We start from the raw sequence: 72,089 nt of genomic DNA, 5'->3' as shown, positions 1-72,089 counted from the left end.
TATCAATATCAATATCAAGCAAATCCCATCCGTCTGGCTCCTCCACTCTGTGGCTGTTGGGAAAGGAGAGAGGAAGGCAGAAAGTGTTACAGAAGAGGTGAGGTAAACATTTTTGTTCTTACACTGAAACCTGACAAATGTCAGTGTCACTACAGCAGCAAGGAGATGATTTCTGGAGTTACGTAATAATGTGATAGCGAAAACTGTACTGTACTGAACGCCACCGTTCAGTACAGTACAGTGTCACTGTACTGTCACTGTCACTGAAGCCCCTGGGAATAGAGATCTCATGCATGCCTGTAGGGGTTTATTTTAGGTGTACATGTGAGCATTCACTTGCATACCTTCTTCTACTCCTCCACTTCTCCAACAACTCCTCTCCTCCCACTCTTTCCTTTGCTTAACGTCCCACCATCCCCTGTGGTCATGAATCTCTATGCTTTTTGCTCTCTTTTAAAGATGTGGTTCTTCCAGTCTTCTCCTGTCTCTCATCCATCAACATCCCTTTTCTTCGCCTCATACTTACTCATTCCTACCAATCCTCTTCCCTGATGCTACTGTACCCTCTAGCTCAGGTGATGTTGCCTTGGGGCTCACATTACGCTGCTGTCAACCCTGAAGTGAAATCTAAAAAGGGGAACACTGAACATGGTCCTCCCAGTTGGCATACTTCCCACCACCCCTGCACCTCTTCAGCTGTTTCGAGAGCCCCATTGATAGGGTTGCTCCTGCCACCAGACAGCCTGGGAAAAAACATAAAACCATGAATAAGGGAATTGTAACATTGTGGAACCCCCACTGAAGGCTGATGGAAATCCCACTGTTCATGCAAAATTTGATTTTATCAACATAATGAAGAAACATACATCATTTATATATTTTGCAAGTCACAAAAAGTTGATACTGAACATATCAGTGAAATGATCAGTGATTTTATTTGGTTTCTCTATGATTTCCATTCTTGCAATACAATACCTGCTTGTGGCGAATAAAGCACGATCTAACTTTTTTATGGTTACGTTCCGGTACTCACAGCACTTGGTTAAGGTTAGAGAAAGACCATGGTCTTGGTTTAATATTGAAAAAGTCAACAGCGAGTTGAAGCACGACACACTGTTTACTTTATCCAATCCAACTTTATTTATAAAGTACATTTAAAAACAACAGCTGACCAAAGTGCTGTTCAATAGCAAAAACCATAAAACAACACAGTGAAAACACAAAATCAACATGTAACCAAAACCACGATCTTTCCTTAGCCTTACCCAAAGTGCTTTTGTTGCCTAGACTTAACCAAACACAGGACTCAGGATGTGAACCCCCTGTTCTTGCGAGGGAAAGTGCTGCGATTTCTATGCCCACCATCCATCCTGACCACCTCTCTTCAACTTCCATGCAGTACAAGGACGTAGCACTTTGCTCCCTGGAAAAATGTTTCCCACCGAACATAATCCAGGTAGCAATTACGTGTCCGTCAAAACGTAACTGGCAAAAGAAATTAGCAGTATATAAACGTAATTTCTAGGAGCCATCGTTGGTCTGAAACACACAAATCTTAACACTGACACTAGACCATGAAAAGCATCAATGAATTACGCTGAAAAAATATTGTTTAGTAGAGCATGTCTCCCGGATGTCTCCCTCATCTGATTTTTCTAGCCACAGTTTAGCATGAATAGTACTAAACTGGCAAACTGCCCTACATTTCAAAACACAGTCTCAGTTCTGTGGCTATCTGTAAGACAATCTGAATTTCAGAGGAAGCCAGATCCTGCTGTTAAGTGCATCTTCAAGCTAAGAGCCAGCAGAAGGGTCTTAACACATGGCCTTTTTGAGAGAAAATGCAGCTATCTCCTCTGCTTGGGATTACACAGTTCATCTTTCATGTCATTTACCTATTTTATTCACTAGCAAGCTTTCATTCTTCATGGAGGAAGCAGGGGTGAGCCATCTGGCTTGGCTCCACTGTGGATGTATTCCTGATCTCACAATACATCCTGACACAAATAAACAACACCTGAGAACCAAAGGCACAGTGAGGGATGTAGACCCCTTTCCCTCCTTTTCATTTAATTAAATCATGTTTAATAAGTTCTTTAAATTACAAATGACATTGGGTTTTCTGTCACCATTCAGGTCCTGGTAGGGCCACTGCTCTGAAATCTGAAACTGAAATCTAGACTGTTTTCACCCACCACAGCTTGCTGTGCACATTTATTGTGAATAAACACAATAAGCCTGCACATCAAACACAATAAACAGGAATTTACATCACGTGACAAGATGTCTTTTCCCTCCTGCTTTACTGTAGGAATTAATGTGGGAATAGTGTGATCTTTGTCAATTCTCACACATGGCTGTTGTATTCCCTGCATCATGACCTCAGCCTTATTAACAACTCATACATTCATTTCTGCGGTGCTAATTTTTTGTGAAGAACAATTAACAGCCAGTGCATCTGTGACTCGGTTCATTTAAGTATGGTCTATAAATAAACCAGCGATTTTAATTCGTCAGTTTTCATACATTCATACAAGCCATAGTAAAACCACTGATGTTAAATAATTGAGAAATAACATGTGACAATGCTGTGGTCACAACAAGGTCGGCAGACAACACAGTGAGCATAAACCACTGTTATTGCATTTGGTACAGAACAAAAGCTTTGGTTATGCTGCTCTGTTGCATTTAACAGTTGCTATGGCGACACTGAACCAGGAAAGGCTTAAGGAAGATCCCAAACTCGATAAAAGGGGTTTCTAAATCTGACAGTGGAACTCTCTATTTGATTCTGTCTTTTTCTCTCTTGTTTTCCATTACTGACTTGCACTGTGGAGTCTTTTGAAGAAGAGAGGAAAAGAGGAGAAGAGGAATGGAAAGAGCACAGCAGAGCGAGATGTAAAGAGCCTTCCGGACGGAGCTGTGGGAAACGGAAGAGGCTGCGGGGTTCAGGCAGCAGCGACTGCCAGCAGAGAAAAATACCAGTAGAGTGGTTATGAAAGCACGCATTATTACATTGTAGACGTCTCAAAGCAGCTCCAGTCTGGGTCACCAAGCAGCCCAGGTTGAAAATGTTGGGCCTTTGTGCATTCAAATTTGGTAGTGATTCAGCAATTTGATTCATATGAAACGGCAATTTTTTTTGGATTAAAATCACATGCCCAACATATTATTCACCACTCCGGAAATTTAATTTTCAGACTGTGGCCTGACCTTTCTTTAATTACAGACAGGGTTTCACATGTGTTTACTAGACCAAAGCATTCTGATACCAGATAACAGCCCAACGCTGGCTCTATCCTTTTCTTACAGGGAGAGAAACGCATTCTAGGTTGCGCTGAGCTCTCACTGGTATTGATTCACCCTCCCGACAGAACAGAAAAAAAACTCACCAAGGCATTTATTCAAAGTGCTTGCTTTTGATGGGGGGGTGCTGAGGAGAGAGGTTTGTGGAGGGATGGATGGATAGAGTGAAGAGTGCCGAGCCCTTGTTAGGCCTTTTTGTTGATTAGGTCTGATTCAACAGCCTTGTTAGTTGGCCATGGCTGCTCTATTTCTGTTTGGGGTCTCTGTGCACTTGCGTGCTTCTGTTTGCGAGTACTGTATATTTGTATTCATACTAAAGCCTGCTCAAGCGTATAAATGCATTCAACCTCAGGTATGTATCCAGAAAGCTGACTTGTGATTAAACCAAGGAGCCATCAGCAAATCAGTCAAATAACTAGTCAGTCAGCAAGGGAACCAGTCAACCAGTAAGGCACACATTCATGCAGGACTCATAAGGGCAGGGTTATGCTTGAAAAGTTTGTATGACGTGTCGCCTGACCACGCCAGAAGGCAAAAATGTTTATAGCAGTTCCAAAAGGTCACACTCGATGGTGTAGTGAAAAGCTGGCCGTCAGAGAGAGGGGCGAAATGTGATAATCATTTAAATATGGGGATAACGACACACATTTTCCGACAGTTGCTCCTCAAAGACATTCATAGTGTTGCACTTGTTTGTACACACAAAAAGTGACAGAAATTGTTGTGTAAAGAATGAAAAATGAAAGCTTAAGGGAGAAGTTCAAACCCTAACTTTCTCACCTCCACACACCTGGTCAGCGGCTAAGTAAAGTGGGTGTGAATGTCCGTTTTGGAAAGTCAAAGAACACAGCCCTACAAATTCCGACATCAGAAAAGTGTGGAAGGAGGGGGTCTCTGAAGCTGTTTGACCATCCGACAAGGACCTCAGATGAAGCCTACCTGCCCCTTAAATCTCGCCTACAGCAGTTTGGAGATCAAGGGAGAGCTCCAGAGTGACAGAAAAAGAAACACTCCTCCTTCACACTTTCTTCTCCCCTTCCTTTCCATTTACTCCTCCGTCACTCCCCGGCTCACACCTCACTCGCACTTCTCTGTCTTCTGTTGGCCTTTTCAGCCTTCTCTATTTCACCTCCTTCTCTCCCATCCATATCCCTCTCTCCCCTGGCTCCTCATCTTCTTTTTCACCTCATCCCTTTCTCCCTCCCTCCTTCAGTGGAAAGAGAGGAACACATAGTTCATCTGAGAGTGATGGAACTCTGACAGGCTGATCCCTCTGCCCTCTCCCCAGGGTGTGCAGCTGTGCCTGGGCTCTGTGACGCCTACCTCCCCAAACACACATCCACACATAGACGGCAGGAATACAGCCACCTACACACATGCATGCATACATTTATAGAGCTACCGAGGGAGCACACATGTGCACTTACTCACACCTCCACACTCCAACTGATAAACACATGTGCGTGCATGTGTGTACAGCTTTATATAAGGCATCACATTCTCATGCTGCACCCAGGATATGCTGCGGAAACAAAGAATGTCAAGGAGGTGATGTGATGGGGAATCACAGGTTACAGCATTTTTTGGCCTGACACCAATATCAATATTCAGGTTCAATTGATTTTTCATTTTTTTTAATGTGTGTTTGCTACTGCAAAAGGTTGCGGAACAAGTTGACATCTACCAAAAACAAGTTTTGTAGAGTTAAATATAATTATACATTAAATCTTAAACAGGTTTGACATTTGAAAAGCTTTTTTTATGTGTCATTTTGACATTTAACCATATCTCATTCTTGCAATATCATCACACTTTTTTTTTCTCTAGTTCTTCACTTAGCGATATAGTGCTGCAACTAATGATTATTCTCATTATTGATTAATCTGCCAAAAATTTTCTTGATTAATTGATTAATCATTTATGAAATGTCAGATGATAGTAAAAAAATATCCATCACGGTTTCCCAGAGTCAAAGGTGAAGTCTTCAAAGGTCTTGTCCGACCAACACTCCAAAACCCAAAGATATTCAGTTTACAATGAGATAAAACAGAGAAAAACAGCAAATCCTCACCATGGTGAAGCTGGAACTAGGGAATCTTTGGCATTTTTGCTTGAAGATGATTTAATGATCGATTATCAAAGTTTTTTTTTTGTTGATCAACTAATCGATTAATTGTTTCAGCTGTATTTAGCAGCATACTGTATTTATTGTATTTCCCCCTAAAGTACACACATTTTCTCCCCATGCTCTCTACCAAACATCCCTTAAAGCATAACCTACCCCTCTTAAGGATTTGATCCGTCCATTAGCCTAATCTGAAAAACAAAAGCATCACTCTGTTTACCCTCTCAGTCTCTCCTCACACACATACACACACTTCACATCTTCCATCAGCACATTCACCAGTGCCCTGCTGTTATCTGGGGGATGTGATGTGCCATTTCTCTTTGAAAGCACTGTCACAGAACGGCTTATTTCACCAGTCCACCAGACGCGGGGCTCTCTGTCTCTGGCAGGGTTTTTCCATCCAAGACAAAGAACAGAGCTGCCCGAGCCTTGCTGCCTGGCTGTCTCATTACGAACAAGACAACAGAGGCAACACAAAAGAGAGATGTATACAGTCCAGTGAAAAGTGGAAGGCTGGGGAAAATGAGCATCATCATCTGACCTTTTTATTTTTTCTTTGTTCATTTTTGCTGCTGATTTATCTATAGTACAATAAAAAAAAAATCACATTAAAAGTTCAGTTCAGCAGGTGTTTTTGTAGGCTTATAAAAGCTTGCATGCCACTTACACCTAAAATATAGCAACAAGTACGTGAACTGTGTGTTGCCTTTAGTTGTTTTGAGAGTGTGAAATATACTGTGAGGAGTGGAGGCAGAATATATACGGACTGTGGAGAAATATGATCAGTAGCAGTGACTTGTTTGTGACAGAATTTCAGTGTTTCAGTGAAACCACATTTCTCAACTCCATCAGCATGTTTGACAAAAACGCTAAAAACAGCTCTGCTTAGGTTTTTCTGACAGAAACACAGTCATTCCTCACACAATCCTTACACAGCCATCTGAAGTGTAAACATACAGCACATCTTGCAGTTAAGGGCAGTTTATTTTTGGAAGATACAACCCTGGTGTGGTGTTTCCAAAGCATTGCTATGTAAGCATCTCTTATATAACAATATGTTTACTTTGCTGAGGAGATTTATTTGGAAAAGCCATTGATGTGGGCAAACTGTACAATTATCATTAGCACTACTCTTTCTGTCCATAATCTAAATTTTCATTTCAATTCACAAGCTCACACCAGCGCCTTTAATAATCTGCAACCTCCTTCTTCTCCATTTACTCTGTGTCTGCTCTTCATTGGGTATAGGCTAGTATATAAACATATGGAACAGTTATGTAAGTCTCTAGATTAGGGTAAATATAATATATTTCAATGTCTTGAAAATATAAGCATTTACTTTCTTTCTTTAGTCAAGCAGCTGAATTTTGTTGAGCTTAGTTATTAGGATTCTGGAAGTGAGATAATTCTATATAAGTCCACTGGGGTCTTCATATCTTGCAGGCACATTTTTCTCCCTTATTTCTCTTGTCTTCTTTTGTGCAAGAAAACGCTTCTATGTCCAATTTAAGCAGCTAAACTAGCTACAATAAAACTCTTCAGAGCACATCAAAGTGACAAGTGTGTACACATGCACGCACAAACCCACACGCACTCGTACAAATATTCGACAAAAGGGTTTCACTTGGCCCAACAACAGCTTCTGTGTGGTGGGAATATATGCAACTGAATTCCTGTCAATACAAGTGTGCGTGCGTATATATGTGTGTTTGTGTGTCTGTGTGTTATGTAAACCTCATTATCTCTATCACTACATCAAATTCTTATCATTAAGCCTCTCTGAGATCATAGTGCATTTGGAGAAACATCAAAGTGCTACATAAACTCACTGTCAAAAACTCACACAAATGCACACACAGCAGACACACAGACACACACACACACACACATGTAAGCACAAACAACCACAAAAAGGCAAACACGGCTTTGTGTTTGGTGTTGATTTATGACCCCCAGTCTTAATCGGGATAAGTGTGGGACCTTGACTCAAAAGATGTTTGATTGTATCCTTGAGCTTCCCCCGTCACAGCAGCTGCCTCATGAAAAATATATTTCTGTTCTGGCCACAAAGTTCACCAGTCCACCCCCTCTTCACTCTCTCTCCTGCCTGCTCCCACCCTCGACATCTTTCGCTCAGAACAGAAACTCGTTGCCATGGCTACAATCATTAACACATCTGGCATAATTATCTGGCACGCACATGCGCACAGAGTGAAACACACACACACACACAGACACAAATTTGCACTTGTACACACACAACAAACAAACATGCATATGTGAAAAGCATTAATATGCATCATTTTGCTGCGCTGTGTTTGCTTTCAGTTTCACAGCTACAGTCTGGAGCTTGTGTTGGAGAGATAACGGGCCGAGACTTGTTGGGGAAAAAACATCAACGGAGAACTTTGAGCCTCAGTGATAATCCTATTGGTGAATTTAACCCAACCTCCTTCATCTTAATCCGTTGGGAAATGGACTTGATGTTGAGAAGAATTTAATTTTCATAATATTGGGATGTTCCAAACTGATTTTTAATGTTCTGCATAAGAACATCTTTCAAACATTGTCTCTATAATTTTTGAAGAGCCTGACCAATACTGGATTCCTAAGGCTGATATAGATATCGATACTTCAAGAGTTAAAAAATCTGATAACATTATTTTGGCCAATATTCTCTTTTTTTTCTTTTTCTTTATAACATAAATTAATAACATAAATAAACATTTTGATTAAGATCCCTTAATTGTGATTTTGTGATTTTACAGTTGAAAAATCAACTTGTCAATGCTCTTTGGTGAACAAACTATGTAAAATTCATCATATGTCTGTACTGCATTTTTTTTTTACTTATCGCCTGACATTTACGCTGATACACTAAAATCGCTGTTAATATCGGCCTAGCAAATTTGTTGGTGTGGTTCCTTTGTACATATTTTAGTTCCACAAGGTCAAAGAAACTGCCATCATGAAATTTATCCTCTGAAGATATTTTTTCATGTACATAGTTCTTTATATTTTCACTTTTTTTTGTTTTAACTTTTTTTTATTCATACTGGTCGACTGTTCTGTTCAACTGTTATTTCATATCAGTTTATTCTTGAGGTAAACCAGGCTTGTCTCTTGCTGTTATTGAGGAACCCAACTGACAGCTTTACCACTGAGGGTGGCACATATCACAGCAGCTATTAATTATTTAATGAGAAACAGAATAAATTTCCCTTTCAACAACATATTCACTCAGCCTTGTAAAATCTATCTGCTGTAACTGTGCTTCTCTGCTTTGTTTTGGTCTTTTCCCTGTCCTACAAAATCCCTGATCTCAAGGGCCACCTCAAACATAGTTTCAGCCCCATCCAAGCTCGACTGGTCAGGAAAATACTCTCTGTATGTGGGAACATTTTTGTGAAACTGTGTACGATCAGTGGCTTTCAGCACCAAAACACATTTATCATAGGCTAGTCACATTGACACAACAGCATGGGAGGCACAGGAGCAGGCCAGAGACGTGCTTTAGTAACGCTTACACCACAGACGTGTTCAAGGTGACTAACTGTGGACCACGACCTGAAAATCACAAATAAGTATACACAGGTGAGCACAAGCACACACAAACCAACATTCCACTTCATAAGTCAAAACATGTTTCTGTGTCTCCAAACACCTTCAATTAAGGAGGAAAACAACAGGACAGCTATGCATACCTTACATGCAGTGCATGTGTCTCAGATAAACATACGGGCACACACACACACACACACACACACACACACACACGCACACACACAGCTGTGGAGGAGTTTAACAGTACACCAGATGAATGTGCGTGCATGAATTCTGCTGCCCCCACCCCAACCCCTGAGGACATCCCCATGCCTCCCATTATATACACTCTCTCTCCACTTTACATACCACTGCTCCCCCAGCCAATCACCCAGAGCAAAACAACCAGACAGACCAGTCGCAGCGTCAGGGTTATAATAACTGGTGACTGACAGACGGCATTTCAATGGGCTTTGGTAGCATTTCAGGTGAGGCTAAACAAATATTTCTCTCTTGTGTCAGAGGTAAACGCAGGCTTGTGGAAGGCAGAAAAAATGTAAAAACACTCGACAGTAAAATTCACAGGAAAATAACCAGGTGTACATGCTGTATTTTAAATAAATTGTCTCTTATATAATACAAACCGACTCAATCTTACACATCTGAAACGTGCTGATAAATCAAGACTTAATCAGAATAAATGATAAAACACAAAAAATCTATTAAAACCATTAAAAACATGGTCAAACACACCTTTAGTCACTTCCTAATGGGTTCAACCTCACCCATTAATCTCACCTCATCCAAGAACCTCTCACTTCCCATACAAACACATAAAACATCTTTTGCTGAGCCTAAGCAACAACTGAGCAAAAGAAACACACCAAGACAAAGAAAGCTCTTCCTCTCTCATACCTTTTTGCCTTTCTTCTTGCGATGGGTTGCTTTCCCGCCGCCTGCTTTCTCCTTAGCTTCCTCACTCATGTTCAGAGATCTCCCCCTGTTCCACTCCTCTCCTCACTTTTGTTTTTATAAATCCAGCATGTAGAAGCTTGTAGAGTGGAGCGGCAGCAGCTGCTGTCTTCACTGGTGAAACATTGCCACAGAAATGTCCATTTAGAAGCAGTGAAGGAAGGATTGTTCCATGCAGAGTGGGAATGCGAGTGAAGAGAGGAGAGACTGGGAGGACAGTGCTGATGCTCTCTCCCTTCTCCTCTTCCTCTCCACGTTCACAAACACACTCACACACACATTTGCAAGCACGCTCGCCGAGGTCCACTCCCACTTGCTGCCTTTGCCGTGCGCAATTGCCGACTCTCTCTGGCACACGCAGAGGCAGGGTGTGGAGGCAGGAGGAGAGTTAAGAGATAGAGGGGGAGGAGGAAGAAGAGGAGGAGGAGGATGTGTGTGAGAGACAAGAGAGATAAGTAGACTGAAGGAGTGTATTCCTGGCTGGATGTGGTGCTGCCTACCTGAGGCTCGAGACTGGAGACACTCTCCCAAAAGAAAAACACACAAAGACACACCAAAAATGGTTCACAAAGGAAGAGAGACACAAACAAAGAGAGAACAGAGTCAGAAAACTGATGGGTCAGACACAAAGAGAAAGAGAAAATAAAGGAAAAGAGAGTGAAATGGTGTTTCTGGTGTTAGTGAAAGAGAGAAAGAGCGTAAGGCTTAAACAGAAGAGGGGGGCGTGATCCACACAGTCTCTTCACTCTGCCGGCTGGATGATTTCTGCTGTTGCTCCCTGTACAGACGGTGTGATATGAAATGAGAATCTCCACTCCTCTGATGGGCCAGTAGAGAGAAAGAGAGAGAGGGAGCAAGAGAGAGAGAGAGAGAGAATCATTAACACGATGCATCAAGTCCTTCCAGAAAAGGAAGTCTCCCCACTAGCCTCTGCCAGCAGGATCAGCTTACTGGAAACTGGAACAGAACAGCACCCGGCACAGACTAACTGTCTGACTGACTGACTGACTGACTGGGTTGATCAAGGTGTGTGTGTAAAAAGCGTGTCTGTGAGACAGAGAGACAGGCAGGTGTAGGGTGAAAAGGAGACATGCACACAAGGTTGATAATATCCAAACAATATCAAACCAACAACCATTCAAATGCATGTGTGACAAGCCAACAGACGAAGAGAGACTTCGAAAAGACAGGAAGACCACGCCTTCTCAGCTTCAACAAGCTATAGCTCTCCTCCAATGAAATATCTAGCTAATGAGGCAGGAGGAGAGCAAGTGAATCAGGGAAAGGGGGAGAAAATGGGAACAAAAAGCCCTGGGTGACACAGAGGGAGAGCTCAGCAGGAGGGGTGGGGTGAGTGGAGGGTGAGAAACAGACAAGAGAGAGAAAATGACAGTGGGAGATGGGGAGGGGTGAGGTAAGCTGGGCGAAAAAACAATGTGATATCAGTGAAACAGACAAACCAAGGAGGCATGGAGAGGATGAAAGAACAAATGAAAAAACAAATGAGGAACAGGCAGAGGCACAGAGAGGCAGGGTTTGTTGCGATTGCCCTCTAAACAACAGGTTCTTTATTCTGGGGGTATACTGCTGTTAACCATCTCTCCCTCCTTCCCTCCCTCCTGCTCCTGATGAGCTGTATGCCATCACCACCATGCTGTTTGATGTCAATTAGGCCTTGGCCTCCCAACAGAGAGATTAAGTACCTGTATCTGCAGAATTTTCTAGAAAAATATTTTTCTAATGAAAAGACACAAATGGACACAAACAGCAAAGATGCATGCGCTCAGCTTAAGCAGTATCCTGAAGCTGTAATGTTGGAACTCCACTTCATGAATGTACAACAAAAGACAAACACAATGGAGAAAACACAGCAAAACAAATAAATCCCTGCTAAGTGCTGAGCTGTGTCAAACACATACACAGGCACACTCCACACACACACACACACACACACACACACACACACACACACACACACACACACACACACACACACAGAGAGAGTTGGTACGCGTTGTAAGCTTGTTAGAGAAAACATCTGTATCATGCCCATCTGCTGGTTATGGCCAATAAAAACTGACTGCCAAAAAACTCCAGCAGTCACATTCACACAAATAAAATGCGACAAAAATTAGCTCCTGCAGCTAACATTGACTTGACTTGTTTATGTATGTGTTTATGTAAAAAAGTAATAATGGCCGATATATTGTGTTTTTTTTTTAACTCTCAAATATTGATCATCAAGTACCATTTGGACTATGACGACATGGTACAGAAAGAGGCCAGAGTTGATCTCAGATTAAGGTGCTTTGAAGCATAATTTCCAGCAGATCTATGGTTCACAATAAAAAGTAAAGGGAGGTTTGCAGAGGAATTGAACATTTTCTTCACCAGTGAGCTTAGTGATGTCAATCTGAGTGAATGTAGTTTCACTGGAAATCAGTTTAACTGGGTACTTTTACTGACACAAGCCTGCACGTCCATAAATATAACTGGCAGGGCAGTTTCAAAATGAAATCAAATTAGAGACATGCTCTAATAAGAATTACAGTATGTTACCACACCCCCCTTTGCAATGACAGTGAAAAAGGATTTACTTGTTGAAATATTTAAGAATCTATCCTCTACTTAAATGGGCGAGATCCACTGAGATATTCATTTCTTTTTTAACAAAACCCTGGCCAAGAGACACAACCAGAAACAACAACTGTGACAGCGTGACTATTTCCATGAGATAACTGGGTAAATGTTTGCAAGCTTTCGGGTAGCAAACAGGAAACATCTCATTAGTGAAGGAAAATGAGTGTGATGAATTTACTTCAATTTGGATTACTTTCCCATCACCACTGGCTTTGCTGCTGTTTGTGTACAAATCACTGTTCTGCTTCAGTTACTCTGCAGTCTTTCTGGCACATGCATAATTTCAAACCACTGAATGAAATCAGACTGAACGATTACATAATTCATAAATCAAACTAATACATAAATCAAACTAGTTCAACTAGTGTGATTGCTGTTTTATTTACAATAATTAGAAGCTTAATGCAGTTAATACAATCACAGTAAGGGATTTACATGACATCACCATATAGTGGTGTTGCCTGAATATGATTATAATCAAATTATTGGAGTGCATGTAATTGCACTTAATTAGTCACCATACCAAAGAATCAAATAAGGGAGAGAGGAAGGAGAATATGTGCCACAGACCTGTTGATGCTGTAAACTTTACCAACAAAAGCTAATATTGAATAAAATGCTATGGGAAAGAAAATTAGGGTGATTCACGGATTCCTCCAAGTGTAGTATATGCACACATTAAATCAAAATATTGTACCAAAGTTGTCAAAGCTACCAATCTACTTAACTCTTTTTAACAAGAGTACAGAATATGGAACCAGGATTTATCCTCAATAAAAGGTTTCCTAACCCTAACGCTGTGCTCTACCTACGTGAAAGCTCACGGCAGATTACTAGTTTTAGCACCAGTGACATATGATGTCCTCCAGTCAAGACCATTATACTCCTCTCTGTTATCTTCTCTTCACTCCATATTCCCCCATCTACAACACCAAGTCCTCAGAGTGGGAGGAGAGAAGGATTACACACTGCTTTACAAATTAATCTGCAGATAGAAATGTTCTCCTCACTCCATTTTGTTTGACAGAAAGTGCGTATGTGCAGTATGGCTGATGGGGATGTGTGCACATGTTTGATTTTGTGGGTGCTTACAGCTGATGTACACTGTGCACATTTGTGTGTGTGTGTGTGTGTGTTTTAGGGTGTGGTTCCTGTGACTTGGTGCCAGCAGTGGTCATTATTGATTGTGCCAGGAGGCAGCTCCATCAGCCAGCCACTTATTGGGATTTATAAGCCCCACACGTCCTCAGACTGGGAAACACCACAAAGTTATACAGAATTCAAAACCATTCACATCTAGATACTTTCAAAGTAAGTTCATGTTAAAATAAAACAACACACTGACTGACTGTGCTATAATGACAAATGTTTCTCATTATAAGATGATCAGATGGTATGTCAAAATATGTTATGACAAGACAGCACCTTGCTGGAAGAAGAAGATCTTGTTACTTACTATAACATTCATAAAAGAGTTGATTTTGTCACGACTGCAGCAAGACCATGCCACCTCTTTATATAAGTAAAATGTAAAACAATTTTCAATATCTAAAGCTGTTATAATTGATGTGAAATAACAATGTAGAGTGTGTATGTTCAGCAGACTGATTACATGTAGTATATTGACTATTTAAACATTTAGAATTTTGGCTTCTTCAACCCATTTGCTTATTTTTGTGCAAAATGTTGGCTATTACATAAGTATGTTGTCTATTCTTAAAAGTTTACATGCTGCATTACCCACTAAATAATGCTACTACTTTCAGCTCTATTTATCTTTGGACACACTTGGCTTGGCTTACTTAGTGGCCATAGCTGTTAACCTAACTTATAAATGTGTGCACACACCATCCCTGCTATGTGGTGCCATCTTCTCCTTATACACCATTTCTGCTCTGTTTAGATAATCACTAAACACTCTACCGAACCATTTTTGTGTTTAGCCTGCACTGTTAATTTATTTTCTCTGGCAAAAAAACAAAGGGGAGGTTATCATTGTAAGGAGACACTCAGTAAGAAGGTCTAGTACAGTAAGTTATCTGGAAGTCTATCAGTCAATTAATCAATCAATTTCAATCTAAGAGAAATAGCATGAATATACCGATAATAGTATAGATAATTATACCAATACTGAGGAATGTACAGATGGGAGTAATGTTGTTCAGCAGGCAGACATTAAGCAACTCTTCAGATCTATCATTAAATGAGTCTTGTCCTTGTGGCAAGGACTAGACAATGTCATGGGATCAGACTGTGATCTTTTGGCTGCAGTTACATTTGCCATTAGTGAGGATATTAACAGTTTATAGGCAATGAAAAGAGATGGAGACGAGTACAAAAACGTAATTAAGATGTACGAATAAACAAAGTCCAAGGCGAAACAGTGTGGCCATTTAATGTCATGACATCTGATCTTTGGACTCTAAATCAGACAAGTGTAAATGTGGCTTCCTTTACTGACTTATTTCGTTTCGGCTCCCATCTGGACGTCATTTTCAAATGGGAATTGAGAATGACGTCCAGATGGGAGCCGAAACGTCTTGATTCTGAAAACAGTGTCCAGATGACTACAAATGAAACCTTTTCTACCATCTTAGCATGCTAACATTTGCTAATCAGCGCTAAACATAAAGTACAGTTGAGGCTGATGGCAATGTCATTAGTTTTGCAGGCATTTGGTCATAAACCAAATTATTGGACAAATTGAATATTTGACCCGATGATGGTGCTGGATGAAAAGTTAAGGGATCACCAAAGTGATTACAATTCATCTAGAAGTGGGCATGAATACGTGAACCAAAGTTCATGCCAATAGTTGTCGAGATATTTCAATAAAAACCCAAAATGTCAACATCATGGTGGCACTAATGGAAAACTCAGGGGATCTCCAAGTCGTTAAAATTCATCCAATCCTCTGGGGAACATGAATGTCTGTACAAAATTTCCTGACAATCTATAGAATAGTTGTTGAGATATTTGAGTCTTGATAAAAGTGGTGGACTGACCGACAGACAAACATTGTCACCCATAGAGCCAGGCCACTAGCATGGCAAGTAATATTGACACGTACATTGATTGGGCTAATGGCATGTGTCCTTTCAGGAATATAGTGCAGATTTTACTAGTCCACATTAATCCAAAAAGAAACACTAATAGAAGACCTCCACTGAAATGGCATAGGCTTTGCTAATGTAGGCCACATGTAAATCTGGGAAGGAATCTCTGCCACAACAGTAACTCAGACATGTCAGCTATACCCAGACTAAAGCCATCCTATAAGCCTCTGCAGTGAAGTGTCTTCTCACATCCATCATGCTCGGGATCGAAAGTCTTTGATCAATGTGCTGTATGCAGAGGCCAGATAGGGCCTGACAGACAACTCTACAGGGGGTTCCCATCCCTGGCTCACAATGGGAGGGGCTCCATACAAATCAAGCACCCCCTTCACTAGAAATCAGTCATCACATAAGATGAATGCTGCTCCCTCCATGAAAACAACCCTCCAATGAATCATACCAAGGCTAAACATCAATTCAGTGACGGCCTTACTGCACAGAATAACAGCGAATGCAACTTCTATCCCATTTCAATTCATATTTGAAATTGACTGGTATGTTTATCTGCAATCAATAAATGCAAGCGAGGTCATTATTGCCCAAGTCGGTTTGCCTATGACAGCAGCTTGTTTTATTGCAGTAATCTAAAGATAATATGCCAAGTCAAGCTCTGTGCCATGAAAATATATTTTTAACACCGTACCAAGCTAATTTGTAAAACTGCATTTTAAATTAAAGATCAATATGTTTGGTCATAGCGGCCTCCTATCGGCATGCCGCTTTGTTCTCTAAGCCACCTTTCAATTTGCAGTAGCTGCCTGGTCTCAAGAAATGGATGACACTTTGGCATTTTCTGAGCTGATGTGGTAAGTAAGCCTCTGGGCCAGGACAGGTGAAACATATTCTGATTAAAATGGAGCACCACCCCAAAATTTTATACAGACTCATCTAAAAATTGGAGAAGAAAAAAAATTGCTGTTGTCATATAATTGCACACACACACACACACCTCAATGAATGCCAGTGTGTCCCATCTCAAAAATATCTAACATCAAAACATGAAAACTCAGCTGCCACATATTGAAGTGTGGATGAATAGATGATTCAACAAAGATTGATTAGAGAGCTTGGGGAAAGCTTAGACACACCTACGTGAACATGTATCTTGTACTTCTATCCTTATGAGGACCCTACACTAACTCCAGTCAAGTCCTAAGCCATCAATTGCCCTGGAAAGAACTGAGCCCGGATCAAAATGGCCACTCAAATTCTCAAAACTGTCCACATGCCGAATCTCTAAAAGACAGAAAAACATGCCAAGAGTTCCTTTTTAACTGTACCCAGCCTGTACAGAGAAGAGTGAGGGGCTCATTTTCATCTGTGTCCTTTCAGGTAGTGTGACAACAGTGAGGGTTAAATTCAGAACTACTTTCCTCGGTAATCAGGTCAGGTCCGGACAGGTGCTCCCTGACTGATAAAGAACTGTGAGGATGGAGGGCTCCATTTTTACTGATGATTTTATTCCAACGTTTGGGGAGTCATTTGTGTTACCAACAAATATTAACATACAAATGAGCACAACAATTATTTCATCAATTATTTATTTAGATTTGGTGAGAGGAGAGGAACAATTTAGTCAATTTTTCCAAATTTAGTCAAACACTAGTTTCATTATTGGCCTTCTTATCTTTTTCTTATAAGGACATTAATTATATAAATTGAAACTATTCTTTTTAAAAGACTGAGAAAACCAGAAATGTTAAGAAATATAACATGATGATACACTATAATAATCTTACGTAATTTGTTGAAATATTCATATTTACATCTGTGAGGGAAATCCCTGTTATAATTATACAAGGATCTGTACAGATCCTTTCTATAATGGTGTCAGACACTTGAATAACAATCTGAGCCTGTCAGTGGCAAAAACAAGCACTTTTAGTGGACATACTTTGACGGGCACATTTGTCCACAGCAGCCATTGCAGCCCGTTTCGCGGCTGCCGGCTGAGGTGTAGAGCCAGAATATTTCAGTGAATTAAGGGTTTATTTCGACCCAAAGCAGAGTTGGTGATTGTTGGAACAGAGGGAAGACTAAAATCAATACTTTTTTTTCTGAAAAAAGGAACAAAACTATACCTTCAGTGTTTGAGACTATGAGGTTGCCCCACCAATTATACACTGGATGTAGTGCAACATAAAGCACCTTTAAAGTACCACATTTTGTTGGCCCATACATCCACCTCGACAAGGACTTTATGGCTCTATAACAACGTCACCCAATTGCCTCCTTTGCTTCCGACGGACAAGAATCACAATTCTTACCGTTAGCCATTAGCAGTATTTGTGACTTGAACATAAACAAATGTTGTTTTGGGGGATTTGCTGAAACGACTCTCGCTCCCGTTCTTCTTGGGTGGACAGTCACAAAATCAAATGTGCAGAAACACACTGAGATGCAGGAAAACGCATCTCTGTTTGACATATTCAACATGTTCAGCCTAAAAATTGTTATCCCTTCACAAAATAATTTTTGCTAGTTTCCCCATCTGTGGAACTGCATCACATTGAGTCACTTCCACACAGTCACTAAATCCACTCTGCAAATTTTGTAAACTCTGTATAAACATCATCCTAGAGCAAATGAACATGACATCTTTTAATTGGCAGAGGCACATTGTGCTTTCCAGAGTGCAGCACTCTTAAAAATCAATACTGTTGTATTGTATTATTCAGTGTATTGTTCCTGGTGTCAAGCACTCCCATCACAACTGGCTGCTTTTTGTGAAAAATTAATGCAGCATGTAATGCAAACATGACAAAGAGCCGACTATCGATTTTTGCATTTTGATTTTCCTCTTGAGTCGTCTTGCAGTTTTATGGTAGGGGTGCTGATGCAGAGGCTTTTCACGTCATACATGTACTTGCAAATATCTGTATTCATCGTTCTCTGTGTGTGTGTCAGTGAGAGAGGGGCTTTAAGAAAAAGACGTGTAGTCATCTTAATATTGGCCTGTGTCTAGTGAGCACAGTGTGAATGGTAGATGTGTCTTGCATTTGCCTTGCTGTTGCTGACACTGCAATGTCCGGAGGCTGCCTGATTTCTCCAGTCAATTCAGGCTCACTGTGCTGGAGCTGCCAGGAGAAGCACAGGAAGGGAGTTATTTAAAATACAAGAACAGGCAGACAGACACATTTCATGAAATAACTACTTTTACAATAAAGTCAGCACTCCCAAAGCAAGGTAACAGTACAGTGATGATGAGATAAGACATAGAAACCCACATTCAGTAAATTTACAGTAAACAAAAAGTATAAGCAGGTGAGGTTTAGTGCCATTAAATTGAAATGGAGAGTTTTCCCTGTGGCATGTGATGAGAGATGTCTGAAAAAGTAATGAAAGAATCTACCAGAAAAGATAGACAGCATCTTTCTTTTGTTTTGCTTTGACATAAACAAATTCCTTATATTTCAGCTTCCTCGGACAGGTGATGAAACCTGATGAAACCTGTACTCCAGGTCAGGATTCACCGCAAAACAGCCACAGATCATTAAAATGTTAAATACGGCAGGAGGGCTTTGACAAGAAGCAAATGCCTTTGTGATCAGTCTGTGCTCCCTTATGATTGATGATCTAGCTCAGTCAACTGTTGCAGTGAAGTAAAACTACTGAGGCTTCTGTTATGGAAATCAGGTTCACTTCAATCTAAAAGTGTTGATTGTGTGTTAATGTGACTGCTCACTTCAAGTAAGTAACAGGTTATTATGGCAGCAGGTTTTTAAAATGTAACTAAAATTCAAACAGTCATCTCTCCTCATCTTCAGCCTGAAATTGTGTTTATCTTTATCTAGCCTAATTAACCAATGGGTTTAGGTGCAGTCTATTACATGATAGTAATGTTGTGGGTTTGAATTAGGTTCATTCATATTGTTCCATATGACCTCTCGTCTCTGCCCCAGTCCCAATTGCCCATCTTTGTTTCCTATCCAACAAAGCAAAACAGCTCTGTAATCTTTAGATCAATGTGTGCTCAGAGTTCAGGCTTCATTTAAACACCTGTATTTACACTGGGCTCCACAAATAGCTCATAGGTAGTTAATTATAGGCATCACAAGAATAATGAAAGTCTAAATGATTATAAATCCTAATTTAATTTTAATGACAACTTTTAAAGCTCTAAAGATTCCATGTAATATGAAGCTCCACAAATGTCCTCATGTGCAGTTCAAAATCATGATTGTTTATATACTGTGGTTCAAGATAGTTCACAATTATTTACAGAAAGAGCTAATTTGTTCCTTTTTAGGAAAAAAACCTTTGATATTTAGCATCAGATTTAGTCATTTAAGCTCAAATATTGCACATGATCCCGTACAAATTAAATACATGTTCAGCAGACGATTGATATCTGGACAGTTTCATTCCAGAAGTACATCTTTAATGAATTTACAGTATATATAATGGTTTATATAACATTTCCCACATTCCCATGAAATGAAACGACAAAGACAAGAGACCCATGGAGAATAAGGAGGGAGGCAATGTTATTATCCTTTTTATTGTTAAATAGAAGTGCACTATGGTCTGCAGTGTTACAGCTCTACTGTCATATGAATACAGTACAGTACAATACATATGTGCTGGTTGTAAACAATGTTGACAATAAACGCTGTTTTGTAAAACGTTTGTTCTCTACAGTTATAATTGTTGAGTCATGGAATGACTAAAAGAGATAGCACCTGAATCGTGCCATTTTGTCCTGGGAATTAGATGATAACTTATTCCAGTGACTCAGCACACAGCACCATTACCTACCATTACAGCTTGACATAACTTTGTTTGAAACAGCATGAAATTACATTAACCTGCTTAAATGTGCCATTAATGTCAGGACGGCATTCCCAGAAGATGGAGAGCCAGCGTGAGAGAGCTCTTTTTATCTAAGGAGGGCAGAGAGAGCGAAACCAAAGACAGCACTCCTGAGTGAGGTGATGAGAGGGAAAACATGAGGTAGGCCTTGTCATGTGAGACCAAAATTGGCACGATATAAAGTGATTTAACTCACAGGACAAAATAAAGATCTTTTTATTTTCTATTTTTATTTAAATTGGAGAGGAGAAACACCATGTTTTTTTAATGGAAATACAATTATCAACCCATATCCCTTTGAATAACTCCTGTTTGGATATTGTAAATATTAGACGTGCCTTAATATATTAATTAAAATGCCATTTGTTTTCCCCTGAGGCCCTGCTACTACATCACTATGTCTTCATGTTGCAGTGATGTGTTGAGAAATCTGATTATGCTAGAGGTCTGTTACCCCTCCAGCTCTAAACATCAGTCATTATTGTCTTGGTTAATATCATCATAATGTATTCTGCAATGTTATCTCCCTTAGCAGCCCTTCGGCAAAGGAGTTCTTTTGCTGTGCTAAGCACTCTACACATGCTCACTCTGGCAAACAGGGAGTTGAAGGAACAACAGAGTCAAAGTCATTGCTTTTGCAAGAACAAATCACTTTAGGTATCTGCTAAACATCTTTAAAGATTATGTTTAATATGATTTCAGTTTTAAAGGAAAACACCAGCGTAATTGGAGGTTCTTTGCATCGCAATAATGCCCAAAAACCCTCAAATACATTGTTTTTGCCACAGTTAGAAGGAGTGATGATCAATGCATGGTGCAAAGCCTATTGATAGCCTATTGCTCTGTTGATGTATCGCGGAGGCGGACAATTTTTTGTCCCTGTGGACAACCGACAGACAAGTGACACAAATATTTGCCTATATGACAAACAATCAGAGACACCAGTTAAGCTGCTATTGTTTATTTTTCTACTCCTTTGAGGGTTCGGAAAATTAGAGGCATTTCCCAGCAGAAACAACAAAACAGGAGCTAACTGCCTTAAAAGGTCCTGTACATCCTAACAGTTGTTTTCATTTATTCTGGTTGAATAGTCCTTTGCTCAGGTTTAAATTGGACAGAGCTATGCCGGGAGTTATGTGAGGTCACCAATGACCAATAAGAATGATAAAGGTGTAAGTTGTCCCACCTTGAGATCTTGAGGTATTTAAGTCAGATCAGGCAAAATAAGTGAAAACACCTGTGGAAGTGAACCATGGATGTGTATGTACCCCTTATTCCAACTTGGGAGCGTTCACGCATTATTCCAAGGTGGTTAAGGTAGCCCTAACCTTGTAGTCACACCAGATAAATAACCTAAATATGCTACTTTTATTGTGTTATATATTTGTAGAAGTTTGTTACCAAGTGAGTTACTTGGTAAACTGACATCTCCCACTAAAAAAGTGGAATTCGGAACTCGGAATTACAAGTCGGAGGCTGACGTGAAAGGTTTTTCCACCATTCGGCTGCTTGTAATTACGGTTTAAATTATTTCACGTGAATGCGGCATGAGTATGCAATTTGTACTTACAGGAAATGATGCAACATTTACGTAGACTGGCATCAAAAACTGTGATTGCCTTAGGAATGCCTCTAATTAAAACTTCTAATCTTCTAATTAAATGTTTTTCCAACCTTTTGACTTTTTTTAGGTTTGTTTTCCAAGATCATCCTGGAGCTGTCTCACCACCATCACTTAATTGTTTTAATGTCTTACAGCTGTCAGTAGATCCTCTAATTTCTTTGAGTGTTGCTTTTTGAAACATTAGACCTTTTTCACAGCAGACATTTTGACAAAGTATGAAAAGCACAGGTGTGATTAATAGCATTAATGATTGATAACACATGGGTTTTCATGCTTTCTTTTTTGACAAGTCAAAATATGTGCTGTGAAAAAGGTTCTATAGTACGGAGCCCGGGAGGTGACATGAACGTAATTTTTTTTATAAAGCGCGTGTGACTTACTAAAACACACGTGCGAGTTATAAAATGCATGCACGCTTTATAAAAATAATACCTCCATGTCCCCTCCTGGTCCGTACTATAGTGTTTATTGAAAAGGCTACTTCTAATGTACACACAGCATTTTTGTTTTTGAGAATACTCAGTTTCGTCACTATTGCAGTGTGAAAACATAGAATTGGTCTTGGGACACAGCTGAAAACTAACAGCAACAATGAGCATTTAGCTTTTCAGCAGATTAACATTAGCCAAAATGTGAAACCACGAAAATAGAAATCTCATGGTGCAAGGAGGACTTGCATGTGACCTTCAAAGACTGTGTTCAGAGACCTTTGGCTGTTTCTAACAATGCCTGGCTCGCAGCTTTTGTTGTCTGGTCCATTTTCGTTTAACAAATTGAAAGGTGCCTTCAACAAAACCTCTTGTCCCTTGTTGGCAGCAAACCCAACAGATAGTCCATGCACCATAACCCGAGCCCTCTATAGATTTTTGGACTGAATAACACTATAACAAATACATTTAAGCGCATTTCGTATCGTTTATAGATTGACAGGCCAGGCAGCTAATAAATTAGCTAATCTAGCTGGCTGGCTTGCCAAAGTTATCCAGCCAGCATGTTACCCTCTTTTTGTTGAGTTACCCTCTGTTTGTTGAACACACTAGCTAGGTCAAGCAGGCACAGTCTTCAGTCATCTTGAGCTTGCTTCAATTATTTGTCTTGAATTAATTAATACATAATGCCCCCTTTGTATAAGTGACAGGCAAAGACAAGATGTGGCATCCAACTTGCTACCATAACATTGATCAATACAACATAGAAAAAAATCGGATTTATTAGTGTGCAGCTTTCCCCTCCTTTCTCTGATGTCTGCTAACAAGACGGTGTCCTGATAGACGAATACTGAAGGTGCATGCCACATAACCACAATGTAGCTGAGGAGGAGCTGGGAACCTTTGTTGCATTTCATACCCCCCCCCCCGAAACATGTTTTAGACAGTAGTAGCCTACAGTCTTTGTGTTAATCTAGTTATTTTAATCTAGTCCTGACTTGATTTTGATCCAGACCTAGTATTGTGGTCTCATTGGGGGGAAAAAGCAATGAAATCACACTTTTCTTTCTGTTTTCACAAATAGAATAAAGGTTTTCACAAATCTAAAAGCGGGTTTTAAACTGACCTTTTCACAACTACAACTGGTGCAAAAGCAGAGAATTGGCCACTAAACATAATCATTTATGTTTTCCCATAACCTCTGAATCTGTAACACATGATAGGAAGAGGAAATGGGGCTAAAGCTAGATCTGTTACACAAAATCAATGGACTCTGTGGAGGGAACCCTTATTTTTCACTGTGAAAATCTTTGTTTCTGCCTTGTCTATTTTTTTTGCAACATAAGGACAAATTGTTGTGCAGGACACATTGTCCTGCGTTCCAACATGGTACACACACTGATGTTAAAATAATGACCTTGCAATCAACCAATCTCTCTATCTTCAACTCCAACTGAGTGTCACTCATGTCTCATAAACACGCACACCTCATCCTAAACAATGTCAATAAATTATCCTCCCCTCCTTTTCCACCTCCACCCCCTCGAAAATTGCCATTAACACCTCTCCATCACCATGGCATCCAAAGCTTTGAGCATAATTTTAGTAAGGTGGGTCACAGCAGGTCAAAAAAACAAAGTTGTTTTCAGTGGCGGATACCAAACCTGTCATTTTTGACTCAGCACCTGCATTGTACCACATTATCATCATCATCATCACTGTCATCACTGCAACTCTGTGTGCAACTGCAAACTCTTAGCATTTTGATATTTTCAGTAATTAGTGGTTTAGAATTTAAGTGAAAAAATACTGTGACCATCTGCCATACTTTCCCTGACAAATACAAAAATACTCTCGGGTATAGACTAAAATTGTGAATCAAATCCAGTGTGTCACACAGTCTACATCTTAACTGCTTCCTGAAATTCCAGTTCTGTAGACATGTAATTATTGTGTTTCTGAAACAGTATTTAAGTAGCTGAAACAAACACTGCTCTCTTTAACTAACTTTGCTCTTCCTGAGGTTTCTTGCTTTTTTTTCCCTGTTAAAAAGGGTTTTTTTGGAGAGTTTTTCCTCATTCGAATTGAGGGTCTAAGGACAGAGGGTGTTGTGTGATACAGATTGTAAAGCCCCTTGAGGCAAATTGTGATTTGTGATATTGGGCTATATAAATAAAACTGACTTGACTTGTCAACCAGATTTCCAGTGATGTCAATGTTGCCAATGTTGCCAAATGGTTTAGTTAATTGCTCTGAATTGAAGAATGTATAAATGGTACCTGTAAGGTTGGTTGAGCGGAGAAGCGAAAAGGGAAGGGTCCTTTAAATTGTTCAACAGTCCAAGTTCTTTATTTCCCTTTTTCTTTACAGCAATGGATTAGTGTAGATCGGCTTGGCCCAAACTTAAGAAAGATCAAAACTGAAAACAAATGAAAAATAACTGGAAACTCTCAAATTAAAGATATGGGGAGAAAAGAACAAAAGGTAACTAACAAGAAAACAACTCTGCACCAGTCTATAACACATTTCCATTTGTGCCTCTGGCAGTAGCTAGTGACCTGGTCACAAACCTCATCTGAAACTCTGGGAGAAGCTCCAACTCCTGCTTATATAAACGGTAGCTCCTCCTACTCCAGGAAATAACAATCAAATTCAATCAATCAACAATCAATTAACTTATGGCAGAGATTCATCCATTACCCAATAGACAACCTTTTTAAGGACAAACATTACTAAACATGTTAAAAGAGTAAACATGATCTCAAACTGCTCGAAATCAACATATTCTCCAACATCTCCCAAACGTCCCCCCTCATCCATAACACACTTGGCTCATTCCCCCAGGAACATGACCATAAAAGGTGTCTAAACAGGTGGGGACTGGTTTTGCAGTTCCTGGGTCCAAACCAGAGGATTCCCAAATACAGAGAAGAGGTGAGAAACACGAATTATTCAAATAAAGATGTTAAAAAAAACAGTGGTTTGTTAGGCTTTCTTCAAGATCTCATGCATCTGTGTGACTGTGGCACCAATGCACAAACAACATAACACAATTACAATTAACAAGTTTCAACCCTTAATCCGTACTAATTACCAAACAACCCAGACACCTGCCAGCTAGATAGTATGTCAAAGTGAGGTGGACAAGCACTGTGTGTTGTGTCTTACTTAAATCAGAGGTTACGGGGCATCCCCCGTGACAGTACCCCTCAACTCCTCACCTCTGCCAATATCCCTTTTTAAACTGAACATTCAAAGGAGATGAAAGATGGGGCCCAGCCTTCATATTGAGGTTTCAGCTTGAGAGCTAGCTCTTAAATGTTGCTTTGTTTTTCTGTGTTGCTATCTATAAACTGAATATGTGAGAATATGCGTGTCACAAGAAATCTGTTGCACTCTCTGCTTGTCACAACCTGTACCATCAATCAATGCTGAGCATGGCATTACTTATCAATACTGCTGTTTGTATTTCTCCTTAGATTTGACAGGTCACGTAGCTACCCTCTGACTGGATAAAAGCTATCTTGCATGCAGTGCTAGACAACCAAATTGTCCTTATTTTTAGAGAGAAAATATCATCTCCCTCTCTGTTTGTCTCCTTTATACCCACACAAAAACACACTGATACACATGGCTGATTCGGGACTGCTGTTCTGCCAGCAACATCATCACTCTCCTTCCCACCCTTGTCTCCATGGAGACAAGCTTCCAGAGCTGGCTGGTTCCAGACCGTTGTGAATCAGCACAGACTAAAAAGGAAAGGAAAGGAAGGGAAGGGAAGGGAAGGGGGGGCGTCTCTTTGTGTTTAAACATGATTAAAAGAACACTGTGAGCTCTCTGTTATCTTAGTTCCAACACTGAGGTGATCTAAGTGTCTGACCATTCATGATGCATGCAGATGTGAAAAGGAACCAGAAATATTCTGATAAAGATGTCTTGAGATTTGTGTTGTCGTCAGTGTCACATGGTACAGGTGCCAGCATCTTTCTGTGCATATATAGTGCTAACACTACACTATCCATTCATCCATAACTAAAGAATATAATTTTGATCTGGTGGTGGTTTGCCCATTGTTCATTTTTAGGCACAATAAATGTAATTTCCTCTTTATCTCATTCACCCAACAGACAACATCATAAAATGCAGTGAGTGAACATTGTTTTATTGGTTTTATTGGCATGATTGACCTCTAGTACAGCATATTGCATTGCTTTATTAACAGGATAAACTTGATATGTTTTTATGAGTCAAACGCTTGCTTCTGCTCTTTTTCTTTACCAAGGGACCACAGGCTGGGAAGACTTTGGACATCCCATTAAAGACAACAACATAGAATATCATTGTTATTTAGCCTAGGTAGGCTAGCGGCATGGCTTTAGGTCAATGTCAATGTTGGGCTGTGGGTCAGTCGTCCACTTTGGTCCAGACTGAAATATTTCAACTATTGGATGTATTGCCATGGAATTTGGCACAGACATTCATGTTCCCTCAGGATGAATTATATTCACTTTTGTGATTCCTTAAATTTTCATCTAGCACCATAATCAGGTAAAAAAAAAATTTTTTTCCAGTACTTTGGTTTATGTCCAAATACCTGCAAAACGTCTGCAAGCTAAATGTAGTTCAGCCAGTCCACACAAGTCTGCGTGGCATACTCTTCTCACATATACTGTATGTGTAGGTCAAGCAGTGAAATGGATTGCACTGCAACTGTATTTATTTGTAATATTTGACTGTAGTACAAATGTTTGTTTGCAAAAAATATTTTGTCTGGTTGAAGGTTTTTGTTTTTGTTATGTATGTGACAATTTTGCTGTCCCTGTTCATACAGTATTTCACACCTCCACTCCAGCATTCACCTGTAGGGTCTGAGTCTATTCCTTGTGGGGAGTGATGAGATCAGAGCCTGTACGCACAATATCAACACATTCTAATAATAATCTATTCCATGTGAGTTAGCTCACTGAAATTAGTTTGACCAGCTGATTGTAGACGCTATTCTATTGTTAACCTGTATCATTTAGCTATGTCATCTTACACCTTTACTCTCCACAACGTAATACTACAATGACCATCTCAAAAGCACTGAGCATTTCTAAGAAGAACAATAGGCATTATAACCCCTTCATTTGTAAGATCCATTTCTCCTAACAAAACCCACGGAGCGGGTTGTGGACCTGCTGACTGCTGAAGTAGCTGATGTGCTCAGAGGCTGCAATGACTGAAACAGGATAGTGAGTCCATGATTTTAGAAACAGGATGCCCAATTAGCACTACTTAGAAAGACTGATGGAGCACAAAAACAGGTAGAGTAAGGTCATGAATAGGCAGAGAGCAAAGGAGAGTGTTGAAAGAACATTGGTCTGCTAAAAAAGCCTCTCTCCCGGTTGTTAAGTCATGAGAACGTCTTCCTGCTGTGTGTCAGTGGCGCAGAAAGACAACCAGAATCAGCTCTAAGCCTCCATGATAAATGCACTAACAGCTGGACGCTTCTCCAGTCAGGACAATGTCGAAAGTGTTTAGTGAAGTTGGTTTTAGACCGGATGTAATGGATCTGCTGGAGCGTGTGTGTGTGTATGTGTGTAAAGTTCACTTAGAAGAGCATCGGAAGAGAAAGCTTTCATCAGCTTAACACCTTCACCTTAACTAGAAGTCTGAATGGCTACTCTGTGCTCATCACATTTATAGACACACACAAGCATGCATACACAGATGCATAAAAATAAAAGCACCCACGCACGAAGCCTGCGTTCATGCCATACCGTGTGTGTGTACAATTACAGAGGAAGTGAACCTTATTAAAGGTCAGAGGACACAGAGATTCCTGGGAGTGTACTGAGCTCCATACAGGGATACGGAAAGAGCAAGGTATAGTTTATGGAGGAGGGAGAGAGCAAAGAAGGCTGTTTCCACTCTTGTCAAAATTCTGGACATTTAAGTTCTACTGTGAGTGTCTGTGGTGTATCAGAGTTTCATTTGTGTGTGACAGAGCAGGAAACGGAGTAAAAAGAGAGTACAATGGCCACATTAGCTCATCATTTTTCAGATTAACTCTCCTCCGAAACCAAACACAAATAATTTTGTTTTATTGGGCTTTTAAAATTTCGGTGGCACCTATTTTTATCTGGAGTTATTTAGGCTTCGCCTCAAATAAATCTCCTCCTGGTCACTTCAGCACAAACAGAAGTGGCAATCACATCTTTGTCATAACATCCAAATGCTGTTTATGTGGCCCCGATGATGGAAGGACAACTACTCCCAAAGCTTTCATGATTTGTAGATACAAGGACGGGCATATGCTTGGGTTCAGTGACAGTTGATGGTCAAGAGTGATGGCTGCTTACCTCACAGTAATGCTGATTAGAGAGTTGAGAGAGTTGGAGTACAGAGTGCTTTTTTTGGAGACGCTGGTTGCAAATGACTGTTTTCCCAGATGAGCATCTTGTGAGATTGCAGGTTTCTTATAATTGGGCTCAGGCAGGTCTAGGCGCAGATGTAGTGAGAGATGTCAGCAAACAAAAGGTAAAAAGAAAAACAGGTTGTCCATCCACAAGCTGTCATCATTGCTGAAAGATGAAAAACAGGTTGAACAAACCTACAAAGCCTAAAGTGAACCTAGCCAAGCCCTAATGATTAAAGAACATTGCTCCCCTTTTGACGTAATTGAAGCAAGCACAGACTAAACAGACCACAAGTGGCATACAGGAGCCAGCACACAATGGAAGTGAAATGCCAAACCCCAGAATGGCCTGAAGGCAGGTGCATTGTTGTGCCCCTTTAACTATGAAGTTCCTCTCAAAATGACAAGGGGAAAACATCAGTGGCTTTTGCCGCTCGCTCTCTGCCCTGAGAATGGAATACAACCGTGGTGCACAGCGCACTCAGGTACATACACACATACAAGTGAATACATGTGGGCAGACATGCATGCGTGCAGTACATATACGACACAATAATCTGTGAGTGTGAAATGCATGGACAGACTGTAATTGTTAGGAATCAAGCAAACAAATGATGTCATTATCTCAAAGCTAGCTTGAATTTTATTACCATATCAGTGGGAGGCATTTGGCATTCTTGCCTTTCAGAGCTATGGGCTCACAAGTGAGAATGAAAAAGAGACAGCATTGTTCTGACTTTCTCATATATCTGACATTTTCACTGTCAAACATGCAAAGTCACAGTGAGAAAGTCATTAAGCTGTTTTGGTCTTTTTGCCATCCACTGAAACAGCATCAGGAATACCTTGACGTGTTTCTACAGAAGGCAATCCCTGAGGGTACTCCCCTGTGCTGCTAATGTTTTTTTTTTTTTTAAAGCATTAATGTAGAGGAGGCATACAAATGATCATGCAGAAACATGATGAGAGCAGGAGGAAGGCTGTAATATGGGGTCCCCATGGCAACCACACAAAACGGCATGTACTCACCATGGCAACAGAGCTGGCGAGGGAATATAGCAGAGACGGCGTTGGAGCTGGTGCTGGCCTCTGGCTGTTTGAAGTGATACATGCATGCCAGCAGCCCAGCATCAGCAAGTGATTCACTCACATTGAAACATAAACACTAGCTTATTACTTATGTGAATAAATACTGGTACTGACATGATAAGTTCATATTTCAAAACATGGAAAATGATTCAATAGTGGACCTTACACTTAAAGCTGCGTTAATCAATATGCACGTAATACATATAATGTGAGAGGAGTCACTTGTACAGACAAATCCACAGTTCTGCAGTTCTCCTAAGCTCTATGGAGCGTTTTAGCATCTTTCACCTCTTTGTTTTGGTTTTTCTTTAGTGATTTGGTACATCAGCCTTGTTTCCAGCTGCAGCAGGCAGCTGTTTCCAGCAAATAAAAGCTCTAAAAACCCACTGTACACTACCTGCCCAGCACCAAACGGTAGACGGACAAAATTAGCAACTAGCTGGCAAACATAGTGGAGCATTTAGCAACTAAAGAGCCAAATATTTTTCTCAGGAGTAGGTGGAAAAGAGCTATAAGGAGAGTGAATGTTGGACTTGCATTTGCCAGGGTGCCAATATGATGTAGCTTCATATTTAACAGACAATTATGAGAGTGGTATCAATCTTCTCATCTAACTCTAAGTGTATTTCCTAAAAAATGTTAAACCATTCCTTTATGTATTAACTCTACATTATTCTCCATAACCCATCCTAACCTAAGCCTTAATTTTAGCCTTAGCCCGGAAGCTAATTAACCCTAAATAAAATACTGAAAAGGGCAGAAGTGCGTGAGCAGAAACACACACAGACATCACACTGTTCCTATACAGTAGAGGTACAGTTGAGGCCATTTAAATACACCTTGGCTAAAGACATTCAGACTCAATTTTTCACAACTCCAGACATTTCATATTACCATACATTACTTGGGTTAAGTCAATAGGGTATCTACTTTATTGCCATGAGAGATCATTTCAAAATAATAGCCAAGAAAGAAATTCATTTCAGCTTGTATTTACTAGAACATATTTTCAGTGGGTTAAAAGTTTAAATACACACTGTCTCTTGACTCTCTTTAAACTGTATGGAATATTCTAGAAATTGATGGAATTACTTTTGGAAACTTCTGATAGGCCAATTGTCATAGTTAGAAGCTAACTGGGAATGCACCTGTGTTTTAATGGGGAGTGCACCTGTACTGTATGTAAGGGCCTACCCTTAGAATTAGTGCCTTTTTGCACTTGATACCATGGGAAAATCCAAGCAAAATAATTGTGGCCCTCCAGAAGTCAGTTTCCTCCTTAGGAGCAATCTCCAAGCGACTGAAGGTCCCACGAGTGTCTGTGCAAAACATTGTACGCAGGTATAAAAATCTTGGAACCACACAGACACTGAATCAGTCGGGAAGAAGGAGAAAATGATCTCCTACGTCTGATCTAATCTTGGCCCAAAAGGTTCAACTGAACCCCAAGACAACAACAAAGGAGCTGGTGAAGGAGTTGAAAGCACAAATCTAAATCCACTATTAAGAGAGCCTAACATCGCCAAGGCTTGAAAGGCTGTCTTGCACGAAAGAAGCCCCTACTCCAAGAACGGCATGAAAAAGTGAAAATGAAGTTTGCAGATGATCACCAGGACAAAGACATAGCCTGTAGGAGGAGGGTTCTTTGATCAGATGAGACAATTATTGAACTGTTTGGCCACAATGATCAGCCCTATGTGTGGAGGAAAAAGGGTGAGGCTTTCCATCCAAATAACATAATGTTGAGGGGTTGTTTTGCTGGAAATGGGACTGGTGCACTCCAGGAAATAGATGGCATCATGAGGAAGGAGGATTATCAGCAAATACTGAAGCAACATCTCAAGACATCCTCTACAAATGTGAAGCTTGGTCTTCCAGCAGGACAACGATCTTAAGCATACCGCCAAAGTTGTGACAAAGTGGTTCACAGACAACGATGTCAAAGTATATGACAGGCCGTCACAAAGCCCTGATCTGAATCCAATCGAGAATTTGTGAACTGAACTGAAAAGGCGTGTCTGAGTAAGGAGGGCCACAAACCAGACTTAGTTACACCAATTCTGTCAGAAGGAAGGGGCCAAAATTCTGGCAAAGTATTGTGAGAAGCTTGTGGAAGGCTACCCTAAGTGTCTGATTCAAGTGACCCAATTAAAAGGCAATGTCACTAAATACTAATAGAGTGTATTTAAACTTCTGACCCACTGAAAATCAGTTCTAGTTAATAAAAGCTGAAATAAATCTCTTTCTTGGCTATTATTTTGAAATGCTCTCTTATGAAAAGTAGACACCCTACTGACTTAACACAAGAAATGTATAGTAACATGAAATATGTGGATTTGTCAAACGTTGAGTCTGAATGTCTTTAACCTAGGTGTATTTCAATATATGGCCTCAACTGTATGTTATAATATACAGTACAGTAGGCCTTGGTTAATAGAGCCACGGACGGCTTACCTGAAATGACAAATAGGCCGACACAATTGCTGATGCTTCAAGGCCACAGTCGGTTGTACTGTAAACGATAATGGTTTCCCTGCCAGACAAGGAGAAACCTCCAGAACATACATCATCATTCTGTTACTGTTACTGATGCTCCTGGTTTAACACAGGGATATGCGACTACATTTTCAGGGGTAAACAGTGGTTTAAATGTAAAGACATGCTTGCAAAAATGTCATCACTTATGGACACCCATCAAAATAAATAATTTACCCTAATTTTGAAATAAAAATGACTAAAACGTCCTCCCAAAGCTCCAAAAATCAAAATAATTACCCCCAAACAAGGCATGATTAATGCTGCACATTAAGTGGGCATTTCACAAAAGAATCTCCCTAATGAGGTTGGTTTGTGAGTGAAGTTTTTTTTTCTTTAATCAGTGTCTTTAATTAAACACTGAAACACAAAGAGACACATAGATATTAATCACTCTGGTTTAAGCTGCTTTTCAATTCAGCAGCCATTAAAAATTGCACTGCTTGACTGGGTTCGACGTCAGCTGAGGCTGGATGGAACTGTGTCACTGTGAACTCAGGAAACCTTTTAGTAAAAAATAAAACATGTTTCTTGAGTGTCTGTGGCAGTTCAGATGAGATTTCAAGTGCAACATATGCAAGATGAAAGATATAGGGTGCTCAAAGTATCATTTTGTTCCTTTGTGTTTCAGGGAATAGTTGGCAAATCATATGCTTTTGAAATTCTTTGACTTGAAGATGTGCATAATTTTTCTACATTGATATTCAGCCACCCTGGAGCGAGACTGTCTGCTGGAGCTGTCTGCACAGAGGAATAATCAGAGCGGGTGGGTGTGGCAGAGGGCTAACTGGCAATAACAACGCCACAGACCTGACTCAATGTCTCCATCTAGTGAGGAAAGTAAACTTAACATTAACAAGTGGATTTTTTTTCTTTTTTGTTACAATTGTGCTTTAAAAAGTATTTCTCAAATCTGTTACAGAATGGTTGCATTTTTAAAATCCTGTATTGTCTAATTTTAGTTGAATGATCTTCTATAGGCTGAGAAATGTACACTTTCCACTGGGATTATGCAACTATTTATTGTTCTATTTTTCTAATGAGCATCTAGCTGGCTGAAAGATTTTGTCTTATGGTTATGAATTAGAGCTATAACTTTTTTTTCCCTTACCACAAAATGTTCAAGAACAATATGTACAGTTACAGTAAGTTTGTATTGTAATAATGCACACAGGAATATTTCTACAGTGGACATCTCTACTGTAGTTTCAATTTAAAAGCCTAAAAAGCAGATAGAGGAATCTCTAACAAGGCCTTTGGACAGGTTGTGAGAAAAAGCAGACTAAAGACTAAAGCATAAGCAAAATTGTCCTGTTTTATATACACTGGTTTCTGCCTGACAGATATCAGGTAGTCTTGGAGACAACAGACCACTCAGAAGGACGTGAAATAGAAGAATGGTTCCAAACTTTTTCAGCTTGTGACCACTTAATTAAGTTGCCTATTTGTGACCCCTCTTTACAGGGTTCATGTCTCTCAGTTGTGAACAGTTCCACCAGAGTCTTTTCCCCCTCAGAACTTCTCTGTTTGTTTAATTTGAACACTTGTTAGAGACATAAAAAGGCAAAGCTATCCAACATTTTACCAGAAAAAGAAAAATCAAAAAAGAAAAATCTGATCCCCAGTAAACTGCCATTGAATATAACTGTTATTAAACTGACTTAATTTGATTAGCTAACAAAAAGTACCTGATTTTGAAGATGTACGTACTAAACAGTTTTTTAACAAGCTGTTATTTCCAATTTACTGTTTAAAGCGAGTCTAAATTATACAGTCTCACTTTTCATTTTCCATACATTGATCATATGTATTGTAAATGTAACATTTTCTCTTGATACAAATGAGCCCATGTCTTATCTTAGCACAAGAGTGCCATCATATTTTGAAAAGTGGTGATTTCCGTTAACTTGTAATGATGCCAGGATAATTTATACCGTTTGGTGATAGCATCTGATATATTATTACATTAAAGCTATTAGTTACTCAAATTGTACATTTGTATTCTTCAAATGTTTTCACATAACAGGATCATCTCTGTGAATTATTATATTTGGCATTGCCTGCATGGGAAAGGTGAAGGGAATAATCTTCCAGCCCAGCAGATGTTTGCATTTCTTCCACCACTTTGTAGCAGATTAAAGAAATACTCAGCAAACTCTTAAGATTAGCATGAATAATATTAGTGTGACAGTCAATAATTAATGTAACCAAACAAAACTATAGAGGATCTTTCCTTGAGCCTTCTCTGGATTGCTAGAATGTATTCCATAAATCATACTTGGTAAAAAAACCAAAAAAAAACTAAAACAAAACTGTCAGCTTTTTTGTTCACATATAGTCCTCTTTAGTATGCTGAATTTCCTGATTTCCTTTGATTTATTCCACAGATCAAATATGAGTCATTACAGTTCATCAGAAAGTTATCCATGCAACAACTCTCTCATCACACCCATATACTATTATATCACTCTAAAAAATACATACACACAAATGACAGACTGATCTGAGTGGTCTTATATTATCAACATTATTATGCACAAAATATAAAACTAGCATGTCTTTGACATCAATACACAGTGGCTGCAATATTACTTCTCTTGCACACATTTTTGCACATTTATATACACAAAGTAGTTACTATGCAGTGCATAAGTTCCATAAATGTCTCTTGTCATGATATTGCATAATAAATATCACTGGTCTTTTAAGACCTGCTATGATTCAGACATGTGTGCTGGCAGAAAAAAACTCAAAACTCAGTTAAGACAGAATAAACAAAACCTTGAGGAGTGTGTGCATATGCATTTGAGAGCATGAAATGTGAGACATGACCTCCTCGAAGGGCTACTGTGCATCTGTGTATGTGCATTCATGTCTGTATATGTGTTTATATCATTAACAGACCCTGAAATAGCCCATCTAACCTGTATCCTGCCAAACAGCCCTGTCTGTCACCAACAATGTAGTTGTAGAGTTTAAAATGGGCCAAACCAGTCAGCTCTGAACAAAATGTGGCTCCTACAGTAGCTGTCAGACAGGCTAACTGCTTTGTTAAAAAATCTCAAGCAGGAAAGGGCTGAGCCCTGCTACTTCCATGAGACACTGCCAACATAAAAGAAATAACAATTGTGTAATAAAATCATGGTAAAGGTTATTTTGTTCATGAATTCTTTAATCAGAAATTCTGAAGTTGTAATTATGACCTTTGCACCTCCTCATGGAGTTAAATATAACAATACTTTGGACATAAACTGTCCAAGAGCGGATGGCCTAAAATCCTTAACAAAAACAATTTTACTTTATCCAATATGAGATGGAAACCTGACAGGCGACATAATGTTTTCTGATCCATTGTCTCAAAAACCTTGTGCACCTTTTTCTTTAGCTATTTTCCATGTCATTCTTATCTCAAACCAGTTATCAGGGTCTAAGATGCTGGTTATACAGTAGCCATTTTGGAAGTAGTGTGACAGTACATGACAGTAGGTTATATAAAACTCTATTTCACACAGCTATAAGATGGTATCCATGTGGAGGGTGTGTGGGATCGCAGTTGATTTGTGTGCTTCAGCATCAGTTCCGTTTTGAACAAATAACCCACTTTATCTTTCCTCCACTGGACTGAAGACTAGTGTTTTTGAGATACTGTGAGGAAAGCTCTGACCTGTTTGGTTTCTGTATACTTTTCAAAGGGAACTCCTTGGAGTTATTGGTCTAACTCATGTGCCTTTAGCAATGGCGCCTGTTTCACACGACGACAGCCATCAGAAAGCTATGATGCAAATATCTTCCACTTTGTGCAATTCTTCATTAATCAGCCTGCTATCGGGCTCAGTTCAGGTTGAGTCAGCCCAACACTGCTTCAGGGAGCAGTGACACAGCCTTCAGATTTTCTGTACAAAAATCAGGCAGTATATCTCCCTCATTCACTGTCTTTCATTCTCTCCAACATTTTCTCTGTTTTGCTTTTTGCTCCTCTGCTTTGGTTGCTTTTCTTCCTGCTTTCTCTCTCTGTCCTCATTCACCTCTGTTTTTCTCACTGAGCTCTCTCTCTCTCTCAGTGTTGCAAGAGGAAGTTGGTTGCCATGTTGATATCGTTATTTGAAGCTCTGAGGGCCTCGAGGGCATCAATCCTAGAAAAGCCCATTTCCACCAACCGTGCAACCTGTGGGACCAAAAAATAAATAAAAAATGAAATAAAAGTCAGCTAAGACAGTAGCTGCAGACAAATCATCACCTGGGTATATTTCACAGGGCTGCACAAAGTAAGGCATAGGTGGGCCAGAAAATCTAGTTTTGGTGAACAAGAGTTACCAGTCATAAAATATGTGAAAGAATATCTAGAAGTTACATAAAGTAAACCGAAACATGAAAAAAACATTGCAAAGGGCACAGAATACAAGGCACACATGTGTAAACATACACAGAAACACACAGGCGAACACACACCTGCTCCTCTGCGACAGGAGAGTTGTCCAATAGTGGTGGCTGTGTGGATGGGTGTGTCTGAGCCTGGGGGTGGGGCTGCATTGGGGGTCGGTTCTGTCCTCTATGTCTCAGGGAGGGGAACAACCTGGTCCACTGTAACAACCCAGACTACACAGACATGGAGGCAGAATCAAGTACTTTGTACATATGTAGAGATTGTACAGATAGTACAACTGCAATTACTGGCATCTGATACTTGAAGTGAATTAAGTTTTGACATTGTGTGTGTGTGGTGTGTGTGTGGGGGGGTCCATGTACCTGTGGCTGTTGTCTGGTGTTCCTCCTGGCCTCGTTGTATTGGGTCAGCAGCAGCTGTTGGTCGAGCAGGTCCATCCTTTGCTGCCTCTGGATGTCCAGAGTGGCACCCATCCCCAGGGGCGTCTCAGTGCTTGGTTGGGAGCCTTGATAACGACAGATGTTAATAATAACACATTAATAGCCAGACAAAAAACAAGTAACACTGTGTAAAAGATCTGTTCAGCACTAAAAAGTAAAGTGTAACATAAGGTATGTATGCATTAATGTGCTAAAGCACATCTTCGGTCTGTTATAAACTACTTTTATTAATGTATACTCTATGCATTCATACTATTTTTTAATGATTACATCGTTGACCCATAAATCCCCTGTCTGGATAACATTAAACATATCTGTGAAACCTGATTTTCTTGTTAAGGATTAAGTAATATCCTGTTTGCTAATGAATGGCATCTATAAAATTGTGAAAATGAGTCTTAATTTAGCCTAATTGTTAGTATAGCAAATGGCAACAACAATCATGTAAAGCAAAGTGAATCTGGAAAATAAGGCTAACTTTTACCGGCAAAGAGAATCTTTTTAAGACATTTGATAATTCTAACCTTAGTTTTACTTTTCCCCCAGGATTTTTTCGTAAAAGGAGAATAAAAAATATGAAGGAGAATTTAGTATATGTTAATGTTTAAAGTCATTCTGCATCACAGCACCAAATGCCTAAAATTTGAACGACAACAACTCCTTGTCAGGCCCTTCAACACTGCAGTAACCAGTGCAAGGGACTTGATTCACAGGATTTGTGTATGTGATTACTAACGGTTTGACTCACTTGAGAAGAGTGGCTCCAGAATATACCGTCCAATACAAGACACCCAGGTGGGTACAAAGAGGAGCTTCTGTAACCAGAGGACATTGGAGTGGTACAGTCCGCCTGAGATCTGAAAGACACATTGATAAAAAAAAAATTTAAAATCCACAAGCCAAACCTGTATTAAGCAACATTACAATGAATGAAATTACTTATGTGAAAAGTTAGCTCAAATACTGCTACACTTCCAAGATACACGGTAAATGAAGAATGAAGAATTTGGCTACTCACCACTCCACTGAGTGCAAGGAGCCACATGAAGGGGCTGGAAGTCAACAGCTGTGTCACAAAAGGAGAAGAGAGGAAGATAGAAACAATGAAGATCAGACCAGCTGGAAAGAAATTCTTCATGAACAGTAAAAGAGAAAGCAAAATGGATACGTGGCCTTACCTGCAAACCTACTATGTAGACCAGAGACTTGCTGGTGATCTGGATGTGGCCCAGGACCTGGGTGACGGGCATCCTGGGGATCAACAGGTAGAAAGGCACAAACAGAGAGAAGACAGGAGCGAGCCTGTGATAGGAGAAAGGGAAAAAGTAAGAGGATGGACATGACAGGAAAAGAGACACCGACAGAATTTAAACAAAAATATGAGCATTTCAAACTCATCAGTGTAATTAGCAGATTTTGTTATATTTGGCTTAATACAAATCACTGAAACAGCTATTCACCAGACATTAACATAAAAATAAATTGAAACTTATTTCAGACAATCCTGGAAAGACAATGTTGGGTTTGCGGTTTTTGGGCTTTTGGAACAAGTTACTTTACTATCTTACCTTCTCTTAATCTTCCCTTATTATTTCACTAAGTTTGTCAAGCCATTTTTATTTCCCTCCTTTTGTGGAGGTGAACTGTATGCTGCTGTCACAGTCCACCACCATCTAAATACCGTATACCCAAATATAATGCAGGGAGGGGATTAAGAAATTAAAAAATGGATACTGCCCAAGGCTTACATGGTGATATGTGGAGGTGAAAAATGAAGATTTTCCACTTAAGTGACACATGGTTTGAACATAACACATCATAAACCTAACCAAATGCCAGGTTATTCATTTAACTGCAGGATCCTCTGTGGCTATAGAAGTGACAAAAAAGCTGTTCTCTTTTCAGAGATCCAGCACATGCATTAGTGAAGCTTAGCATGTACTGTGGCTACTAAAGTAACCAAGCTACTCACAGTCCTGCAGGCAGTTCCTCCACCTCATAGTCAAATAGAAACTGGAAAGCATGGGCTAGCAGGAAGTCCATCAGCGCAGAGAGACACCAAGTGCCCAACAGGAAGGACTGGAATTAAGAATAGCGCCAAACATGATGGTTAGAACACTATAAAACGAATGTCTTGTCCATGTCTTCAAACATTTCTTTACATTTTTACAAACACAAAGTCAGTGTCAAATGTTGGTTACACAGCAAGTTAGTGAGAAATGAGGAAGTTGTGTGTCCTCTTCGCTAAAAGATGAAGTTGCTACAGAGGTGAACCTCATATTGATTGTGACTGATGAATTGTTACAAAAGATCTTTTTTGCTTTTGTTTATGAAAGTAACTAGAGAAGAAATAACCCACAAGCAAACCCCGTGTCACAGAACATGTCAACAGTGTGTGACACAGTGTTAAATGGCATCACATCATCACTTTAAAATCGATCAATTCTAGATTTGGGGGAAATCTAGCTCAGCTAAGAATATCAGCAAGTTTATTAAATTTGTACTCTTGTGTATACATCTATGTATTCATCTAGAAATGGTGTTGGTACTTACAGCAAACTTCCTGGTGCCAAACCTCCTCTCAAAGATTCGGAAGTTGTAAATGAGCAGGCTGCTACAGAAGGCGTCCTTCACGTCTAGACAGACCAGCCTGCCACACAAAAACCTCCACACCTACAGCAAGAGGAAAGGCAAAGTTATATCTTATATATATGTATATATATATATATATATATATATATATATATATAGACACACACACCTAACGCACAGGGAAAGACAGACAACATTATGACTTTGTGTAATGCCTTTTCTGAATAACCCAGCATATATAACTCAAATGTTATGCCCTATCTCACATAGCAGAGCCACCAAGAAGCACTAAATTTCAATACAAATAATTTTTAAAAACGGTTTGACAAAATAATATTAAGTCAGGGTCCACCTAGTGGAGCTTTCAACTGCATCATGGTTTTCATCAGTAAATGGATCTGGCTCACACATCAACATGTGACCGAAGTATGGAACTTTGGTCAAGTGATAACAGGTGGTCGTATATGGGGGTGAGAGTGTAATCCCTGTCTCTGTTCAAAGATGGTCTTTTGCATCTTTGGGCTTCATCTTTCTCCAGCCGTACACTCTCTAGTCCATGACCTCTGAATCCTTTCCAAGTCTATGCTGCGACCGGTTTTGGTCTGGTGATCAAAACCGATGTTGATGTTGTCAGTTCCTTGTATTCGTCCTCCAGGGTCCTTGCAGTGTCACAGATGTAGTTCACACTACATTGCAATAATTTGTCCTATTATCATGTGATCGAAGGTTCCTTAGGTTACATAGGTCAAGTGATGACAACAGTGCAAACTACATTTCGCTGGTGAAGTACATGAGATGTAGCTGAAAGCTCTACTATAAGCTAGTTAGTGCTCTTTGTGTTTTAAAAACTTTATTAAATAATTGCTTCTTGTTGGACTGGGTCTAAGCCAAAGTGAATCCTGGTGTTTTCCAAAACTCTTGTCCTGATGATGGTTAAAGTACTATTCTATACAAGGAAAACAACGTGTGTATGTTGGTGTTTAAAACAAGGCAGTTTCACACAAAGTATAAAAATGTGGCACAGTGACACACACACACTATCTGGAGATACTGGGTGTTGGTTTTAGTATGTCACCTCTGTGTCTCACTCACCAACACACAGACAGATACTGGAGACATACCTGGTGCTCTTGTGTGACAGCCTGTAGGTTGTATACGAACAATTCTTGGTACTGTGGCAGCAGGCTGAGCATCACAGTCAGCCCATTGAGAACCAGCAGGAGGCCTTTACACAGAGGAGCCTTGTCTGTGCAGAACACACCCACACGACATAGTTATCGACGAGACAGGGACACTGTCACCTTCTTCACATTTGCATATGTTGATTTAACATTATTTGCAAACAGTTTTTGAACAGAGATAAGCGGCTAATTTGTATATGGAGGCAGGGCACAAATCCTCCTCAGTAATACAAATGTAGCTGTACATTTAGAAGATGCCCTTTTCACAAATTACGATTATTTTTAACAATGGCGCCTTAGCTGAATCAACCGACTAAATAGAAAAGCAAAACGCTGGTTGTTAATTAACTAAACGCATCTGTAAATGATAGATACTGCCTCGAGTAAATGAATGACAGCGAAATGCTAACATCAGCTAAGATAAGCTAAGCTAGCAGTTGAACCAATCGGGAGAAGCGGTGAGAGGACTGCCACAGCCCGGCTGTCGTTTAACGGTGGATCCGGGATACTTACAGAGGCCCCGAGAGCCCGTGGTGGTAAACATGGTGTCTAGATGAGTTACGGAATCCAGACGAAGACCGTTAACCCCAAGGAGACACAAAACTAATACTAAAACACCGAAATAAAGTTGGAGAGAGGATCCATGCTGTGAGTACAGAAAAAAAAGAGAGTGGAAAGGGAATCTCCTACAGAAGCCCGAGAAGCCCAAAAGGTGTTCTTTCGCGGTCAGCTGAAATTAGAATAAACCTGACCTGTTGAGGGCGCTGTTGCTCCGTGTTGAGGATCCATAGACATTTTTACTGACAACCCTACCTACACAACCCATTTCCATGCCAACAAAGAATGTAGATTATCTATGAGTTATTTCTGTGATCAATTGCTAAAGGTATGCAACTAAGTAATAAAACCTCTGTTCTGAGTTTAATTCATCTAATTTATTTTACAAATAACAGTACTTATAAAGTTTTTTATATGCAAAAAGTAATGAATAAAATTAAAATAAAAGAAATGGAAAATGAATTTGGGTCTGCGGTGATAAATTGCTACTACTTCTAATACTACTATTACTGCTACTGCTTATAATAATAATAATAATATATGTATTAATGATAATAAATAATAACAATGTATTTTCAAAGCAAATCAGCAAACAAACAAACAAAAACAAAATATAAATGAAAAAATAAAGTCCCAGTAAAATAATAAAACATACATAGAATTTATTGATTAAAAGAAAAAAGTGTTATGTGAGTGAATGTGAGTACAGTAAAAAATAAGCTGAGGAGAGCAAATTATTTTAAGCAAACCTGTAAAAATGTGTTATGACAGATCATGGTCTCTGTACACCACAGCACAGTGCATCCACACAGTGGTGATAACAGGGTCATCTCCATCTCTTTTTTTCTGCCTAGTGACCTCTAAGAGGTTTGTGCCCCCAGGTTGAGAACCACTGATCTAACGACTGCAGCACTCCTGCAGCTGGGATTTAGTGTCTTGCTCATGGGAATTTCAGCAGGGATGCTGTAGCCAGATGTAGCCTTACTAAGTCCTTTCCCTTGATGCCACCCTGCTGTTTTCTTATGCACCTCAGACAGGCTATTCCCAGGCCCCAAAGCACTGGTCTAATAATGTTTGATCTTTAGCCTTGTCATCTATGACCATTTGCTCAGTATGTAGTCAAATCAAGTCAAGTCAAGTCAATGTTGTTTATATAGCCCAACATCACAAATCACAAATTTTCCTCAAGGGGCTTTACAATCTGTACAGCATACGACACCCTCTATACTTAGACCCTTGATTTGAATAAGGGGGAAAAAATGGAAGAAACCTCAGGAAGAGCAACAGAGGAGGGATCTGTCCCCCAGGACAGACAAACACGCAATAAATGTTGTGTGAAGATCAGACCAATGTAGTAAAATTACAGTATGGACAATCAGGATGACAAAATTATAGATAGATGTAATATGTGTTTATGGGTTGTATATGCATAAAAGCAGCAGCCAGGGAGTGTTTCATTTTCTTGAAGCCATGTGGTCAGCTTTCTGACAGAGTGGTAACAGTGTTAATTATCCTTAGGGCCTTGAGCAGGATATGGCTGCACAAAGTCCAGATTAATGACTTTTTCTTATGGTCCTCTGGCCTTATGCACACAGTGTCATATCTTGTCAAGGTCCAGACTTCCTTTGCAGAGGCCCTGCTTTGTCTTACACTACAGGCTGCCAGTTTTATTCACATCAAATCGTGTGTATACCTTCATGTCTGGCTGTGATTGCTCCTGAGCCAATTGATACAACGCTTATGTTACGTCCAAGTACATTTGAAAAGATGTGGCAAACAGCTGTCTAATAGTGTTGCATTTCCCCAACATCCACAGATGAAGTGGCGTGTTAGTTCCTATTGGTTAGTTCCCACCCATTAGGTCTATTTGGCTGCCTGTGGTCAGATGTGACTGCAAAACAGAGCTCAGGAACAGCTTGCTAATTGTGTTTCAGACCTTCTCTGTCACTGATGTAGGAGTGAGGTCTAAAAAGGTTGCTTTGCCCCTGTTCTCAATCAAAGATAATCAGATTAAACAGCGCAGAGATGTGTCTATGTGTGTGTGTGTGTGTGTGTGTGTGTGTGTGTGTGTGTGTGTGTGTGTGTGTGCGCTTACCAATAAAGAGACTCCAGATTTGGAGACAGCCTTGACTCCTGCTGTTTGCTTTGTTCATTAAGAGGAGATGAGCAGATGGTTTGCTGGTCTGTTGTGCATTACACACATGCGGGCACACACACACACAGAAACATACACACCAACACACACATGCATGCTTGGTGCTGTCACCTTAGCTTTATCCTCCATTTATCTTTTCTATTACACATCTCTCGGCAGGACAATGCTACTTGGTGAATTGTGAGGGATCCGTGTGTGTGTGTGTGTGTGTGTGTTAGAGAGAGACAAGGGAGCGTGAAAGAGTAGTGTGGTGCTGAATGAAGTCACAAGCCTTTTTAGTCAAGACAGTCTCTGAGGTGGTCATCTGAAAAGCTGATGACTCATTCACACATTCATTTATGTGAATCATTGCTATTCACTTGTCAGCCACTCTGTATTCAGGAAGAATTTCTTGTAACAGAGGTATTGTTTTAGTCCTGCATCACAGCTTATCTGCCTGTGTCCAGGAAATGACACACTACACATTTAGACAAGGTTGCATTAGCAATATCTGGCCTACTTCAAAGATTTTTTTGGCACAACAAATGGGTTCAGAACAATGTGAAATATATTACTTAAGACTTTAGAAAACTAAATATTGCTTGTCAATTAGGATCCTGAGCATCTAACGTCCTAGAGGAAATTATCAGTTTCAAATATTTCTAAACAATCAATGTTCAACAGCATTTGTGACCCCTTACATAATTTATTACATATTCATCCCTTAGCCCTATGCATCAGTTAAGGAACACTTGGTGTAGTTTTGCAGGTCTCCAGCCTCACGCTCTTTGCTTCCAGTGGCCTAGAACAATACAAGTTGAGGTACAATTTATTTATATTACCAGACATTTGCAGGGCTTCAATCCAAAACGAGTCAGAAAATATTATTCATTAGTTTAATTAGATATGGTCCCATCAACCTGCAATGCAAACATTTGGAAGGCAATGATTATAAAATAGCCACAAAGTTTCACACTTTGCAAAAATGTCAGTTCTTATATTTTCCATAATTCTTTGTCTATTTCTTGTCTCATCTTTCTACAAATTGACCCAAAATGTGCTCTTAACCATTTATTGACCCAAGTTTAGCTTTTAAAGTCCCCCACTCGATGGGGAAACATGATAAAAAATGAGTGCAGCCACAGAGAGAGAGTGCATCGTCATCATGTTTCACTAAAGGACAGCTTACATGCGACCCTGCTCACCACATTCCTGTCTGTCTGTCAATACTTACGTGTATGTTTTTGAGATGGAGCAAGAATCAATGTCACATCACTGCCCACACTCTCACATATGTATAGAAATGCAAGCACATGGACCTTCCCCTCCTCCACACACACACACACACACACACACACACACACACACACACACACACACACACACACACACACACACAAAACAAATCTCAAGGGTTTACTGAATGCAGAACTGCTTTGTTTGTCACAAAAAACCCCAACTGAACTATAATATAATTCCCCATTTCAGGATACAGGTGCTATGCATTTTAGAGAAATCAATAAAACTATCTATTCACATACAAAACAATTAAATGAACGAGGCATTCAGAGACTGTACTTGTGAAACAAAGAAAGAAGCACTGACACAATTTGATAAAAAGGATTTGTATTGTTTGTATTGTCAAACTGCACTACTGCATAACATACACAATACAAGTCATTTACTGACTGTACAACATGCCATTATGTTTTTTGATAATAATAACAAAAATGATGACTATATATATGTACACAACTCTGTTACAAGTTATATTCATCACTTGTGTCCAGATAAACAGCACTGACAAAAAAACAACTATGGTCATCTTTATCTAGGATCTAAAAACCTCGATTGAAAGAAACACAGTCAAACACTTCATCAGAATAAAGTACTGTTCCCACTATGGCCGAGATTCTGTGATAAATGCAATAAATTAAACAAGAGAACAATGGAAAAGTTCAAATGTCACCCTTGAAATGTAGGGGAGTCCTCTTGAGGAGATGTGTATCTCAGATGCTGCTGCGCAACTGAGCATGCCCGTCGATTGTATTTCTCATAAAAGAAGGAATCGTCATCACTCTATTCTTCCATTCATCTATCCATTCATCCAACCATCCTTCCACTTCGTCTTCAGTACATCCCAGTGGTCTGCAGGAACACTCTGCCCTCTGAAATCCATAAAGAAATCACAGAAGCACAATGAAAATTCTAAACATTTAAACTCTCTCTTTAAATAAGTTGTAATACATTTAGACAGATTCTTCAGGGTAGACCACAGTGACTATAACAGTCAGAGGAAAAATGCTGTATGCTATTAATTCATTCATATGAATATTGAACAAGGTCTTCTACAACCTTGACTAAAGATCATTATTAAGTAAGGCTCAGTTGAAAGTGTTTTTCGGCCCCTGATCCCTGTTTTTGGCGATAAAACTTCCTGGCACAAAGGAACCACATCCTGCCCTGCTGTCTGACAGACAATTCCCCTTTAAATGATTTATTACTGGGTGTTAATTATGCAAATTATGTCCAAACAAACTCGTCACGAGGACAATTAAGACAGCCGTTAATTACTGGCCAGTTCTCTTCTTGCTTCACTGACATTCAATTAAAAATTGTCTTTGAACAAGCACGCTGTCTGGTACGGCGGTCCTGGCACGCCGTGGAGCAGAGGTGGGCTGGAACCATGCACTCTTTTGATGAGGCCGGGCTAGAGATCACGGCCATTTCTTTTTCTGTCTGTTTAAGATGTTACACGTGGGATTTTCTCATTAATCTATCCCTGTGAAGACAATAATGTTGGCAAAATAAATATATTAAACGCCTGTCTCCATTAAAAAGGTAGCCCCAGTGAACTGCCTCATGCTTCATTTAATTTTGTTCAATTTCTCAGAAGCGGCCACCCTGTGAAGTCTTTGAAAACCCTTCCAGTAGACCGGTCAGTTAAGCATCAAAAGCAGTGAGTAAGGTGAAATAATGAAATCTGTTGTCCTAGCTCAGTTGATAGGAGTAAAATCCCCACCGGCAGGTATTTCACTCTTTATTTCACAATTCTTACACTCAAATGGCATTTTTTAGTAAGCATGACAGTCAATTTACCACTGCTAGTAAGTAAATTATTCCCACAAACTTTCTGCAGTGCCTTCACAAATGTTATTACACATAACTTTGCTTTTAAACAAATTCATTCATAGTTTCTTTAAGAACTAGACTCAAATTCAAAAGATCACAGGCTCACACAGCCAGTATCACTCATTTCATGGAAGACAGCTTCAAAAACTTTCAAGCTGAACATTTATATTTTCTGTGCACGGCACACATATAAAAAATTATATGAAATTTCAACTCTATAATAAGGTTATTTGTCTTGATTTCCTTCAGGTTTCAGCAGTGACAGCAGCTTTTCTACTTCAGTCTTTTCTGTCTAATAATTGCACAACTACAACATTTGTACCTCAGTAAACAGCTACATACTGAGGAAGCAGTATTTGTTATCTGGAAACCTGTACCTTGTACTGTTGCCTTGGTGTCCAGCCTGTTGTCATCGTGGTTGCTCCCATCCATGTCCTGGGTCACAGATTCTGTGTGAGGAGGGGCTGCTGATGATTGATGGCCTGTAGTTTGGTCATTAATTAATAAAGACACTTAATTAGAGGCAAATGAACAGTCAAGGCTGTGTTGCACCAAAGGCTTGGTGACATTTAATATGAAAATGAGAATTACGCTGGCTGTGAAAACTTTAAGTTTATAAGATTTTAAAAAAGGTTTCTGTGTCTGTACCGGTATGTGTGTTGGCAGTGTGCAGCAGGCTGAGCTCTGCCTGATCACGGAGTTTGACCTCCTCCTCCAATGCCTCCTGTAGTCTCCTCTTATTCCTCTTTTCCTTCTTCAGGCGCTTCTGGATCAGAACTGAATAGAGAAAAACAAGAAGCGGAAGGACAGATGACAAAAGATGTCAGAAATGTTTTCAAGTAAATGTGCTCAGCAATCAAATTATTCAGTTGTTTCCAGTATTTTTATACTTGACTTCATCTGTATCTATTGTTGTAGGAATTGTTTATTTATGACCTTCCTGGGTCTTTACATCAAGAGATTTGAGGGACTTTGAAGGTATTGTGAGCTTGGAGTGTTTGTTGTGTTGTGGTTTGAATGAGATATTAATTTAAAGTAACAGCCAGTAAGTGAGGCCAATATGCTCTTGGCTCTGTTTACTAACACTGAAAGTACAGTGTACTCTGGAAGCAATCAAATGCAATGCAATGTTCACAGAGGACGTTTCACAGGTTTGTGACAAAACTGAGGCATCATCACTGCTGGTCTAAATGATCAAAAGCCTATTTTACTGCTCCCCTATACGCCGTCACCTGCAACAATAACATATGACTGGCTGTTCTGGGTCGAAGTTTTACAGTCGCTTTCCAGTACAAGTTACAAACTTCGCCATCTGGTGTGACCCCATCAAACAAACAGTCCTCTCACTGTGCTGTATATGACAGCTTTAGTGAACATGCCAAACTTGATTTAGTTTGTAGTATACTGCCAAAATCAGTCTAATTCACTGCTGCAGATGCTTTGAGGGGTAATAATACAGCAGGTGTCCTTATTTCCCTGTCTGATTTTCAAGTTATTGGATGTCTTGTCAGCTTAGAAGTGGATTAGACCAACTTTTTTTAAGATGCACAGCAGAATTATCAGTGTTTAGATGTAAAAATCAACACCATGCCAGTGTTTATAAATTCATGAGGGGAAATTTAACATGTAGTTTTGAATAGCAGCTCTCAACACTCCAATCAACACTACCATTGCCAACTAGAATCATTTCCAGGGAAAAATCTAAAGTTCTCACTGTTGAGGGTTTACTCTGTTTCTGCATCTGAGCTTTTTCTCCCTAAAATACTGTATGTGAAGCTTGATATGGTGTGGCCTACCTCTGTTTTTCTGTTCCATGCTAAGCTGTCTCTCCAAGGTCTCTCTGAGTTCCCTCTCTCGGACAAGCTCCATCTTGAGCTCCGTCCTCTCCAGCTGGTCCTGCTTCTCTTGCGCCCGGGCGTTCTCTATGGCAACCCTCAGCAGACCCTGCTTGGAGACACACAGGCACACCTCAACAGGTTACACACACTGAGCAAAAGCCAGGAGAGATGTCCGAAAATGAAATTATTTCACCTAATCACCTAATCCTAAGTAAATATTTCTGTTTTTCTGGCACTTTATCAAAGGCAGTGTGTTTCTAAACTTTCAAGGTTAAAATATTTCATAATGAGTCGTAGTTAATATTAAAAAAAGAGCATGTAAACCACCTCACAGTAAAAGTAAAAAGATCACAAAGAGTTTGGTTCTTCCTCAGGCAATGTTTCAGCCAAATGTTTCACTCAGGTGTATAATTCCTGGATTTACTCAGACAGGAAAACAAAACAAAAAAAGAAAGAAATCAGATTTTTTTACTTCATAAAAGTCAACACTGATCTTTGAACTACATGCTAAAAATTTAATTTCCATTACATCAGGGTGAGATGAGGTTAAAAACATGTTTTTATGTTTTAAACCCAGCCATCAAGTGCTTTCATTGTGACTCTATATGTGCTATAACAAAGACATGTAAAATCTAAGAAGCAGGTCAGCACACGCCCATCCCAATTACTGCACATCCTAAATGTCTGCTTCGTCTGCTATTTACCATTTCAGGAAATCCCAAAGAGTGGCTCATCTCCCTTCCTATTCATCTCAGAGTATAATAATAATAAAGCCCCGGCAGAGCCTCACCTGGATGTTCGTGAGCAGGGTCTCTATGGAGGACAAGCCTTCCGGGAAGATGAAGGGAGTGTGGTGAAGACCTGCTGAGAGCTTCTGTCCCGCAGGGTAAGATACCCTCTCACAGCCCTCCCTGCCTGATGGGGGTTTCTGGTAGACTTGTCTGTCACAGTTCTCCCTGCTTGTGTGAGTGGCCAAGGAGCTGTTATCTGGAGGGCAAAGAGACATTTTGATGTCTAGTCAATAAGGTCAATATTCTTCTGGTTGAATCACTTTAACATAAAAGGCTTACAGTTTACTCTTACTTTACATTTGCAGACATATTCTGTATTTTTCCTATTGTCAACAAAACCCATGAAAAGACCAAAACCTACAATGACTTGATCCTACTAACAAGTATTTTCTTTCTCCTCTGTGCCATAGACCTCCATTGTTGTCCAAAAAACTATGAAAAACACATCAATGAGCTACACTGTTGCACTGGGTAACATATTCCTTCATTACCCTAAACATGGGTATTGTTGTTCCCACATACACCATTCTGCTGTTGTAAACACACAGTAGTGCACCAAATCTGCGACTGAAAATAGACCCCAACAAATGCACTGTTTGCTCCTGTTTGAGTAACGTATGCTAAAAACCACAGTGCCCAACTGTTTCTTTTTTTTTAAATGAAAGTATATATTCGTGACCTGTTTTTAAACATTTATGTCTTCAGTAGGAACAGATGGGCTTGGGGATGAGTGGCACAGACAGGGTAGGGAAGTCAGAAAGTAACGGGAGATGGATTAACATATTGTTTGTTTTGGTCTTTTCTTGGGTTTTGCTGACAATAAAAAAAATATAGAATACCCCCCAGCCTTATCCTAAGATGTGATAAGAAGTGATATACAGTAGGTGGCTTTACTTTCTTTTTTGAAGTGAAAATTTTGATATACATAAATGTAAGTGTAATGAACATTTAAAGTGACTATAAATGCAAAGGAGTGATGCTTTGAATTTGTTTTTGCTCCTCCTTAACTATATTAATATTTACACATTTCTAAAAAGCCTATTAAAAGTCACCTGTTTTCTTTGTCTTTTTATTGTTCCTATAACTTTATATTTTGTGGTTTTTACATTTTTCATCTTTGTTTTTATACGTTGTCTGCTCTTTATATTATATCACATTCATCTGGCAGATGCTTTTGTCCAAAGCAACCTACAATCAGTGCATTGCAAAAAAAGACAAAATACACATTCTTTCCTGTTTAAATATATTGTTTCCAAGCATTCAGGTGTTACGTTTGTTTCAAATCTGCAAACGGATCATCATCCAGCGACAATATGTAACCACGGTTGAATGCAAAGTTCTATAATTTGTAGCTTACTAATACATATACTTAATTTCTTGTAAACACATCATGCCCAACAGTAAATAGGTGTTTACACTAATTACTGTGTGTGTGTACTCATATGCAAAAGTCCTGGTTTGGGGTTTTGAAAATGTGGTTACCCTTTATTAGATGGCACTCTGCCTATTGATAATGCATCACAGCTTGACATCTCCCATAAAAACAGCTAAGAAGCTGCATTATGGATGACCATCTGTTTTTAAACCTGAGAACTGCGTGTTCCCGATTCGTGACAGTGGGGGAGATGAAGATTAGCCATTTTCTGCATTCCCCCCCCACATCAGGCAGTTGCTCACTTTATGCGCTTACTGTCATCCGAGCCAGTGAGGACGAAGACGTCCTGGGAGTTTGGCGGTTATTGGAGCAGAGACGAGTGTGAACGTGCAATGTGATATCTGGCACTTTTCTCTGTCTGTGACAAATGACAGTGTTTTCTCCACTTAGCTGACCACAGCATCTTCTGCTCCAAATCCACCCACCTCCCCTACTCCGCCTCGGCCTCACGTCTTGGCAACTGTCACATTCAAGGTGTTTCACAGATGAGAAGCAATACACCCCCCCCCCCCCTTTCTTGCTAAAAGCATTGCTCTGTAGAGAAAGGTAATTAGCAGGTGCTGGCGAGCTCAGCGGAGGGCATCCAACTACACTCCCGTGGCTCACATACAGACACACACACACACACATTCGTAACCGCTGAAGTGCGCAGTCAGCAGCGTGGGCTCCCCAGGCTCCTTGGATGTGACTGATCCTTTATTGAGTTACTGTTTTACGCCTACTTTACCTCACACTCACACACACATTTGGCATAAATACACACACACATACACACGGCTGCCAGCTCGTTTGATCATTTACCCATCTCCCTAACCAAGGTCACTGTCTGTTTTTCTCTTTTCTCCCAACTTCATCTTTCTTATTCCTCTCCCACCCGTCCCCAGGGCTAATGAACTTCACCACGTGAAGACTGCCAGTCAGCGGAAGAGAATGGGAGGGAGGGAGGAAGAGAAAGAGAGAGACAGAGAGAGAATAAAATTCTGCTGATGTTTGGTTAATGGGAGTGAGGTGTCAGAGATGGCCTCTGATCTTTGCTGCATGGATACAATGTTCAAAGACCACTAAAACAGCACACACAGCCAAAACTGACTCACATACACACACACACAGAGATTATCATACATTGGATTGACAGAGTGACAGCGTTGAAGTGCTCTTTGAAACTCTGTTCAATCCATGATAAATCTATCCTGTGATGTTGTAGGTCAAATACAAAAGTCTGCGATCCAGCAAATGTACATGTGTTTCATTTGCATGCAGCAAAATCAATTGAGAATCAATTGCATAAATGTGATGTCTGATGCATGGCATTCACGTTGTTGGTGCCATCACTGCTTTGTCAATATGTTCACAGATACCTGACAGCATCTGAAACCTACCTTGGGAGGCCTTTGTGATTTTTAGATTCGATTACTAAATAATGCGATTCAGTATTAGAATACATTTACACAGCCGCGTGCACACACATACAAACTCTCCGTTTCTCTCCCTCTCTCACTCTCTCGCTGTAGATTTCTGCTGACTGTTTGTCCTTGAGCAGTCCTCATTAAGCTAATGCAAACCTCCCTGACAGAGAGAACCAAACAACTGACGTTGCAGCGCCGTGGCAACGCGGGCCCTAACGACAGGGAGGCAGTCGTTATGCAGATGAGGTCCAGCTGAGAGCGCGGGAGGCCACCTGGCTCGTTAGGCCGCGGCCCGGCAAATGGCTCGCTAATGTAACACTGCTTCCTGGTCTAATGGAGCCCTGTTTTGCAGAATTATTTGTCTTTGCTCTCTGCAGGAAGCCAGGGGGGCCACCGACAGTGAGGAGGAGAAGAGAAGTGGTGAGACAGTGAATCCTTATCGACCTGTTACTGAGATATTTCTTTCTTGTCAACCTGTTAGAAAGCCTTTCTCTTTTCAAATAAATAAACCATCACACAGTTGCCACAAGTGTTTCAATCCACAGAGTATAAATGATAACAGATGGATGGATTGGATGGAAACAAAATGCTTGTTGTACTGTATTGACAGACTTTGTTCAAAAGGCAATTGATTTGTCAGAGAAATAATCCTTACTCATTAATAATCATTACATGATTAATGACTGAAATTCTCAGAAAACAGCTAGAACTTGACCTTTATAGTGAAGTTGTTGTTCAATAAATTTGTGTAATGTAAGACATTTCACTTTACTTTTAAAATAAGACATCTAAATACAAGAGTTCTGCTGAACCAGATCCAATGCTGACCCAAGCTATACAAACATAATAGTGTATCTCACCTCTGTCACTGTGGCCCCTCTTGTTTTCCTTGCTGTATTCCACTGAAGTCACATCTGTCTCTCTGGCCCCCGGCATCACACCAGGGGAATGTCCCAACACAGTATGACTGGACGACAGCCCGTTGTCGAGTGTGTCTGGAACGAAAATATAAAAAGTCAGAAAGATCATAACTCACAAATTCCTCACAGGTATTGTTATAGCTAAATCATCCTTCATTTTATTTTAGAATACTTTCATGCTACCTTGCCGTGGGCAGGACACACAGGTAAGTACGTACGTGTGGTTTCTGCAGTGCGTTCTGTGTGAGACGGTGAACTAGACACACTGCTGCTGTGATTGGATGACATCTGCGCTTCCTCCAATGAGGGCGAAGGGGAGGGGCTGTCACGCACTCGCTCCTACCAAACAATAGAAATGATTATCATAACAAAATCGGCTGAAAATTATGGCTTATAAAGTACAAAACATAGAAATAAAGACACTACAAAACATGAATCAAACTTTGGAAGAAAGACTTCCCTAGCCTTGAAAGTGAGGAAATTCAGGCTGGCTGATTTATTATTATATTTTACCCAAAGAAATAACTGTCATAGACCATGTATGATGAAATGTAGATAGTGAGCTCTGGATTGGATAATCTTTAGTGAATGCAAGGGGAAAATGCAGTATGTACAATCAAGGGGTGTTCTTTCCGTGTTCTTGTTCATTTCAAGAAGGTTGGTGTTTCTGTCTGTATACAGGATATCTCAAAAATGTATAAACAGATATGGGATTGGCCTTAAGCCAAGGAACAACTGATTACATTCTGGTAGAGATCCAGAACTTGGATATCCACCAGAAGACAACTGTTTTTTAGCTATAACCATTGGATTAAAGAGAGATAGAAACTTGATTATAAATTCTGCGTGTTAATGATCAAAAGATGAATTCAGCTAAGAAATATGTCTTTGGATGTTAAAAGCAAGTTGGAGAGTTCTTTAATTTAGTGATGTATTTTGTTTTTACAAATATCCCATTTTGAACACTTCTTCTATGTAACTGAAACTCAGATTTCATGTCATGAGTTCCCAAGTGTCACGTGGACTCAGAAGACTACTGGCTGGTGGTCAAATCCACCGGGCTGATGGGCCTCTGACTTCACCTTAATGACGGAGGTGGGAGCCCTGGCAGGGGGCTTAGCGTGGAGATGTGCCACGTTGGCCATGCTGGCCAGCGTGCTCAGTCGGTTCATCTGGCCCATTGCCATGGAAACGGAGGCCGGCGCCAGGCTGGCAGGGATCAGAGGATGTGACATCATCATGAAGGGCAACTGATCCAGAACTGGTTGGGGAGAAAAGAATAAAATAGAACAGAATAGAGAAGTATTGAGAGAGAGAGCACAGTAGAGTACAGTAAGAGTATGTTGCTTCTCATATGGCAAAGGTCAGACCAGCAGCTCTGTTTAAAGGCTATCAAAGCTGCACTATACATGCAGCTGACATGAAACAGGTCTCATCTTTCTCTTCTTTAATTTTTGCGTCAGTTGTATTTATCCATCACAACTTAAAGGCCTTCCTCTGCTCAGTCCTGTGGTGTGTACTGAACTGAAAGCCCACAGCGTCTCTGGTTCTCTGATGACAGGATTGAAACTGGACACCAATATCATTCCTCTGTGATGTCAATATTACCTGGATGACTGCGCCGCTTCTAAACCACGACTCGAAAATATGTGTGTGTGTGTCTGTGCGTGTCGAGGGTTTAGAGATGTCAAGTGTGGAAAAAGATGAGCACAGGGGCAGAGTAGAAGAAAAAGGAGGGAAAGTGGACGAAGACATTACAGAGAAACACTCATCCTGCTCATTACAACACAAAGACGTAAAGACAGTGATGGCCTCAAGATGTTGTTGTGACGCTTTAAATGCTTTTTGTGAGTGTTGCCTGCAAAAACACAAATTCAGCCTCTCTGAAATTAAGACAAACTGAATAACTTTTCTTTCAATGCCCTGGCGTTTCTTGACGATAACCCAACACGTTTTCAGTGGTTCAAACCAAACTCTTATTATCTTGGCCAATCTGTTGTTCACACTCCTCTCTTTAAGACAAGCATCCACTATCTTTAAAGAAAATCCTTCCTCTCAACAGCACCCTAGTGGGTTGTTGCAGTCCCTCTATTCATGAAACAAACAATCCTGTTGGGGGGAAGAAAATGACATAAATATTTATCATTTAATAAAAGGAAAAACAAAAACAAAAGAAACACAGGGAGGAAGTGGAACAAAAGAAGCTGATGGCAGTCCTGGTGCTGGGCCAGCAATGCACGCTGGGTAATTATAAACACAAAGGAAAAAATCTTGGACTCTATTCCACACAATTGTCACAAATAATAGAACGAGTGCATGGAAACAAAAAAGGCTATCCAAAGAGGAGAGATGAAATAGAACAAATAATGGAGGGAAAGGAAAGAAAGAGAAAAAGAGAAAGAAAAAGAAAAGGCAAACTAAGAAATAAAGAGTGAGGCGTTGACTTTATGAGTCGGGCTCGCTGGACATATGTGCAGTGCTTTGTGCATTTGGCAGATTAGTCTCTCACTTGCCCAGAGCAGAAACCAATCCAAACAAAAGATCTGTCTGAATGGAGCTAAATAACCAGATGCTCCGACAATCAACTAGCAGCCAACTCCAAATATTAAGCCTTGGTTAGAAACCAGTGCTCCACTTTTGTCACCCCCTGCCTCCTGTATAATTTCATTTTCACTCTCATTCTCTCCCTCTTCTTAACTCTGTTTTTTTCCCCCGCTCTCTTCACTTTCTCTGCCCTCCCATCACTCTCTCTTATGTTTCATTAAAAAACATCAAAAGTCAAAGTGCCTCTCTTATGTTTATCCAAACAAACCATTACTGTAAACAAACAGTTACTGTAAATTTCCCAGAAGATCTTGTTAAATGCAGAAATGGCTGCTCCCCGCTCTTACCCAGCCCATGAGGTGTCACACTCAGCATTTGTGAGTGTGTGCATGTGTGTAATCTGAGATTGCCTTTGTAGTGGTTAAAGCTCTGGTAGGGGCCCATCCTTCCCATAAGGCCGTGGGTGGTGGTATGGAAAAAACACATCGTGCTTATGTGTGTATGTATGCCTGCGCTGTTTGTGTGTGTTTCCACTTGACTCTATCATTAACAGTGATTAAGCTTTACAGGTTTATAATGGCTGGTGGTAACCATGCCACCTAACTGCGCACAGATGCCGGCAGTCGTAACTGAGTGTATACAATGGTAAACAATGCTTACGACTGGGAGTGTTTACAGACACGAGTAAATACTTTTTTTTTTACTACACACACACAAAAACAGTCAAAGCCAAAAACAAGTGGGCTTAAACATATGGTGGTTTTACTTTTGTCTCCAAATTCTTTTTCATTTCTGTCCTAAAGCCTTGCAGTATGCGTCACATAAGTGTGTGCGTATGTGTCCCAGGTTGATAGCGTATTCCACACAGGCCTCCATAAGCCCTGTCATCTGTCTAAACACACTGATGTCGCTTTAACCTGTCGATAACAGTGGGGGCTGTGCGTCCGATTTGTTTGTGTGTGTGTGTGTATTCGTGTTTGCGTGAAAGTGTGCGTGCATGTCCGTGCGTGTGTCCGTTCCGCCATCGATTGTCCAGCATTTGTCGTTTGCATTCAGGATAGTGAATTAGAGAGAAGACTATTGATTTGGCTTCAGCCGCTCATCTTATTCATCTCTCTATCATCCCGGTGCGCTTGCTCTCGTCCGCTGGTGCTCCACTTTTGCTGGCTGCTTTCCTTCACTGCAAAGCCAGAGATTGGTTGCAGTAAAGGGAACAGTTTTTAATAACATATGACTAACAATTATACCTGCACAAGTAATGAGTAGCCAAAGGGATTCAATTCCAAAATTAGGTGATTATGTGCTTTCCAGGGACAAAGTGACTTAACTTTAAATGAGAACACACTGCTTACTCTGAAAAGCAAAGCCTTTCTTCCAGTAAATCCTGAGCTAATGTTACTCAGTATGACAGACCAATGGCATGTTGAGCATGAGTAACAAAGCTGGTTTGGGTCGACGCTCTCTTGATGTGATGACTAATATGTACTAATGATTTGCCGGCAACATTTTGAGGGCACAGAGCGGATGACCAACTGTGTTTTTCAGGATACGTTTCCTGAATCTCATTGAATCACACAAGTATGCAAACAAATCCAAGCTGAAGTAAATATTCACCCTTATGGGCATTTATCATGACCTGACAAAAATGTGAAGAAACTACAAAATTGGTGATAATAAATATATACACAATTAATCTGCTCCTTATGTTTTGATGTTTTTTTTTGATTACCTGAGCCAGATGTCTATTTCTAATTTCATCTGAAGAACTGACTCATTGCTGCTGTAGTTTGTTTTTCATTCACCGTCTCTCAGAGGAAATGTACAGGCAGCAGAGGTGATGTCACATCCTGGTTTTAATCAGCTTGTTTCAGCAGCCGCACATAAACACAGCTGCTCAAGTCATATTGACTTGGCATCACAGATGTGTACAGACAACAACCATGCAACGTGTTATACGACCGTAATTAAACGTTTCACACACACGCGCATGTGTGTGTGTGGATGAATAAACGGATGAGACTCACCCAGTCCGGGGTTGTGGTCACCGTTCTCTCCGTTTGGCCCGCCATGTTGTTGGTTGCTGTGGTAACTGGCCATCGCCTCCAGCTTGATCTTCTTGGCCAGGGCAGACAGATCTGAAAGAGAGACAAATATCGAGATGAAAAAGAAAAGGAAGGAAAGAAAGAAAGAGAAATAATCAATAAGGGCCAGATCAATGGCCCCGGTGGAGGATTAGAGCAGTGGGTAGGCAGGAGGTTGTCATGGGAAGACAGAGACCAGCCATTCATTCTGACTGCACCGCTGCACTGGCCATTTAGTCTGCCAGGGAATCAGCAGTGATAGGAACAAGTCAAGACATTCATCTCTCCCACACAGGGACATTGCATCCCACAGCACAGAACACAGGATGATACTCAGCGGCGGCAGCAGCTCCACCTTTTAGCCAGAAAGTACTTCTTTATCAGTATAAATTAGAAGCATTAAAAAAAAAGTGAAAATACTTTTTAATAGGGGTTGTGCACTTTTGGATGATACGAAATGGAGAGTGACAAAATGTGGCAGGAGGGCTGAGGCACATTTTAATTTGTCTTGAACCTTAGAAGGTAGTTTGACCCACAGAGCAACCTTTAAAACTCTATCTTATGCCACAGAAAATTAAATATCTCTTGCACTAATACAGACAAACACAGCGAATTATTAGTTGGACAAACCACACAACTGTGCAAACACCACTGAGGAAATGCAAACAAACCATAAGTCTTAATTTCCTGATCTTAGATACATCTAAACATTCTGCAACAAACTGAACTGCTGAGTGTTTTTTTTTTCTTACACAACGATGTCTGAGGTGAACAGTCTTGCTGTCCAAGACGTAGACAACCACAACAAATTGTTCCTTTTCTTCTCATCTTCTCTTCTCTTTTCTGCCCTCTTTCCTGCTCTCCTCCCATCCCCTCTTCTTACTTTACCTTTTCAAATGTCAGCATCACAGCGGGACATAAGCCACCGTGTTGCGTGTGCGTATGTGTGAGTGCACGAGGGCGAGAAAAAGAGACTAAGGAGGATCACATCAAAGATTCTCCCTGCCTTTTACGCTCAAATGTCCTCCCTCTCTGTCTCTTTCTCCCCTCTCATGTGGCCAGTTCTAATCAGTAGCGCTGACATTGCTGCCGTGCCCTCTCCTTTGGTGGAAAAAAGACTCTTTTCCCACTGAGAAAGATGCTCTTGAACACTCACGCGTACACAACACACACATATACACACACACTCAAGCACCTTTGAACAGTGAGAGGAAGCGGAGCTAACAGAAAATGGCTTCTTTTGAGGCGGGGAATGAAAAGATCAGGTTGCAGTGAAGAGCACAAAGCCAAGGGCAACTTTGAGAGCGGCGAGGTGCCAACAATTACTTTTCTCCCTTTCTCTGTGCTACACACATACACACACACACACACACACACACACAGGCACACAAACACACCAGAATAGGGACTCAAACACACAACTGTTTGTGACAAGGACAAGCAGCTCTGTGGCCTTTAGCAGACAGACTGTTCTTACAAAGTCAAAATATAAAACAACATTTTATATTATAACACTAACATATTAGGAGATTATGACATTACAAATAACATATTTTCCTTCAGAAACATGAACATTTTTGCATTAAAATTATCCTAAAACTTCATTTCATACTTGAAGAGACAGTTAATGGATTAGAGTGTCGTTTACACAAGAAGAATGGGAAATTTTACAGCCACAAACAAATTAAACATATTTTCATTCCTGCTGGTGTTTTTAAACAGGAGGTTTTTAAGGAAATTATAAAAAATTATTTCAAAGGAGCTTCAGAGGTCTAAAGATTATAAATCTTACTCAGCTTAACAGAGGACTTTGTGTACTTATAGTTCAAGAAAAAAGACCAACTTGCAAGTTATGGGTTGTTTCTCGCATGTCAGCGATGTCTATGCTAATTTTATTAATCAACACACAGGTCGCCTCCCAGAACCCCGCCTCCTCATAGTATTGATGATGGGTAAAATTAGTCATTATGGGGTTCTGCAGGAAAAGTAGAAAACCACCCGATCATGCATCTATTCTGCATAAGCAACCTGTTCTCCATCTTTAAACTGATGGAGTAACTCAGCTGGTTGCCAGGTCATTGCTTTCATGTTCCGACAGCTGAAAAGAGAACACAATTTGAACTTTTCAAAACAGCTCCTCTGAGGGCTAAAGCAACAATATGTCACTAATTCACTCTTTAAACAGCTCATGGAGGCAAAAGAGGGATTTCTACGGTGACTGCTGTACAGTACTGAAGAATTACAATCCTTGACCTTATGACCCTATGAATGGGATTTAGAGAGTCAGAGCGGCTTTCTCCTTTTAATTAATCTTTGATACAGAATACACTGGCAGGTGAATTGAACAGATTTGATCATGTTTAAACTTTAATGTGATTTTTGTTGATTCTTTTTTATTTTTAAGATGTATCCATAATTTTTAGTTGAACAATGATTCAATGAATCATATTGTACTTTACTGAATAAATAGCACTCTTATAACAGCACTTATCTTATTGTAATTTTAGCATTACAATAAGTAGTGATAGTGGTAGTAGTTCTAGTGCAGCAATATTAATATTAATTAGTATTTAAATGCTAAATTACTGTTGAAGACAAGTTATTGACAGTTACTAACAAAAAGCCAAATGACTGAAGTCTTTTACAACATTATCACATTTTGTATGCAGTCTCAGCACAGATACAAATCATACATAATAACATTTTTATATTTGAGTCAAAAGGTTTAGGAGTAAAATATATTTTTGTTGTACTAGCTCACAAAACATAATTGCTATTTTATTCTTTGCTTTGAAATACTGTACATAACTACATATGTGTTATTAACTGCTTTTTTTCCCAAACATGGAACATTTTTATTAATATTTCTACTTTCCAATGTTCCTAAAATGCCATCTGGTTGGACCACAGGCTCTGACAGTCACTGACTGATCATTATTATTGATGAGGTTTTACTGTAAAAGTGTGCTGATTCTTTTTTTGGCCTCCTTAGACACGTAAAGGAAAAAACTTCTTTTTCACCAGGCTGTTGTAACTTCAGTTCAGCAGATAAACTTCTGTGTGACTCAGAACATTGAACATCTATGTTCATGGTGCATAGATCTTCTCTCTGAATGTTTTTTTTATTAATATGCAGAGTGAGGGCTCAAGTTACTGAACAGACTGTAGGCTAAGAGATCCTGATAAGGACTATTTTTTGTGATTTTTTTGACCACAAAATCACAAAAAAATAAAAGAAATAAAAAATACTGGAAGCAGAAAATAGGGAACAAGAATCTGCAAAAATTGAAGTCTTATAGCCTTGCCCATCAAACAAGGTAAATAGGAAAATGAAATAAAAACAGAATTAAAACTCCTTACTACTCCTTACATACTTAAAAATCCCTTATTTTGTTATTTTCCCACATTTTTTTGGAAAGTGCAAATTTTGGAACTTGAATATGATGGCAGACTAGTCAATTTAAGATGCACAGTGGACATCATAATTATATGGTGTCAGAAATGATTCCTCTCAACAGTGGTAATCTACCATGTCTGCATGCCTGTGTGATTTTGTTTCAACAGTACACGCGTGCACATGGGTACATATGTACTGTATGTGCGTGGTGAGGCCTGGGTGGTCACCTGCAGGAGGCATGATCCCAGCGTGCATCAGACCACTGTGGGACAGCATGTGGTGAGTCCCGCCTTCTGTCACACTCTGCAGCCTCTTGGGCGGTCGTCCAGGCCTCGAACTGCAGGCAGAAAACACAAGCTAACATTAGTCATTAGGCAGTTTAATACTTTACTCCCTCAGTCAGTCAGTTTTTCATGCTGAGACTGAGATGGGTGGCCTGGTTAGAGAAACTGTCCTTCAGTCTGTAAACCTCTGATCCTGCTGAAGTGTCAACAAGCAAAACACTGAAACCTGACCGGTTCCAGGAAGGCTGCTGTACAGCAAATCTGACCTCCCTGTGGATACGAGCAAGCAAAAAAGGAGTTTCCCTATGGCATCAATAAAGCACCTCATTACTGTTCAGCTTACTCATTCATTTGTTTGCTTATTAAATGTGTTTGCTCGCCTCCTTCCCTTTCCATCCTTTCCTCATTTGGTCATTCATTCCCTTTTTCCCGCCATGTCACAATTTTCCTCAATAAATGCTGCGACTACAAGCAGATTCACATGGTTTGATTGAGCCGGGCATGCTCAATCAATCCTGGAGGAAGTATGTGAAAAGCTGTCAGACATCACTTTGGCTCTGACTAAACGGTGTGAATGTCCTGACAGGGGAAATGACACGGGCCACATCAGGCTTAATGACAACCAGCGCAGCTCATCTCCTTTCATACCAGCCTGACATTGGATAACATAAGTCTGTGGGCAAGTGTGCTTGCGTGTCTGTGAAATGAGTGTGTGTGTTATATTAAAAGACAGAGCGAGTGAAAGAGGGAAAAAGAGAGGGGAAGGAGGAGACGAAGAAGGCGTGAGAGAGAGCAAAAGAAACAGAAAGAACAGTAAAGATGAAAAGGGAGATAGGGAAAGATGAGTAGATGTAAAGTGGGAGGAAAAGATGAGAGGAAACATATAGAGGGAGAGCCTGAGAGAGTGAGAAAAGGTGGGAAAGATTAAAAAAAAGAGGGAGAAATAGACTAGCAGCAGCAGCAGCTTCCTAGCGTGGGGTGTCTTTGAGCAGATTTTAATTAGAATCTAATCCAGCCGTCATTAAGGCCCCATAAACGAAGCTGTCAGTCAGGAGATTAATGGCACCTCATTTACATATTGCATATAATTCATCAATTACCCAGCAGAAAGGACCAATCCCCTGTTGACACACCCACTGGCTGAGAAGGGGGGGAAGATGGAGAGAGACAAAAAGACAGAGAGAAAGATTGTGTAGTCACTAACTGTGGGAGAAAAACAGGTAGCTATAGTGTGCGTGTGTGTGTGAGCGCATACCTGTGTGTGTGTGTGTGTGTGTGTGTGTGTGTGTGTATGAAGTGTTCAAAGGTTAATTTGATGAGCCGATGAGCTCCACAGTTCCTGCCCTCGGTTTTAATGAGTTGTTATTATTGTCTCTTATTATGGGCCCAGACCGACTGGGATGTGACAGCTGACATCAGATATCACACACACACACACACACACACACACACACACACACACACACACCGGAACGTAGACAGTGAGAAACACACATAGACACATAGGGCATGTAGACAGTGAGAGAGAGACACTCAGGTAGACATACATATCTTCACACACACACATGACAGACAGACAGCAGGAATGTGCAAGAGGGATGAAGTTGGGAATGTGTGTGTGTGCGTGCGTGGGAGTGTGTGTTGTTTTTTTGGAGGCGGGGGTGCATTCACATCACACAATATTTTTTTGCACATTGCATATAGAGCAGCATACTGTGTTTAACAAAAGCAGGAAATGTATTTTTAGGTCTCAAGTTTGAAGGTAAAGCAACACAGTTCCATTGCAACTGATGTTGACACACCTCAAATGAACACACACACACACACACACACAAATGCAGAAGCAAACACCAGTGGGGGGAAATAAAAAACATACAGACCAAAGACTGTGGTTGGTTTTAACTGCAGCCGCTTCCCTTTCCCTTGCTACTGTTTATTTGCACACACTAATTAATGGCCTGTGTGTGTGTGTGTGTGTGTGTGTGTGTGTGTGTGTGTGCACGCACACCTTTATGTTGCATTTTAGGAGGCATAAAGAACTGGAACCTAATTTTGTGTTTAGTCTGCAAGTGTGTTGATACATCAAAGTGACCCGTAGAGGGAGGTCTATGTGTGTGTTGTGCATGCAAGTGTGTTTTGTGAGTGTGTGTGTGTGTGTGTGAGGTTGGAGAGCACCGGTTCCCTGAGGTAGGATTAATGAAAAAGCCTTTCATGGAAAAGTCATCAAGCTGAGGGGATGGAATGAGAGAGAGGAGGGGGAAGAGAGAAAACAGTGCATTGTGTGTGTGTGTGTGTGTGTGTGTGTGAGTGCGTATAAGGTAGGTGTGTGTGTGTGTGTGTGTGTGTGTGTGTGTGTGTGAAGGGGAGGGGGTGTATGGCTTATGACCTCTTTGTCTCAAACTTTAATTAAAATCTCACCCAGACGTCTTCCCTCATGCCAACACTCTGGCCACACACACAAACACACACATTTTTTTTTTTGGAAAAAGGTACTCTGTACATTGAGTTCTGCCCTCCAAAGCTTAGCGTGTGTGTTACCTGAAACATGAAACGCCAAACATGGCAGCTGGAGCTTAGCACAGGTGGAACAGAAACAAAACATAACAAAGATGACAGATCTCTCTCTTCCTCGCTAACACACACACACACACACACAGAGGGGAAAGAGAAAAGTAATGAAAGAAGAGGAAGTGTTACAGTCAAAACAGTGGAACAGCTACTGGCTTGGAGGGACTGAGGTGCTGATAGGTAGCAGCTGTGTGTGTGTGTGTGTGTGTGTGTGTGTGTGTGTGTGTGTGTGTGTGTTTATATGAGTGTGTGTAGGAGAGGGAAAAAGAGAACTAGCTCAAACAAGATTTTGTTTGGAATATATTAGCGGCGGTTTACAGCTCCCATGCTCCCATCCCTTCAATCTGTGTTTATCACACGGGGTTTGTATTCGCCGTCACGGTCCGGTTTGATAAATCATACCGTCGTCGCTGTACGCAGGAAGACTTATGCTGCTGGTTAGAGAAGGCAGGGAAAGATTGATGTTGCGATCTTCCTCTCAAATCGAGGGCTGAAAAAGCTTTATGCGCCATTGTTATTAGGAAAGCCTGTGTGATGATGTTGTGAAAGAAGCAGGCAACACACACAGGACGTTTGATCACGGCAAGAATCTGATCTCCTAAACTGATACCGCCTCGCATTCCTCTCCTACATTCCAGGGTCAAGACGATGTCAAGACTGTGTTTGTGTGTGTGCTCCATTAAAACCTGTCATAGTAGAAGACATGGAGGCCCTCTCTATCTCATCGTACTCTTCTCTATAAAACATAAAGAGTGCGGAGGTTAAAGTTGAGCTAATCACCCCACCCCACCCCCAACACACACACACACACACACACACACACACACACACACACACACACAGCCCTCCTCCCCTTCATCCTAACACTGCTGACTTTGACAGTGAGTTATGGGATGGCAGTGGGACTCGGCTTTGAGGAGTCCACCTTCCCACACACAGAACACCGGCTTACCACTGCCAACTTGCGCGGTTGAGGTTTGCCACAGAGAAACACAAAGAGCGGGCTTTTGTTGTACTCCGCAGGCTGCTTCGTCTCATTTATCATTCATCGTTTGATTTAACTGTTGCCTAATGTTTATTCTACACCTGCTTCATATTTGACTCTGCTTTTGTAAATGCCCCTGGTCGTAAGAGCTGCAAAGAAACACGAGTGAACTCAGTTAATTTCCCGACATATCCCTTAAAGGTCAGTTAACCTAAATTACAAAAAAAAGAGCATATTTTCCTTTTTACATCTGGTATCTAGCCATGCCGTCTTTGAGGTGCAGAGGTTTTGAGTGTTCTGCTTCCACCCCAACACAATGGAGGTGAATGGAATTTTGTTTGTGGTGCTCACACCATTAGATGATGAAAATTATAGTTTCAGCATTTACAGAAACAGTGTTCCTGTAACACTAGATAATTAACATAACTCAATGCCAACAGTTTTCACAGGGACTATTTCTTCAGAAGTAGGTCCAAAGCAGAACATGTCCTCTCAAAACTGTTATCTGTTACAGTGTCCACAGTAACATGGACACTGTTTCTGCAAAGTTTCTGGAAAAAAGCCAGTTTTGTTAAATGTCATTTTCAATGCTTTGAACACCACAAACAAAATTCCATTCACCTCCATTTTATTGGGCTGGAGGCAGGAATCTAAGAGATATCTAAAAGTGAGGGCAAACAAAACCAAAACTATCTGCATGGTAGATAACAAGTGACAAATGAGAAAATCTTTTGTAATTTAGATGAACGAAACCTTTAAAGTAGCATCGCTTATGAAACATATATCTTTATCTACTCTATCTACTTTTCAGGCTTTTGCGTGTAAAAGATGTTCAGACGCACAAATGCAGAAACCATGTGTTATTAACACATGGTTTGTTAAAAAGTAACAAGAGATCTTGCACCTCGCCACATTACGCTACTTTTATGTAACATTTGGGAGGTGGCATTTGTGTACTCCACACAAAGTATACATATATATGTACAATATATGCACACACACAGAGTTTGACCTGAGCGAGCTGTTTGATGTGTGTTCCTAACAGAGAATGAAACTGTTCCTTTGTGAGGGAGAAAGAAAAGGACGGAGGATCAGGTTGCCTCCTACACGCCATGTTCTCTCTGTGGAACTAATGTCATTTAGCAGCAAAGCCAGAAAACACACAGGCGTGACCATGTGAGTTTGTGTGTGTGTGTGCATGTGTGTTAGGAGATGACAGAGAGAGTGTGTGTTTGTGTGCCACCTATGCATGAATTATAACTAGGCTTTGACTGCGGGTGAAGTCGGCCCTTCTTCATGGTTTGATGAGTCAGTGGTCAGGGTGTGTGTGTGTGTGTGTGTGTGCGTGTGTGTTTGTGTGTGTGTGTGTGTGTGTGTGCACGAGTAAAAGAGTAAGACAAAGAGGAGAAGGAAAGACAATGATAAAGAGAGGACATTTCCGTAACCTCAAGCTTCAAACCATTTTGTTTTAATCTTAAAAAAGAACTGAATGAACAAACGTCCAAAAGAATAAGCAGCAGGAATCCATGTAAAGCGTTCTGTTAGTCATGTTAAACTATCAGACAAGGCTGTTATTTCTCCTCCAGCCTGTCTGACTGTACTGGACTGGAAAATAATAAGTGATGGCTGTCTTAATCAGTAACAAAAACCTTCTGAGCCCTGACGCTGTCAGAGAGCCGTAACATCATATTCTTGGAGATGTTCTTGGAACTTTTAGGTTTAGGCGGCCAGCCTTCCTGCTTTAACAATAACCATCTTGAGTCCCACTTTTTTACCCGCTACTGTATGTTGCTCCATCCACAGGGGTGATTACTTAGAAACTTCTAATGCAGGGGGATGATACTAATGGCTACCACATCACATTTGAAGTCTTCAGACAAAGAATCATGGAAGTCGTTTGAAGTGATGTTTTCAGATCTCATCAACTAAAGGCTGTTTGAGTGTTGTGTGGATAATTAGTGACGGAGGAGGCTGTGTATTTTCAGCAGTTGTAGAACAACGTTCCCATTAACACCTGACATAGAAGAAATCCCAAAGCAGCCAGAAGATGCGTCTGGATTTTGTCTTGGTTGGAGGGCCTCAAATGCTTAATCGCAGGTGTTAATCCACGCTCATGGAGCTGGAAGCTGATTCTCATAATAGTTTGTTTCTTTTTAGGGTGTTTCTGGCTTTGCTCAACAAGTCAAAGCTTGTATCAAAGGCTAACACCTGGTATTAAAATCAAAATGCAGCTCAAGGGTAAAAATAGAGCAAGTGCATGATTTGACCCACAGCCAGGAAACATGAAAAATGGGGGGGAAAGTAGTTTATACATTGCAAAAGTTTTTTGGTGTCTATCTGTACACATCTTGACACAACCTCCATCCGCATTTAATGGCAGGTGTAAATTGGATCATTCATGCTCCAAGGAGCAGGGATTAACTATCAAACAATATAAATTCCCCAAACTAAGGCTAATCCAGACTCCTCTGGATTCAAACCCATGCTGTTATGAGCATGTGGTCTGCACAACAGCAGACTGGGGCACCAGGAAACCACAAATCCCCGCCAATTTAGCCCCTTTATCCAAACATCTCTGTGGTGCACTGGATTGATGACCCATGTAGTTGGTCACCATCGGAGTTCTGCAAAACAGCTAATTTACATAATCGCATCATAAATACAGAGAATTCATTTAATCATCTCCTCTGTTCTGATGCTCAGGGCTAAAGAGTGTTGATATGATAAGACAGCGAGTTATTAAAGAAGGAGAGAGAGGGAGAGGGAGAGAGGGAGGCAGAGAGAAGGAGAGAGAGCAAAGGGATCAGTGAGTGAGTGACTGAGCTTGTCCTGATTTAAGATGCCGCTTGGGGCCAAATGAAAATTAATTAATTTCTGTGAAGAATCAATTTCTCAGAATGACAGTGTCAGATTCAATGTGTGTATGTATGTGTGTGTGTGTGTGTGTGTGTGTGTGTGTGTGTGTGTGTCAGAGAGAAAGAGAGAGACTGTGTATGCCTGTGTGCATGTCAGAGAGAGCGAGAGATTATAGCCTATGATAACATGACAAACTTTTAAGAGTGTTTTTCTTTATTGAGATTACTAAAATGAATTATCTTCAACACCATCACAGCTCTGTTAAAATGGTAATTAGTGACAGGCCTAGCAGCAGTAAATAAAAAGGGGTTAACTGGACCTCCAGTCAGGCATCATCAAATGGTATACAACCGCCAATATAAACAAAATCAAATCATATTTTCAGAAAACATAATTAATGGAAAATTCCTTTAACAGTGGCTTCTAGAAGACTCTATTAGTCTTTGATTTAGATGAATCTCAACAGATATCAGAGTAAAGCCATAGCCAAGACCTGAAACATTATGATACCCTAATATATAAACCATAAGGTCTTTGTAAACTAATCATTAATTATCACTAACAAGCAATTTGCAATATTATTTAGATTTTTGTGATGCATCCTGGAAGTTTTGTCATGACCTGCAGGCTGATATCAGATAGACAGTATAAAGGTGAGTGAGTAGAAGTTCCTAAACCCCTACATGTTCGCTGGATCCCTTATACCTAGAAAACCCCACCTGCTGCAACCCTCCCCAAACATAAGCTGGGTAACCTACATCAACCGCAGTACGACCGGGCCACACTGTCAATCCCGCCCCCCCGACTCACCTTGCGTTGGTACAGTCGTTGTAGAGCGTCTCGAAGTCCTGCCTGGAGATGAGTTTGCACCGGTTCACCCCGGGCTGGATGGCCCCAAGTCCCCGCAGCACCCGGACCTGCTCCACGTTGCACACCACCGGGGCAATGTCCAGCCGTTTCAGCTTGGTGTAGACGGTGTGGAGACCGCCGACCAGGTGCTTGAGAAACACGTCGAAAGCCTGCGGGAGGCAGATGAGCTCCGTGTCTTTCACCGTGAACGAGGCCAGCTTGGCACCTTTCACCTCCACCAGTTTGCACTCGTTGTTCTGTGGCGTGCTCTCCACGGGCGACGGGGTGGCGTACACGGGCTTAGCGCTGCTGGACACCGGGGCTCCTCCGGTCTTTAACTGGGTCCCGTTCGGTAGTAAGAGGTCCGCCCTGAACTGGTGAAGCAGCGCCGGGTGCGCCACCGGAGGAGCCGGGGAAGAAGCGGCGGAGGTGGCCGCAGGTGGCGGAGAGTTGGTGGCCGGAGAGACGGAACTCGGCGCCGGGTGGTGCCCGAGTGGAGCAGCGGGGAGCAGAGCCGGAGCAGCCGGAGTTGCCATGGTAGTCATGTCCGAAAATTAGAACAAAAGTAAACTTCAAAGTCAACTGTTTACGAAAGTAACTTCGCCGAACAAATGCAGTTGCTTTGTGAGAGGAAATTGCGCATTGAGAGTGCCGAGGAGGGCAGGGGGATAAAAGAAGAGGAGAGAGGAGACAAGGTCCGTGTGTAGAAAAACAGATCACATAGTTGAGTCAGACAGACTGAGAGGAGGCTTGTCTCCGAGCCGGAGATGCTACTGTCACATTATCATAAAGAGGAGGAGCCTGGGCATATTCTTAGAGAGTGAGAGACACATTCACAGAGAGGGAGAGAGAGAGAGAGAGAGAGAGAGAGAGAGAGAGAGCAAAAATTAGCCTACATAAACTTTGGATAAGCCTATTTATGAACGCCTAACGAAAAGACACTTTAATATTAATGCTTCTGATGGGATTTAGTGTGTCTGTTGCACTCAATCTGTCTTCTTTATAACAATTTTAAATGATGGCACCACTGTAATCTTCCCACATTACTGCTTGGGACTAATAGTTGTATAATTGTATTATCCTTGCAAATGTTATGATCTGATTACTGCAGTTTTTTTGTTGTTGTTTTTTTTTGTCTTGAGAGCAAATATTCTCCATGTCTAAATAATAGTTAAATTGGATACCATCAAAGAGACTTTGTTAAATCTGATTATAGCAGAGTGCTTTGGAATAAAATACAAAAACAGAGACCCAAAGACTGGACATTTCCATTTTTTTTTCCAGACTCCCAAATATCAAATCATATCAGTTTATGCAGAAGTGTCATAGTAAACTCAGAGATGTGTCAGCGTGTGATCTTTATGTCCAATTTAAATAGGAGTTTAGATTTAAACAAGAGTTTAAATGGGACACAAATTAATATAAAGGCTTGAATAGGAAAAAAGGGGGTCTCTGTCCTCTGTAATGACAACCATTATTTTTTTGTTTGAAGGTAAGAATGCAGACAGTGAAATACATGAAAAAGTACCTGCCAAATTACTTTCATTTATTGACGGATATTTTACCTCTGTTCAGGTAATTTATGTTGCACTTCATTCCTGCCAGGTGCCATTATTGTATTGTTGTTTGTACTCCATACCATCATGGTCTTGAATCAACAAAAATCTGAATTTGAATCAAAAGGATCCAAAAAGAGTCTAACCAGAGAGATGAGAGACTGTACAAAAGCTCATAAGGGGGGGGCAATAACCTTGGCTTGACAAATTGACCCCTTTACCTGTACCCTGTGCTGCCTCCTCATCCAGTCCACACACACACACACACACACACACACACACACACACTCCCATCATTTACATATGGAGCTCGCAGTCCTTTCAAAGTGGCTTTCACGGAACATTGTGCTGATAATGATCTTGGTCGTGAGGGAGAGAGAGACACAGATCTCCAGAGACCATCTCACCATAAGACAAGGGGGAAGAGGATAAAACTCTGACTGTACTCCAACTCAAAGGACTTTAACACTCTTTTCCTCACAACCCCCCTGCACCCTCTCTCCAATAAGCCCTCTTGTGTTTTTTAATTGGCAGAAATTAATCTTTAGGATGTAGATGGTAGATTTACATTCATTAAAAGTCAAGAGAGGAAGCCAGGCTTGATGCTAATCAAATCTGCTTAATTATGCTTAACATGAGTATCTCCAGGGGAAGAGAGAGAGAGGGAGAGAGAGAGAGAGATAGCTAACTCGAACTTTTTACTTTTTGCCTTTGATAACTCCTGCTGAGTATGGCCTTTTCCTTGCCAAAAAGAAATGTCACGACTCTCTTTCTCCATCTGTAGAAAATACACAGATAAAGCCATCAGTGTTAAGAAGAGCTGATTCATGTAGTAAACCTTAAACCTTAAAGTGATTAATAAGTGGTGAAACGTTCTGTTTTAACCTCCCAGGCCAGTGCTTTGCAACTTTTTAGGCTTGTGGCATCATCTGATAATAGATTTACTGATATACTATAAACCCTGTTAGCCCACAAAAGGTGGCACAGACAAGGACCTAATGAGTAATATGCCAGCCTAAAGAAGTGATTATAACCTTAGATGTTTTGTTTAATTTTTCATTTTAGTTCATCCATCCACGGCCTGGTAAGCAACCACAGTGTTTAAGAGAACCCTATTAGCAATAGGTTGCAGGATGCCCTGGTGGGAAGTGACTTTGTCTCACAACAGGAAGGTCATAGGTTTAATTCTTACAGCAGCTATTGTGCTCAAACTCCCATGAAATGAAACAATGAACCGATGCTGCAAAATATCTCCAGGTACTGAAGTGTAAAAATACATTGTACCATACAGAGGAGAAGAAAGAAATGAAGTCACACTTCAACTGTGTAATATTAAAGGGGAACTCCAATGATTTTACACATCAAAGTCTGTTTACAGGTCTTGGGGAGTACTTGTGCATATGTGAAAAAAGTTGTATAAAGCCTTTTGCAGCTCCCTCTGGAGCTGCATGAAAGTGCCTCAAGTGACATCACTTGAGTCAGTGTCAGTTGTTTAAAAATGAACAAAATCTGGGAGTGTGGAGTTAGAAAGAAGTGAGCTTACCAGATCTCTGTAGTCTGCTCCT

General features: G+C 40.5%; 3 protein-coding genes across 4 annotated transcripts in view; all 3 read right to left on the bottom strand.

The window, feature by feature from the left end:
• LOC122884239 (ankyrin-3-like) overlaps window positions 1–10,738 on the bottom strand; it is a 132,527-nt gene extending 121,789 nt beyond the window's left edge. Inside the window, exon 1 of the mRNA XM_044213846.1 lies at window positions 9,893–10,738. Within this exon, the coding sequence (XP_044069781.1) occupies window positions 9,893–9,961 (69 nt within the window). The 5' untranslated portion in view covers window positions 9,962–10,738. The remainder of the gene's footprint in view (window positions 1–9,892) is intronic.
• Window positions 10,739–34,946: 24,208 nt separating this feature from the next.
• Window positions 34,947–41,928, bottom strand: ubac2 (UBA domain containing 2). The gene is made up of 10 exons (XM_044213835.1): window positions 41,704–41,928; window positions 41,131–41,255; window positions 39,971–40,090; window positions 39,390–39,496; window positions 38,596–38,719; window positions 38,436–38,483; window positions 38,166–38,274; window positions 37,340–37,482; window positions 37,043–37,189; window positions 34,947–36,758 (listed from the first exon to the last, which is right to left on the bottom strand). The coding sequence occupies exons 1-10, from the start codon at window positions 41,732–41,734 to the stop codon at window positions 36,651–36,653; spliced, it is 1,062 nt and encodes a 353-aa protein (XP_044069770.1). The 5' UTR covers window positions 41,735–41,928; the 3' UTR covers window positions 34,947–36,650.
• A 3,563-nt stretch (window positions 41,929–45,491) lies between these two features.
• On the bottom strand, window positions 45,492–69,811 carry dachc (dachshund c). Of its 2 annotated transcripts, none has more exons than XM_044213832.1 (11): window positions 68,930–69,811; window positions 61,654–61,763; window positions 57,973–58,083; window positions 54,487–54,665; window positions 53,623–53,743; window positions 53,345–53,479; window positions 49,643–49,839; window positions 48,811–48,961; window positions 47,663–47,791; window positions 47,392–47,496; window positions 45,492–46,050 (listed from the first exon to the last, which is right to left on the bottom strand). In XM_044213832.1, exons 1-11 carry the CDS (start codon window positions 69,511–69,513, stop codon window positions 46,013–46,015), a joined length of 1,860 nt encoding a protein of 619 aa, XP_044069767.1. In that variant the 5' UTR covers window positions 69,514–69,811; the 3' UTR covers window positions 45,492–46,012. The 2 variants fall into 2 exon arrangements, with proteins under 2 accessions (XP_044069767.1, XP_044069769.1); XM_044213834.1 differs by having other exon boundaries at window positions 48,811–48,958; window positions 68,930–69,810.
• Between the last annotated feature and the right edge of the window lie 2,278 nt (window positions 69,812–72,089).

The sequence above is a fragment of the Siniperca chuatsi genome, linkage group LG11, assembly GCF_020085105.1.
Source record: "Siniperca chuatsi isolate FFG_IHB_CAS linkage group LG11, ASM2008510v1, whole genome shotgun sequence".
Lineage (NCBI taxonomy): Eukaryota > Metazoa > Chordata > Actinopteri > Centrarchiformes > Sinipercidae > Siniperca > Siniperca chuatsi.
The sequence above is the reverse complement of the archived record's forward strand: the minus strand, read 5'-3'. Positions and strand labels throughout refer to the sequence as shown.

Coding starts and splice junctions, on each gene's coding strand:
- dachc (XM_044213832.1), bottom strand. CDS start 69,513: ATGACTACCATGGCAACTCCGGCTGCTCCGGCTCTGCTCCCCGCTGCT. Junction 58,084..61,653: donor TGGGATCATGCCTCCTGCAG/GTGACCACCCAG, acceptor TCTCTCTTTCAG/ATCTGTCTGCCCTGGCCAAG. Junction 47,497..47,662: donor CACTGCCAACACACATACCG/GTACAGACACAG, acceptor ACCAAACTACAG/GCCATCAATCATCAGCAGCC.
- ubac2 (XM_044213835.1), bottom strand. CDS start 41,734: ATGTTTACCACCACGGGCTCTCGGGGCCTCT. Junction 38,720..39,389: donor GAGGAACTGCCTGCAGGACT/GTGAGTAGCTTG, acceptor CTCCTATCACAG/GCTCGCTCCTGTCTTCTCTC. Junction 37,190..37,339: donor ACACCAGACAACAGCCACAG/GTACATGGACCC, acceptor ATGTCTGTGTAG/TCTGGGTTGTTACAGTGGAC.